Source organism: Rhinoraja longicauda, chromosome 22, assembly GCF_053455715.1.
Source record: "Rhinoraja longicauda isolate Sanriku21f chromosome 22, sRhiLon1.1, whole genome shotgun sequence".
In the NCBI taxonomy this organism is placed as follows: Eukaryota; Metazoa; Chordata; class Chondrichthyes; order Rajiformes; family Arhynchobatidae; genus Rhinoraja; species Rhinoraja longicauda.
The window spans coordinates 15,353,183-15,414,489 of NC_135974.1; the positions used below are offsets into that span (position 1 = coordinate 15,353,183).

A 61,307-nucleotide genomic window follows, 5' to 3' on the forward strand; every position below is an offset into this window, starting at 1 on the left:
TGAGGGGACCCCCATGAGGTGGTGCATTACATTGAGTCCTTGAAGCATTATATTGCATATATATGAAGCATTGTATTGCATATATATGAAGCATTATATTGAGTCCTTTAAGCAAATGTATCTAATCTTTCCTGTTAAGAAGTGTAAATGCAGTAGTGATCCTGCATTGGATGGGCATTATAGTGATCCTGCATAAGGATGGGCAATTGATAGAAGTGCCTGTGGAGGAATGGTGAACAGATTTTAATAAGGTTCAAGCAAGTCATGGAAAAGGGTTTGGCGGCTGGGGCCCGGGTCAGCACCACGGAGGCGTGAAGTGGGGCGTCGACCGTGGCGAGGCCTTGGCGGCGGCAGAGGTGAAGCCTCGCGACGCTGGGGTCTCGGCAGCGGTGAAGCCTCGCGATGCTGGGGTCTCGGCAGTGGTGAAGCCTCGCAACGCTGGGGTCTCGGCAGCGGTGAAGCCTCGCGACGCTGGGGTCTCGGCAGCGGTGAAGCCTCGCGGCGGCAGCAATGCCTTGTGGGCCGACCCGCGGTCAACGGGAGCGTGGAGGACCACCTTGAGGGAGGGGGAAGAACAATGGAGGACCCGATGTAGGGGGACCGCCGTGAGGGATCTGGGGGAAGAACAATGGACAATGGGGACCCGGTGTGGGGGTACTGTTAGGGGGGGGGACAAAAAGAGGGGCCGGCGTGCTTTGTAACTTTGTCAGTGCCTTAGGGTGGCTGCTATTTGTATACATTGTGCATGCAAGCAATGAAATGTCATTGTGCCTAGTCACGTGTGACAATGAAAGGGCCCGAGGGCCCATAGGCAGATTTCTATGGTGTAGAAAATGAGCTGCCAAAAATAACTTGGGTGCAGCTGCAAAAGAGAAAAACAACATTGGATAAATGGAAGGTCAACAGTCAACAACAGTCAACAGAGCTTTATTTGTCATTCGGTACCAAGGTACCGAACGAAATTACATAGCAGTCACACAAAAAAAAGAACACAAGACACATGACCCCAACACAAACGTCCATCACAGTGACTCCAAACACCCCTTCACTGTGATGGAGGCAACAAAACTTCCACTCTCTTCCCCACGCCCACGGACAGACAGTTCGTCCCCGACCGATCCGCGCAGTCCCCGCAAGGGTATGGAAGTCCCCGCGGCCGAGCCGCACCGGGCGCTGAAACGCCTCGCGGCCGAGCCGGGCGATGGAAGGCCCCACGGCCGAGCCGTGCGCAGCTAAGTCCCGTGGCCGAGCCGCGCCGTGCAATGTTAGGTCCCGCGGCCGAGCCGCACCGGGCGATGGAAGGCCCCGCGGCCAAGCCGTACCGGGCACTGTTAAGTCCAGCGGCCGAGCCGCACCGGGCGATGTTAGGTCCCGCGGCCGAGCCGCACCGGGCGATGTTAGGTCCTGCGGCCGAGCCGCACCGGGCGATGGAAGGCCCCGCGGCCGAGCCGCACCAGCGATGAAAAGTCTCGCGGCCGAGCAGCACCGGGCGATGGAAGGCCCCGCGGCCGAGCCGCACCCCGCGCCGTGAGGAAGAGACCTAAAAGAGAAAGGTTTCACCCACCCCCCCACCCACACCACCACCCCCCCCCCCCCCCACCCACCCACACATTTAACACTCTCGGTGTTAAAGCCGAGAGTTCAGAGTTCCTGCCATGCGCAAGAGGTAAAATGGCAAGTTTGGGGAAACTTGGTTAAGAAAGGACCAAGGAAGAGAAAGGCGCACATGGTGCATATTTGAAATTTATACATTGAATGAGTCCTCTGCAATTTAAAGCGGAAATTGATAGAATTTAAGAAATAAACAGGGCAAAAAGTGGCCATGAAATTACACCGGCAAGTATGATTCAGGAGAATCCCATAATCTTTTATAAGTAGAGACACAAGGAACTACATATGCTCGTTTCCAAAAAAAACCCCAAAGTGCTGGAGTAACCCAGCAGGTCAGGCAGCATCTCTGGAGAACATGGATAGGTGACAGTTCGGATTACGTCACTCAAAGCTTGTTGCCATCTGCGACCAACTCTTCCGTGTGGGACGTTTCTTCTGAAGGGTCCCGACCCAAAACATCACTTATCCATTTTCTCCAGATGTTGCCTGACCCACTGACTTACTCTTTCACTTTATTACCTTTTATAAATATATTAGAAGGAAGTGGGTAGCGAAGGAATGAATAACCAAAATAATAATATTTGCATGGAGCCAGACGATATATGCAAAACCCCAAATTAACACTTCCCATCAGTATTCACCAGAGAGCAGAGTGTTGGAGGCAGGTGAGTAAATGGAGGGGAACCCAGAATATTCTGGAGCATGTTAGGGAAAGAAGGAATGTCAGAAATATCACCAGAATGGACATGTTCTTTGGGCCAGACTGGATCTATTTGAGGATGCTAAGGGAACCAAGGGAGGTGATTAGGGAGGAACCAAGGGTTGGAGATATTTTTATCTTCATAAGTTCACAAGTTAATTCGGATCATCAAGTCTACTCCACCATTTAGTCATGGCTGATCTATCTTTCCCTCTCAAATCCATTCTCCTGCCGACAAATAAAGCTCTGTTATACCTGTTATACCTGTTATACTCCCTGTAACCCTTGACATTCTTATTAATTAACAATCTCAATCTCCGCCTTAAAAATATCCATTGATGGCCTCTTCAGCCTTTTGTGGCACTGAATTCCACAGATTCACCACCCTCCGACTAAAGGAATTCCTCTTCATCTCCTTTCCAAAGGTTATGTCCTTTTAATCTGAGGCTATGTCCTTTGGTCCTCGACTCTCCCACTAGTCGAAACATCCTATCCACATTCACTCTATCCAGGCCTTTCACTATTCGGTAAGTTTCAATTAGGTCTCTCCTTATCCTTCTAAAGGCCAGCGAGTATAGGCCCAGTATCGTCAAACGCTCCTCATATGTTAACCCAATCATTCCTGGGATCATTCTCGTAAATTCCATTTGGACCCTCTCCAACGTGGGGTCGGCAGTGAAGTAGTGAAGGTCAATCACTTTAGTGGAGTTTATCTTGCCCTAAACGTTATTCACGTTATTCCCGTTATCATGTATCTGTACACTGTGGATGGCTCAATTATAATCAATGCATTGTAATTCCGCTGACTTGTTAGCATGTAACAAAAGCTTTTCACTGTACCTCGATACATGTGACAATAAACTAAACAAAATGAATTTATCCAGGAATATGATTCTGCACAACTCTGACCAGGTGTTGGTCACATTTCCCCTCTGCTGGGGCAGCACAGTGGCACAGTGGTGGAGCTGCTGCCTCACAGCTCCAGAGACTTGGATTATGTTGTGTTCTTTAAAAAGATACAGTGAGTCCGACTGTGTTTTTACGCGAGTGTTTATTCAACCACACATCTGCTCCCCGCTGGGCTTCTCCCTGTCGCCCTCTGATGACCCCCTACCAATAGACCTGTGTAGTCTTAAAGGCACATTGCAATAATACCACATCTCCCCTTTCTAGAATCAATCGGTAGACTGCGGTTGATTCACCAGACCTTAGAGGATTATTCTGCCTCTTTAGCTGGAAGGTCTGTTCCTATCTGAATTAAATTAATTCAACATAAGTACATGTAAACACATTGTCTTAGTGAAAAGGATTTTACCCTTTTCACTAAATTAGAAAAACATTTTTCTTTAGAAACTCTTTTTTTTTCACTTATAGTTCAACCTATCTGGTCTCACCACTCTTCTCCCAAACCTGGTTCTGGGAGTGGATGGCAGTTCTGGAATGTTCTCTTTTGGTGGCTCTGCTGAGCTCTGCTCTGGAATGTTCTCTTTTGGTGGTTCTGCTGAGCTCTGCTCTGGAATGCAACCCAGTCGGGAGTTGCTCTTTCATACCACCCCCACTCTGGTCCGGCAAGGGTTTCATGGGAATTAGATGGCGATGGTTTCGCCTGACCGTCCCGTGAGGTCCCTCCACGATGTAAGAGCGGGGGGCGGTGTGGCTGCCGATCACAGCTCCAGCTTCGCCTTGATCCGTGACCCACACTTCTTGTCCGGGAAAGAGCCTGTTGAGACTCCGTGCACGATGCCGCAGGCAGGTTGTACCGTTGTGCATCTCTGATTCTCTTCTCCTTTTCCTTCCACGCAACCACTTCATTGCCGGGAAGGCCAGGATTCAGCAGGGCTGGAAGTGTTGGTACCGTAGTGCGAAACCTTCTCCCCATAAGGAGTTGGGCTGGGCTGTACCCGTTTTGCAGTGGGGTCGCTCTATATGCAAGTAAAGCGAGGTAGGGATCCGCCGCTTTCTTCAGGAGACCCTTCACTGTCTTGACTGCACGTTCGGCCTCCCCGTTACTCTGAGGATATCTCGGGCTGCTTGTGACATGGCGGAAACCATATGACTTTGCAAACGCAGCAAAGGCGGTTCCGGCAAACTGAGGCCCATTGTCTGTGACCAATGTCTCCGGAATGCCGTGACGTGCAAACATTGATTTGAGGTGGTGGATTACATCTGTCGACTTGGTGGGGCTGAGTGGAGCGATTTCCACGTATCTCGATGCATAATCCACTACCAGCAGGTAGTTCTTGCTTCCCAGCATGAACAAGTCAGCTCCCAGCTTTTGCCATGGTCAGCCTGGGTATTGTGATGGCATCAGCGGCTCTGTGTGGTTCTGTCTCTCTTTGCTGCATGTCCGGCAGTTGAGGACCAATTCGTTCAGCTGCTGACTTAGTCCAGGCCACCACACTGACCATCGTGCACGCTCTCTACACTCCACCACTCCCTGGTGACCTTCATGTAGTCTGGTCAGCACGTCGTTCCTCATAATTGAGGGTATGACTAATCTGTCCCCTTTGAGTAACAGTCCGTCATTTACCGTGAGCAATGCTTGTTCTGCCCAGTACAGCCTGAGTGCCGGTTCACTGTTTCTATTCGTTGGCCATCCTTCCTGACACAGCTGCATTACGCGTGCGCACACACTGTCCCTTTTTAGCTCCACTCTCAACTCATCCAGGTAGGCAGTGCTTGCCGGCAGGTTCTCTATTATCATGTCCACATAGATGTTTGTATTCTCAAACAACTCCTTTTCGTCAGGCGTTTCCCCCATTTTCACAGGAGCACGCGACAGCGTATCAGCTGTCCACAGACACTTTCCTGGCACATGAGAAATGGAGTAAGAATAGCGCATGAGGCGCATCCGGAAACGCTGAATCCGTGGAGGGAGAGCATCCAGTGCCTGTGACCCCAGCAGACTCAGGAGAGGCTTATGATCCGTCTCCATCTGGAAGTGTTTACCGATGAGAAAGTTGCGGAAACTTTCACAAGCCCAGGTCAGGCCCAAGGCCTCTTTCTCCACCTGCGCGTATCTCTGCTCCGTCTGTGTGAGAGATCGCGACACGTAGGCTACCGGTCTCCACTCCTCATCCCATTTTTGGAGAAGTACACTTCCCAGGCCGTAAGATGACGCGTCTGCTGAGACTTTGCATTCACGGTTCGTGTCGTACATGGCTAGTACAGGTGGGGATACCAGTGCATTTTTCAAATCTTGAAACGCTCTTGCCTGGTCGACGCCCCACAGCCAGCAGTTCCTCTTTGACAGGAGGTCTCGCAGAGCCTTGTCTCTTTCTGCTAGTTGCGGGATAAACTTCCCCAGCTGGTTAACCATTCCGAGAAAGCTCCTCAGCTCACTCACATTGGTCGGCTCCTCCATCTTCCTTACAGCCTCAGTCTTGCTCGGGTCAGGACTAATGCCACTGGAGGAGAGGACATGACCAAGAAAGGTCACCTCTTCCTTCGATAGGTCACATTTGTCAATGTTAAGCGTAATGCCCGCCTTTTGGATCCTCGCCAGCACAGTATGCAGACGAGCGTCGTGCTCCTCTCGTGTTTGGCCCCAGACCAGTACATCATCCACGTGGCATACGATTCCCTCGAGTCCCTCCGTGACCTCTGACACCATCCTATTTTGAAAGTGTTCGGGGGCAGAGGCAATGCCAAAGGGCAGCCGCTTAAAGTAGTAACGACCGAAGGGTGTGATGAATGTAGTGTATTTTGCTGAGTCTTCAGTCAGGGGTATTTGCCAAAACCCCGTGTTGGCATCCAACTTGCTGAATATTCTGGCTCCAGCCAGCATCCCCAGTGTTTCCTCCACCGATGGCAGGATGTACTTTTCTCGACACACCGACTCGTTGAGGTTAGTGAGATCGACGCATATGCGTACGGCTCCTGTCTTTTTCGGCACCACCACCATGCCTGAACACCAGTCAGTAGGCTCTTCAACCCTGGTGATCACCCCCAGGCCTTCCATGCGGGACAGTTCTCGCTCGACTTTACCCATCAGCGGCAACGGAATCCTTCTGGGTGTCTTCAATGAGAACGGTTGGGCCCCTGGTTTCAGCTTGATGGCATACTGCTGTCGTACCTCCCCGAGACCGCTGCATAGCTTCGGGTAGCTAGTCTTAAGTGTCTCTATGGTGATGCTGTCTAGCCGAACCACAAGCTCCAGCTTGCCGATAGCAGGCCTCCCCAGCAATGCAGTGCGCAGGTGTCGTGTGACGTACACATCCTCCATCACCCTTTTCACTCCTTTCACCAGGAACAGACCAGTGACGCCCACAACTTCTAGTGGACTCCTCCCGGGTCCCAGCAGTGGCTTGGTTGCTTTATGGAGGGTAGGTGAATCGCTGTCTCTATAGATCTCTTTAAACACGGTGTGGGGTAGGACTGTAACATCGGCGCCGGTGTCAATTTGGAATGACACGTTTTTATCATTTATGTCGATGTTTACCATCCATGGCTCTCCATCGGCTGTGACGCTGCCTAGGAACATAACATCCTCGTCCTCTTCAACTTCCTGCACGGTTTTGGGTGATCTACACACACGCTTGTAGTGTCCCTTTCTTCCACATAAATGGCATTTCGCATCCTTTGCCGGGCAATCCTGCCTTGGATGGGACGGAGAGCTGCCACATTTATGGCACTGTACACTTTTCCCCCTGCTGTGTTGGGCGCTGTGTGTTTTTAGTTGGTGGCCATAAGCCTGGCGAGGTTTGTTTTTGGCACCTTTACTACTGCTCTTATACACTCTGTCCACAGATTTAGCATCACTTGTCTCTGTCCTGGTGTCACCTCGCAGAGAGGATTGTTGCCGTTTCACCTCCTCACTCTGCCTCGCCTTATTGACGGCCTTTTCGAGCGTGAATTCTGCGTCAAGCTGCATACGTTCGGACAGCCGCTTATCCATCAGTCCGACAACAAGCCTGTCGCGTATCAGTTCGTCGTGTAGCACCCCGTAGTTACAGTGCTCTGCCAGCGCATATAACGCAGTGACAAAGGCATCCACTGTTTCATGTTCTCCCTACCTGCGCATGTTGAACTTGGCACGCTCATAGATTATATTTTTCTTTACTATGAAAAATCGTTGGAAGCCATCGCGCACCCCTATGTACGTTCCGCTTTGTGCTACTGTCAGGTTTAACCCGCGCAGAACATCGTCCGCCTCATCTCCCATGCAATAAATCAGCGTGTTAACTTGATTATCTTCGGAGCTGGCATTCAAGTTACTTGCCAGACGGAACCTTTCGAACCTCCGTATCCATTTGGCCCACTCTTGCGGCTTTGAAAAGTCGAAGGACTCCGGAGGCTGGATGCTAAATGTAGCATTTGGTCCTACCGGGGCGTTGTCATCTTGCATGTCGCACTCTTCTTTCTCTTTTGCCGTCAACGAGCTCCAAACGATAGTTGTTCGACTCAAAGTACACTTCACGCACCCTACAGGACTTCTGACACCATGTTGTGTTCTTTAAAAAGATACAGTGAGTCCGACTGTCTTTTTACGCGAGTGTTTATTCAACCGCACATCTGCTCCGCCGGGCTTCTCCCTGTCGCCCTCTGATGACCCCCTACCAATAGACCTGTGTAGTCTTAAAGGCACATTGCAATAACACCACAGATTAGACCCTGATTACGGCTACTGCTTGTACGTTCTCCATGTAACCGTGCGGGTTTTCTACAGGTGCTCCAGTTTCCCCCCACATCCCAAAGACATGCAGATTTGTAGGTTAATTGGCCCCCTATAAATCAGTCCTATTGTGTAGGATAACAAGGAAGTAATGCACGGGTGATTGATGGTTGGTGGTGGGCCAAGGAGATCGTTGCTACGCTGTACATCTAAACTGTGGTCCAATGTTACATTATTGTGACATGTACCAAGGTACAGTCAAATTTCTTATTGCATACAGTTCAGTAAATAAATCTTTCTAAACTATACATTAGCCTGTGTCGGCAGGGCACGGCGCCGACAGGGCACCCGCGCCGACAGAGCCGGTGTCGGCAGAGCACCGCGCCGACATGGCACCACGCCGACAGAGCCGGTGTCGGCAGAGCACCGCGCCGACAGAGCGGAGGCATCAGGAATGGACTGATGGAGGTCGTCGAGGGTGCTGGTGCAGTGGATGTCGCGGGTACCGGTGGTTGAGGACGGGCCAGGTGGGAGCCAGAGGACATGCCACCAGGAACAAAGGAGGACCCGGCGTGAGGGGACCCCCATGAGGCGGCGCATTACATTGAGTCCTTGAAGCATTATATTGCATATATATGAAGCATTATATTGAGTCCTTTAAGCAAATTATCTAATCTTTCCTGTTAAGAAGTGTAAATGCAGTAGTGATCCTGCAATGGATGGGCATTATAGTGATCCTGCATAAGGATGGGCAATTGATAGAAGTGCCTGTGGAGGAATGGTGAACAGATTTTAAAAAGGTTCAAGCAAGTCATGGAAAAGGGTTTGGCGGCTGGGGCCCGGGTCAGCACCACGGAGGCGTGAAGTGGGGCGTCGTCAATGGCGAGGCCTTGGAGGCGGCAGAGGTGAAGCCTCGCGACGCTGGGGTCTCGGCAGCGGTGAAGCCTCGCGACGCTGGGGTCTCGGCAGCGGTGAAGCCTTGCGGCGGCAGCAATGCCTTGTGGGTCGACCCGCGGTCAACGGGAGTGTGGAGGACCACCTTGAGGGAGGGGGAAGAACAATGGAGGACCCGATGTAGGGGGACCGCCGTGAGGGACCTGGGGGGAGAACAATGGACAATGGGGTCCCGGTGTGGGGGTACTGTTGGGGGGGTGGGACAAACGGAGGGGCCGGCGTGCTTTGTAACTTTGTAAGTGCCTTAGGTGGCTGCTATTTGTGTACATTGTGTATGCAAGCAATGAAATGTCATTGTGCCTAGTCACGTGTGACAATGAAAGGGCCTGAGGGCCCATAAGCAGATTTCTATGGTGTAGAAAATGAGCTGCCAAAAATAACTTGGGAGCAGCTGCAAAAGAGAAAAACAACATTGGATAAGTGGGAGGTGTTAAAGCCGAGAGTTCAGAGTTCCTGCCATGGGCAAGAGGTAAAATGGCAAGTTTGGGGAAACTTGGTTAAGAAAGGACCAAGGAAGAGAAAGGCGCACATGGTGCATATTTGAAATTTACACATTGAATGAGTCCTCTGCAATTTAATGCGGAAATTGATAGAAATTAAGAAATAAACAGGGCAAAAAGTGGCCATGAAATTACACCGGCAAGTAGGATTCAGGAGAATCCCATCATCTTTTATAAGTAGAGACACAAGGAACTACATATGCTCGTTTCCAAAAACAGACACAAAGTGCTGGAGTAACCCAGCAGGTCAGGCAGCATCTCTGGAGAACATGGATAGGTGACATTTCGGATTACGTCACTCAAAGCTTGTTGTCATCTGCGATCAACTCTTCCCTGTGGGACGTTTCTTCTGAAGGGTCCCGACCCAAAACATCACTTATCCATTTTCTCCAGATGTTGCCTGACCCACTGACTTACTCTTTCACTTTATTACCTTTTATAAATATATTAGAAGGAAGAGGGTAGCTAAGGAATGAATAACCAAAATAATAATATTTGCATGGAGCCAGACGATATATGCAAAACCCCAAATTAACACTTCCCATCAGTATTCACCAGAGAGCAGAGTGTTGGAGGCAGGTGAGTAAATGGAGGGGAACCCAGAATATTCTGGAGCATGTTAGGGAAAGAAGGAATGTCAGAGATATCAGCAAGCACCAGAATGGACATGTTCCTTGGGCCAGACTGGATCTATTTGAGGATGCTAAGGGAACCAAGGGAGGTGATTAGGGAGGAACCAAGGGTTGGAGATATTTTTATCTTCATAAGTTCACAAGTTAATTTGGATCATCAAGTCTACTCCACCATTTAGTCATGGCTGATCTATCTTTCCCTCTCAAATCCATTCTCCTGCCTACTCCCTGTAACCCTTGACATTCTTATTAATTAACAATCTGTCAATCTCCGCCTTAAAAATATCCATTGATGGCCTCTTCAGCCTTTTGTGGCACTGAATTCCACAGATTCACCACCCTCCGACTAAAGGAATTCCTCTTCATCTCCTTTCCAGTGGTGGAGCTGCTGCCTCACAGCTCCAGAGACTTGGATTAGATCCTGATTACGGCTACTGCTTGTATGTTCTCCATGTAACCGTGCGGGTTTTCTACAGGTGCTCCAGTTTCCCCCCACATCCCAAAGACATGCAGATTTGTAGGTTAATTGGCCCCCTATAAATCAGTCCTATTGTGTAGGATAACAAGGAAGTAGTGCACGGGTGATTGATGGTTGGTGGTGGGCCAAGGAGATCGTTGCTACGCTGTACATCTAAACTGTGGTCCAATGTTACATTATTGTGACATGAACCAAGGCACAGTCAAATTTCTTTATGCATACAGTTTAGTAAATAAATCTTTCTAAACTATACATTAGCCTGTGTCGGCAGGGCACGGAGCCGACAGAGCACCGCGCAGACAGGGCCCCGCGCCGACAGGGCCCCGCGCCGACAGGGCACCGCGCCGACAGAGCCGGTGTCGGCAGAGCACCGCGCCGACAGAGCGGAGGCATCAGGAATGGACTGATGGAGGTCGTCGAGGGTGCTGGTGCAGTGGATGTCGCGGGTACCGGTGGTTGAGGACGGGCCAGGTGGGAGCCAGAGGACATGCCACCAGGAACAAAGGAGGACCCGGCGTGAGGGGACCCCCATGAGGCGGCACATTACATTGAGTTCTTGAAGCATTATATTGCATATATATAAAGCATTATATTGAGTCCTTTAAGCAAATTATCTAATCTTTCCTGTTAAGAAGTAGTGATCCTGCATTGGATGGGCATTGGATGCAGTAATGATCCTGCATTGGATGGGCATTATAGTGATCCTGCATAAGGATGGGCAATTGATAGAAGTGCCTGTGGAGGAATGGTGAACAGATTTTAATAAGGTTCAAGCAAGTCATGGAAAAGGGTTTGGCGGCTGGGGCCCGGGTCAGCACCACGGAGGCATGAAGTGGGGCGTCGACAGTGGCGAGGCCTCGGCGGCGGCAGAGGTGAAGCTTCGCGACGCTGGGGTCTCGGCAGCGGTGAAGCCTCGCGATGCTGGGGTCTCGGCAGCGGTGAAGCCTCGCGACGCTGGGGTCTCGGCAGCGGTGAAGCCTCGCGGCGGCAGCAATGCCTTGTGGGCCGACCCGCGGTAAACGGGAGCGTGGAGGACCACCTTGAGGGAGGGGGAAGAACAATGGAGGACCCGATGTAGGGGGACCGCCGTGAGGGACCTGGGGGGAGAACAATGGACAATGGGGACCCGGTGTGGGGGTACTGTTGGGGGGGGACGACAAAAGGAGGGGCCGGCGTGCTTTGTAACTTTGTCAGTGCCTTAGGTGGCTGCTATTTGTATACATTGTGTATGCAAGCAATGAAATATCATTGTGCCTAGTCATGTGTGACAATGAAAGGGCCTGAGGGCCCATAGGCAGATTTCTATGGTGTAGAAAATGAGCTGCCAAAAATAACTTGGGAGCAGCTGCAAAAGAGAAAAACAATATTGGATAAGTGGGAGGTCAACAGTCAACAACAGTCAACAGTCAACAGATCTTTATTTGTCATTCGGTACCAAGGTACCGAACGAAATTACATAGCAGTCACACAAAAAAAAAGAACACAAGACACTTGACCCCAACACAAACGTCCATCACAGTGACTCCAAACACCCCTTCACTGTGATGGAGGCAACAAAACTTCCACTCTCTTCCCCACGCCCACGGACAGACAGCTCGTCCCCGACCAACCTGCACAGTCCCCGCGGCCGAGCCGCACCGGGCGATGTTAGGTCCCGCGGCCGAGCCGCACCGGGCGATGGAAGGCCCCGTGGCCAAGCCGCACCGGGCACTGTTAAGTCCAGCGGCCGAGCCGCACCGGGCGATGTGAGGTCCCGCGACCGAGCCGCACCGGGCGATGTTAGGTCCCGCGGCCGAGCCGCGCCGGGCGATGTTAGGTCCCGCGGCCGAGCCGCACTGGGCGATGGAAGGCCCCGCGGCCGAGCCGCACCGGGCACTGTTAAGTCCAGCGGCCGAGCCGCACCGGGCGATGTTAGGTCCCGCGGCCGAGCCGCACCACGCTATGTTAGGTCCCGCGGCCGAGCCGCACTGGGCGATGGAAGGCCCCGCAGCCGAGCCGCACCAGCGATGAAAAGTCTCGCGGCCGAGCCGCACCGGGCGATGGAAGGCCCCGCGGCCGAGCCGCATCCCGCGCCGTGAGGAAGAGACCTAAAAGAGAAAGGTTTCCCCCACCCCCCCCATCCACACCACCACCCCCCCATCCACACCACCACCCCCCCACACATTTAACACTCTCGGTGTTAAAGCCGAGAGTTCAGAGTTCCTGCCATGGGCAAGAGGTGAAATGGCAAGTTTGGAGAAACTTGGTTAAGGACCAAGGAAGAGAAAGGCGCACATGGTGCATATTTGAAATTTATACATTGAATGAGTCCTCTGCAATTTAAAGCAGAAATTTGCTGACAGGGCACCCGCGTCCACAGTGTACAGATACATGATAAAGGGAATAACGTGAATAGTGTTTAGTGCAAGATAAAGCCCAGTAAAGTCTGATCAAAGATAGTCCAAGGGTCTCTAATGAGGTAGATAGTATCTCAGTACTGCTCTTATAGTAGCGTAAAAACTGGTCTGTAGTACAACCAAACATACTGTCCACTGTTGGATGATACTGTCATAGTTGCTGACGTTTGTGTTGCGTAATATTCAACAGTCTGGTTGTTGCAAAGAAACTATTCTTGAATCTGGTGGTAATGGTTTTCGGGCTTCTGTACCTTCCCAATGGTAAAAGTGATATGAGATGCATAGATAGGGTAGACAGTCAGAACCTTTTCCCCAAGACGAAAATATCAAATACTAGAGGGCATAGGTTTACGGTGATAAGGGCAAAGTTTAAAGGAGCTCTACAGGGCAATTATTTTTTATGCATAAGGTGGTAAGTGCCTGGAATATGTTGCCAGGGGTGGCGGAGGCAGATACCATAGTGGCATTTAAGAGACGTTTTCATGGCTATGCAGGAATGGAGGGCTATGGAGTACGTGCAGGCAGGTAAGAGTTGGATTTTTTGCATCATGTTCAGCTTGGACATTGTGGGCCGAAGGGCCTTTTCTTGCACCCGTACTGTTCTCTGTAGAAAAAAGGAAATGCCGGTGCTGGTTTACCAAAGAAAGGCACAAAATGGAGTGACAGTTGGTCAGGCAACATTATAATGCTGAATCTCTTAGGCTATGAGTCAGGTCGCATTTGGAGTATTGTGAGCAATTTTGGGTACTATGTCTGAGGAAGGATGTGCTGGCCCTGGAGAGGGTCTCGAGGAGGTTTACAAGAATGATCCCTGGAATGAATGGGTTAACATACGATGAGTGTTTGACGGCACTGGGCCTGTACTCGCTGGAGTTTAGAAGAATGAGGGGGGACCTCATTGATACGTATGGAATAGTAAAAGGCTTGGATAGAGTGAATTTGGAGAGGACGTTTCCACTAGTGGGAGAGTCTAGGACTAGAGTTCATAGCCTCAGAATTAAAGGGCGTACCTTTAGGAAGGAGATGAGGAATTTCTTCAGTCAGAGGGTGGTGAATCTGTGGAATGCTTTGCCACAGAAGGCTGTTGAGGCCAAAGAAATTGATATTTTTAAGCCAAAGATAGATAGATTCTAGATTAGTATGGGTGTCAGAGGTTATAGGGAGCAGGTAGGAGGATGGGGTTAGGAAGGAGAGGTAGATCAGCCATGATTGAATGGTGGAGTAGACGTGATGGGATGAATGGCCTAATTCTGCTCCTATCACTTGTGACATGGACAGGTGATGTTTTGGGTTGGGAGTCTGAAGAAGGGTCCCAAAATGTCAGCAAAGAAATGCAGAACCTGGTTTATACCAAAGATAGATATAAAGTTTCTGAAGAAGACTCCTGACCCATACCTTTTCCTCAGAGATGCTGCCTGACCGGCTGGGTTACTCCAGCACTTTGTGTCGACTGTTTCTATGCTCAATGGGAGCATTGCCCCATTGTGTTTGGGTCCATTTTCCTCTGTTTACAAGTCGTCCTGATCCAACATAGACAGGACGGCGGACCAAGTGCTGGTAAATGGGATTAGCATGGATAGATACTTGAAGCAGCAGGATTATGAAGTGTTGAACTCTGGCCTTCTGTCGAGTGCTTTTGCAAAGGGCACGTTGGGCCTTTAAATGGGAGGAGTCTGTGGTTTGATTGACAGCGAGCGGGGGCCGGATTCCCGGGACTCTCCAGAACTGTCAATCAGAGGCGGCGAGCAGGCGCAGTTTGCAGCGGGTCGGTGCAGCTTTTGCAGCGGAGATTCAGAGCAAGATGAACCAGCGCAAGAGAGGGAGATCCTCCAGCCCCGGCACAAGCAGCCCCGAGCGGACAGCTTTGCAGCAGAGTAAATCGAATTACCAGGAATGGGACGTGGAGGATGTCTGCCACTTTGTGCGGAAGCAAGGCTTGGGAAAGTTCGAGCAGGTATTTAGAGGCAAGTATACAACCAGAGAACCGTGCAAACCTTTCCCACCCGTGCAGCTCTTGGGGCTGAACTGGTCTATCAATGTTCTCCAGCGATGCTGTCTGCCTTTGCTGTATAAACCAGCATCCGCAGTTCCTTGTTATTACTGTTCATCCCAACCTTTCCCTGCAAATTTCATCGGAAGAGTTCAAACAAATGGCAAAAGCAATCAGGGAAGCACTTGGAAACATCCTTTGTCGTTTCGATGCAATAATAATAATAATAATAATAATGCATTACATTTATATAGCGCTTTTCACATGTGCAATGCCTTGCACATTTGTTAGTATTAAAGATCTTGTGTTGGGGAATGCGACGGAGAGGCACGCAGACTTTTCTCACCTCTTTAATCATTTTGTCATCAAAAGCCTCGATATTAAATGTGGCGAGTCTAATATTAATGACATATTCAACGCTCTGTCGAAACAGTGTCGTCATGGTAACAAATTGTAACAAATGGTTTAGTGTCGGGTTCCAGGTCTCGGAGATTAAGGTTGAAAAGTTTACCATTAAATTTACCACTTAAATTCTCAGTCACAAATTTAATGTCCTCCATGCTATCCCCACTAATCATTGGGAATCTTTGCCTGGGCTTTGTAGTATGGACGATTCTTATTTGGATATTGCTTCCATTTTCCTGTACATACTCTCATTAGAAGCACACCTTTCGGGCGATGTCTTGCCAAAGTTGACAGAACGTGATTTCAAAGAGGCGGGTGTAAGGTAAGCACAACTTTTAGCTCGGGCCTTGGGGGAATGAAGTGACAGGAGGAATTAGAATTCAGGGCAGAGACAGCAAAGAGGTTCCCAAAAGTGTAGGAAGGAACAGAAGATGCTGGTTTACACCGAAGATAGACACAAAATGTTGGAGTAACTTAGTGGGACAGGCAGCATGGATTGAAGGAATGTGCGACGTTTTTTGGGTAGAGCCTCCTCTTCAGACTGAGAGTCGGGAGAGGGAGACACAGATATGGAAGGGTAATGTGTGAAAATGAGACATCAAAGGGGCAATTCAAGGAAAATGCAAAATAGATCATTGTTAGCAAGGGGAAGGTGATAACAAAGCATACAAAGATAAAATTTAATGTCTCGACCTGAAACGTCACCCATTCCTTCTCACCAGCGATGCTGCCTGTCCCGCTGAGTTACTCTAGGTTTTTGTGTCTGTCTTCGGTTTAAATCAGCATCTGCAGTTCCTTCCTGCATAAAATGTAATCAGGACAGTCAGACTGGTCAGAGAACTGGGATGGGGGATGGATGGAGAGTGAGGGAAAGCAAAGGTTACTTGAAGTTAGAGAAGTGAATGTTCATACCGCTGGGTTGTAAGCTGCCCAAGTGAAATATGAGGTGCAGTTCCTCCAATTTTCATGTTGAGCAGTGGGAAAACAGATGGAATTCTCATCTGTATTCATTTTTCTATTTCTATTAAAGAAAATATTGGCAATAGTTCAAAGTCTGTGGTGTGCTTTGATTCCCTTTTCTAGTTACTAGAGGGGTGCAGAGGGAGCTAAGAAACAATGGTCTTGAGTCGTGCAAACGGGCACTTCGAGCCACCGAGTTGTGCTGACCATCAAGCACACATTTACAGCAATCGTTTTGCAACCTACTTTCCCGTCAACTTTATAGTAGCCACCTGATCTACCAACCTGTGTGTCTTGGGGGTGTGGGAGGAAATCAGAGCAACTGGAGGAAGCCCATGTGGTCAAAGGTAATGTGCAAACTCCATGTATCATCAGAGATCGGGATTGAACCTGGAGCAGTGAGACGGTGGCTTTGCCAGCTTCATAATGGTGCTGCTGATCCAAATGGATGGAGTGTGAGGGATTTACTCTGTGGTATTTCTGAGTCTTTGCATTGCCTGGGAGGTAACTGTTGTTGCTGTTTTATTTTCAATCTAGTGCCCTGGGAGACAGATTAAAACTGATCAAGTGCATTGATACGCTCCGGCAGAACCCTATTGACGCAAAGGTAAGATGATACCTCTGGTAAGGCATTGAACCATCACTGGGCTTCGGTTGATTATCGCTTGGGCGCAGTGACAGGAGAATTGATGGCGTGCAGAGTCCTCAAATATCCTGTGACTGCACCCAAGTGATGGTTGCATGGCAGTAGAGTTGTTGCCTTACAGCTCCAGGGACCTGAGTTTGATCCTGACTACAGGTGCTGTCTGCATTGAGTTTGTATGTTCTCCCTATGACTGCGTGGGTTTTCTCCGGGTGTTCCAGTTTCCTCCTACACTCCAAAGACGCAGAGGTTTGCAGGTTAATTGGCTGTGGTAAAAAAAAAAGCTGTAAATTGTCGCTAGTGTGTAAGATAGTGCAAATGTACCAGGTGATCGCTGGTCTCGGTGGGCCAAAGGGCCTGCTTCCACACTGTATATCTAAAGTCTAAAGAAGTTTCGAACATGTTAAAAGGTGGGTGTCTGTGCATGAATGAGGGACTGTTAGACTGCAATTAATCTAGTGAGGTTAGTTCCTGGCAAAGGCAGGGGCTCATGGCTCCCCAGGAAAGGGGGTTGGGCATGTGAATTGGATGACATCTTTATAAATGAAGGGGATTCAATGGTGAAGGTGTTATCATTGATAAGGGAACAGAAAAAAAAACCTTTGCTTCATGGTAAGAAGAATGAAATAGTAGTTAGAATGTAGAACAAAACACGGCATGCTGGACGAACTAAGTGGATCAGGCAGCATCTAAGTAGTGAATGGGCAGGTGACATTTCGGATTGTGACCATTCATTCTGGAATGTGGAACCTTTCTCTCCCTTAGAAGCCACGATAGAACAAAAAGAAATTAAAATGATGGGGGAAACACCCACGCTATTACAAAGTATCCGGGAAAGCAGATCACAGCACATGAAACCTTTAAATAATTGGTGATGCATGTCAGAAAAATTAAACAATTCCACTTCCAAATGTTTTTATATACTAAAATAACCCAATTTCCTTAATAGTTTGGGCAAGAAATGTAGTCCCTGAGTCAGATTATTGGGGTGGAAACAAAGAACTCCAGATGCTGGTTTATACCAAAGATAGACACAAAGTGCTGGAGAAATTCAACAGGTGAGGTAGCATTGCTGGAGAAAAAAGGACGGGTGAAGTTTCGGGAGGGAGCCTGAATCCCTACGTCTTCTGGGGCTGGTTGTTGTTGTGCACTGGCAAATCTAACATCAGAGATTCAGAACTGAATTGGTTTCCAGGCAAAGTCCTGAGAGATTTGGTTAAGGGTTTTTACGCAATATCTTATCACGAGTGAACCAACAGATGATGACTGCTCATGTTAACAGATGAAGAAACCAGGCTACCAATAACACGAGGAAGAGAAGATGAATCTATATATATATATCTATATACTAAAACTCTCATTTGTTTGTTTATTTGTTCCTGAACTACAGCCAAAACTGTACACGATAGCACAACAATTTTAGACCCACCTTACTGACTGTCGTCCCTTTGGTGCTAATGGAAGAAGTTTCATTGAAATCTGTGTTATATTTTTAGTTATTCACATTTTTAAGTTTAAATCTATCTCCGAGGGAGGGGGAAGGAGGGAGGATAAGGGGGAGATAAGGGGGATTGAGTGGGGGGGGGGGGGATGAGGGTGCGAGACCAATTCGGGAGAGGCTTTGGGTCCACGGCTCGCTCTGGCGTCACGAGGCCCAGGCCAGTGACATCCTCTCCCCTTCCCTGTCCCCCCTCTACGAGGAATGAGCCCAATGGGTCCACTTGGTGTAGTATATATTACTAAAACTATCACCTTGTATATTTGTGGGTTTGTGGATAGATTTGTTCTCGAAATAGAGCTAAAACGGTACACGATAGCGCAACAATTTTAGGCCCACCTTATTCACCATTGGCTTGCGGTTCAAATGGTTGTTATATATTTAAAGTTATTCACTTTCTAAACGTTTCGGGTCGAGATCCTTCAGTCTGAAGAAGGGTCTCGACCCGAAACGTCACCCATTCCTTCTCTCCCGAGATGCTGCCTGACCCGCTGAGTTACTCCAGCATTTTGTGAATAAATAACTTCGATTCGTACCAGCATCTGCAGTTATTTTCTTATATCGCCATTATATATGATATTTCTATACTGTCTGCATGCCCTCTGGTGGTCACTGTATTTTTTCTGTTTTATAAAGAATTGTATACCTACGGTATATATAGATTCCAATATTTAAAGTTCTTTTTAAAAATTGAATATTTTTTATTTGTTGTCATATAAACCTCATTAGATTTATAAAACTGACATTTCTTTATTTTTTCCTACGGCCCGCAAAAATGTGCCAAATATATAATGTGGCCCTCGTGCTGGAAAGTGTGGAGGCCCCTGGTTTATACCAAAGATAGACACAAGGTGCTGGACCTGAAACATCGTCCATCCATTTCAACCAAAGATGCTGCTCGACCCGCTGAGTTACTCCAGCACCATGTGTCTATTTTAGATATTTAAATGTAGAACTGTTAAAAACCATAGTAACCTTGAATGTGCGCATGAGCGACGGAGCTGTATTGCTTAATTATTAAATGGAGAGTTTACACAACGTGTGGACCTCTACAACTTTAGTTTCCAGGCTCCTGTACCCGTACTCTGATGGCAGGAGTGAAACGGGTGTGGCCAGGGTGGTGTGGGCCTCTGATGATGCTGCCTATCTTTCTGAGGCAGTGACTCCTACAGATCATTTAAAAGATGATCAGAGAGCTTTGACTTTCCTGCAGGTGTTCAACGACTCGATTCATGGCCACATTGAGATGCACCCACTGCTCGTCCGCATCATCGACACCCCGCAGTTCCAGAGGCTCCGCTTCATTAAGCAGCTTGGAGGGACCTACTTCGTCTACCCTGGGGCTTCCCACAACCGCTTTGAGCACTCCATCGGGTAAGGACTGGGCGAGCAATTCTGCAATGTGTAGGAAGGAACTGCAGATGCTGGTTTATACAGAAGATAGACACAAAAGCTGGGTCGGGCAGCATCTCTGGAGATAAAGAATAGGTGTTTTGGGTCGGCACCCTTCATCAAACTGAAAGTAGTGGTGGGGGAGAGAAATAATCTGGAGGTGAGAAAAAGCCAGAACAAATCAAGGCCGACAAAAGATTACCTCAATGGACCATTGTTGGATGTGGAATGTGTGATAACAAGGGATACAAGGATTCAAACAGTGGAACTGGTAGGTTGACTAGGATGGGGGAGGGGGGGGGGGGGGGGGAGAGCGAAAGCAGGAGATACTTGAAATTAGAGAAATCAACGTTCATATCGCTGGATTGCCCAAGCGAAACATGAGGCATGGATTTGAGATGCCCATTGACCAGGTTCCAGCAGGCGAGTCCTCCTCCAAAGTGAGGTCCATCTCCTTAGAGTTGATGAGGTAACTCCACCCCACATGCTTGTTCGGTGGATCTTCTGAGCTGTGAGAGCTTCGTAATCAAGTCCGAGTTCGGTGCCCTTTTGTTGCGGACAAGTGACTGGCCAGGGTACACTAAAGGCTTCAATCTCTCATCACATCTGGGAAATACTCTTGTAGAAACGAAGATCTGCAGATGCTGGTTAATGCACAAAGGACACAAAGTGCTGGAGTAACTCAGCGGCTTTGGCAGCATCTCTGAAGTTGAGTCTGACGAAGGGTCTCAACCCGAAATGTCGCCTCTCCATGTTCGCCAGAGATGCTGCTTGATCTGCTGAGTTACTCCAGGACTTTGTGTCCTTCTGGAAAATACTTTCACTGGTCTCTGAGCAAATGCAGTCAACTCCTCCTTTGTGCCCCTTGGTTTAGTTTTAGCTTAGAAAAACAGCGTGGAAACGGGCCCTTTGGAACACCGATTCCACACTGACCAATGATCAAGCGTACACTTGTTCTGTTATCCTAGTTTCACACGTTAGATGCAATTTACAGAAGCCAATTAACCTACAAACCCGCACGTCTTTGGGATGTGGGAGGAAACAGGGGCACTTGGAAAAAACCTGCGTGGTCATAGGGAGAACCTACAAACTGTACAGTCAGCACCTGCAGTCAGGATAGAACTGTAGTCAGTGTCTGGCACTGTACGGTTGCAACTCTACTGCTGTGCCACAGTGCCGCCCTGTGGTGTTTTGCCATATCTATTTTAATTTGTAACAAGCAAAGTATAATAAGCATGTGTGTGTATTGTCTGACAGCCAGTCTGTCACCGGGGTGTAATGTAATGTAGTGGAGTTGAGATCCGTGGCCAGAGTGGAGCAGACAAAGTGCAGAGTTGAAATCGGAACAGGGAGAGCCTGGCTCCGAAACTAGCTCTGTCGACACAGTGTTTACCAACTTCCCTTTTGCAATGGACCTCTGCCCCAGAATGAGTTGAATTGGACTCTTGCAATCTGAGGTGTATCCCTTCGGCCTTTGATTGTGATAATTGTTGGATAAAATTGGCATATGAGTCAGACTAATTAAATAGTCACACCCTTTCTCCTGTGACGGCTGTTTGTTACAAGTGCTGCTTGAAATTGTAATGTCCACTGTGTAGCGACCATAGAAAGTGGTCCTAGTTGTCGAACCCTCAGATTGGCCAGCAAGGTCACGTGTGGGTGCGACCATAGGGATTGGTCCAGAGAGCGACACCGCTGATTGGACAGCGTGGTCATGTGTGCTTTTGGCGCCCGAAAAGAGTCAGTTGGGAGACGTCTTCGAAGAGAACAGTTAGTTTTAATGGTTGTCTGTAATCTTGTTAAGAAAACTTTGTAATCGAATACTGCTGTCGCAATAAACTTCAACAAAGAACAAGTTTCCAGACTCGCCATATTGGTGACCCCGACGTGATCCAGCCGATCACTTACCATGAGTGAATCAAACGCCTTGTGTTGGTTCCTACGCCCAGCGCACCGGAGCTAAGCGCGGTCAGCGTTCAGCTTCCGTCGTTTTGGATACATCAACCACAATCTTGGTTTGTCCATACTGAAGCCCAGTTTCACTTAAGAAACATCTCAGCAGACGCAACAAGGTATTACTAACTCGTCAGCGCTCTACCGCCGGAGACAACCGCGCGGGTGATGCGGTCATCATCAATCCTCCGGCAGAAAACAAGTACGAGGCCATGAAGACACTGTTGTTACGGACCTTCGGGTTCAGCAGGCAGGACCGAGCTAAGCGTGTTATGCACCTACCGGATCTCGGAGATCGGCTGCCGTCTGTTCTCATGGCTGAGATGTTAACGCTAGCAGGTGAACATACGGATTGCCTCATGTTCGAGCAGGCATTCCGAGAGAAGCTTCCCGAAGATGTCAAACTTATGCTCACGGATTGTTCTTTTAAGGACCCCGTGGCATATGCAGAAAAATCTGATGCGCTCATGGCGTCCAAATCGAAAGGAAGCGGTTCGATCAACAAGGTCTCGACATTAGCGGCCGTGCCACAGCGACATCAAGATGGCGCTGCGTCTCCCGCCATTTCTCCAAAAGCCCGCCAAAAGGATCCGCACAAGCGCGGCTGGTGCTATTACCATCTACGATGGGGTGGAGAATCCCGCAACTGCCGCTCACCTTGTACCTTCTCGGGAAACGCCTCGGCCGATCGTACATAGAGGCAGTTGCGATTGGCCAGAACCGACGCCTCTACGTCCGAGACCGATTAATAGACAATAATAGACAATAGGCGCAGGAGTAGGCCATTCAGCCCTTCGAGCCAGCACCGCCATTCAATGCGATCATGGCTGATCACTCTCAATCAGTACCCCGTTCCTGCCTTCTCCCCATACCCCCTCACTCCGCTATCCTTAAGAGCTCTATCCAGCTCTCTCTTGAAAGCATCCAACGAACTGGCCTCCACTGCCTTCTGAGGCAGAGAATTCCACACCTTCACCACTCTCTGACTGAAAAAGTTCTTCCTCATCTCCGTTCTAAATGGCCTACCCCTTATTCTTAAACTGTGGCCCCTTGTTCTGGACTCCCCCAACATTGGGAACATGTTTCCTGCCTCTAATGTGTCCAATCCCCTAATTATCTTATATGTTTCAATAAGATCCCCCCTCATCCTTCTAAATTCCAGTATACAAGCCTAATTGCTCCAGCCTTTCAACATACGACAGTCCCGCCATTCCGGGAATCAACCTAGTGAACCTACGCTGCACGCCCTCAATAGCAAGTATATCCTTCCTCAAAATTGGAGAACAAAATTGCACACAGTACTCCAGGTGCGGTCTCACCAGGGCCCGGTACAACTGTAGAAGGACCTCTTTGCTCCTATACTCAACTCCTCTTGTTACGAAGGCCAACATTCCATTGGCTTTCTTCACTGCCTGTTGTACCTGCATGCTTCCTTTCAGTGACTGATGCACTAGGACACCCAGATCTCGTTGAACATCCCCTCTTCCTAACTTGACACCATTCAGATAATAATCTGCCTTTCTATTCTTACTTCCAAAGTGAATAACCTCACACTTATCTACATTAAACTGCATCTGCCATGTATCCGCCCATTCACACAACCTGTCCAAGTCACCCTGCAGCCTTATTGCATCTTCCTCACAATTCACACTACCCCCCAGCTTAGTATCATCTGCAAATTTGCTAATGGTATTTTTAATCCCTTCATCTAAGTCATGCGATTCACGGACACAGAATTTTTGGTGGGCACGGGAGCCATTTTCAGTATCGTACCGCCGACCGACCTGGAGACCAGATCGGATAAGACATGTCCTACCCTCATCGCGGTTAACGGCAGCCCCATCCGCACGTATGGTACGCGGAAAATGTCCCTGGTTTTAGGCCTCCGCACGTATGAATGGCCATTCATTATAGCAGACGTCAGCCAGGCGATCCTAGGCGCAGATTAGCTCTGGGCCTTTTCACTAGTCCCCGACGTCCGCGGTAACGACCTCCGACCCTCCGCCAGTGATGTGCCCGCCGCTCCGACAACCGCCACCCCGCCCAGCCCAACTGTCCAGGCCGTCGTTGCTGCCCCCGACTCGTATGCTGAGGTCCTGGCGGAGTTTCCAGAGCTGCTCATCCAGCGTTTCGACGCCCCTTCGGCCAAGCACGGCGTGGTCCACCACATCCGCACCGAGGGCCGTAGGGATTGGTCCAGAGAGCGACACCGCTGATTGGACAGCGTGGTCATGTGCGCTCTTGGCGCCCAAAAAGAGTCAGTTGGGAGACGTCTTCGAAGAGAACAGTTAGTTTTAATGGTTGTCTGTAATCTTGTTAAGAAAACTTTGTAATCGAATATTGCTGTCGCAATAAACTTCTTCAACAAAGAACAAGTTTCCAGACTCGCCATAACTGTATGTTTCCATCATGTTATGGGGCATGTACTACATTGTAGACCCCTCTGTTGCTTAGGCCCTGACCGAGATGCAACGATTCCAGCATGTCAGGGCCCCAAGTTGCTGGTGTAACTCAACGGATCAGGCAGCATCTCTGGAGAACATGGATAGGTGAAGTTGCAAGTCAAGACCCTTCATCTGCTTGATTGTAGGTGGGGAGGACAGGAGAATAAAGCTGTAAGAGGGGAGAGACGGGACAAAGTGTGACAGATAATAGGTGGACACAGGTGAGGGAGACAGTCATTTTGATCGTCAGATGTTGGGAACAAAGGCCAGAGATAAAAGCATAAGGTGCGAGACAGGATTCAAGTGTTGTGATCAAATCAACTCTCGGAAAGAGTTGTAAAATGGGAAGCCAGTGGGAGGGAGGTGGTGGATGGTGGGGTGTGGAGGGAAATGGGTGGTAATCCAGATGAGGGGGGGGGGGAAGAAGAGGGGGTGTGGGGGAGGAAGGAGAGGGGTGTGGAAGGAGTTGGTTCGAGGTAACCTAAAATTGGAGACTTCAATGTTCATTCCGTTGGGTTATAAACTACCGAAGAGGAATATGAGGTGCTGTTCCTCCAGTTTGCAGGTCAGCCGCCTTCCACTGTCTCATTCAACATGTATTTTAACTTGCACTATGACCTATTTGTTCCAATAAATCTGACCTGTCTGCAATCTGAGTGTTGTGTTATCTTGCTTTAAAGTTCTCATTCTCTGTTTCTTTAAGAACTCCTTGAATCACTCCATCTCTGAGCATGTGTATTCCTTTGATCTAAGGTTAATGGCTTTCTGTCTGCCAAGTTGCAAAGATCTGGCATTGTCCCCCACAGCCTCTCTAGTTTTAATGCCTTTTTGTCGTCTTAAGCTACTCCTTTCAACCTTTCCTGGTGCAGAGCGTTATTGCTCTTCTGCAAATATCCTAACTCTTATCAGAGTGGGGCGGTCACAGTGACGTAGCGGTAGATTTGCTGCCTTACAGCGAATGCAGCGCCGGACCCGTGTTCGGTCCCGACTACGGGTGCTGTCTGTACGGAGTTTGTACGTTCTCCTCGTGACCTGGGTGGGTTTTCTCCGAGATCTTCGGTTTCCTCCCACACTCCAAAGACGTACAGGTTTGTAGGTTAATTGGCTTAGTAAATGTAAAAATTGTGTCTAGTGGGATAATGTTAATGTGCGGGGATCGCTGGTTGGCGCGGACCCGGTGGGCCAAAGGGCCTGTTCCGCGCTGTACCTCTCAACTAAACAAAAAAAGTTAGAGTGGAAGCATTTAGGTTTATTGCACAACAGGTGAGGTATAGATGCTCCCCGGCTTACGATGCTTCGACTTGCGATATTTCAACTTTGCGATGGTGCAAACGGCAGCGACCTGTAGCGAACCGCAGCTCGCTTCCGGCCACGTGATCAGGTGTATTAAATGCATTTCCACTTACAATATTTTCAGTTTGCGATGGGTTTCTCGGATCGGAACCCCATCATAAGCTGAGGAGCACCTGTATTCTGGAATGTGGCTGTGTATTGCTTACACAATCTTTCCTATCTGAGAGTATTTATTCATCCAGAGTGCAATGCGTTTCCTTAAATTTATTTTTTGGGGGGATAATTTTCACAAGTTATTTGACCTTGAGCTTCTAAACTAACCTTTAGCATCTAAACTGAACTATTTCACCACTAGTCCGGGAGCAGAGCAAGGACGCCCGTTGGCTGAGCAGTAAAGTAAGTGCTAATCACAGTTGAACAGGCAGTTTAAAAAGAGCGCCAAAAGGAAGTAGTAGTCAATTTGAAAAGTCCGGGAGCAGAGCAAGGACGCCCGTTGGCTGAGCAGTAAAGTAAGTGCTAATCACAGTTGAACAGGCAGTTTAAAAAGAGCACCAAAAGGAAGTAGTAGTCAATTTGAAAAGTCCGGGAGCAGAGCAAGGACGCCCGTTGGCTGAGCAGTAAAGTAAGTGCTAATCACAGTTGAACAGGCAGTTTAAAAAGAGCGCCAAAAGGAAGTAGTAGTCAATTTGAAAAGTCCGGGAGCAGAGCAAGGACGCCCGTTGGCTGAGCAGTAAAGTAAGTGCTAATCACAGTTCAACAGGCAGTTTAAGTGAGAAGTCAGGTAAATTGGACAATCAGGCAATTTAAATTGGTGATATAAGCAAGGCTCACAAAAGGGTGCAGCCCTGTTCAGGTGCAGACCAGTGAGGGAAGTGCCCAGTGAGAAAAGTGCGAGTCTTTGGCGAGGAGGCTGAGGTGAGGAGGATACCATTGTTTTAAGCCAGAGCTGGTTATAGGCACAAGGTGATGGCGGAAAAGTTGGTGCGGTGTGTTTCCTGCAGGATGTGGGAAGACAGGGACGTCGCTGGAGCTTCTGGGAGCTACACCTGCAAGAACTGTGTCCAGGTGCAGCTCCTGAAGGGACGTGTGGTGGAGCTGGAGAGGCAGTTGGGTGACCTCAGGGCCATCCGGGAATGCGAGAGTTTCCTCGACAGGACCTATTGTGAGGCTGTCACGCCAACGGTCCAGGTCGAGCGAAGGTGGGAGACTGTTTCCGGGGGGAGTGGACGTGGACTACAGGAGACCCCAGTGGCTGTGCCTATTGCAAATAGGTATACCCTCTTGGGAACTGTCGGGGCAGAAGACGTTTCCAGTCCGAGTGGCGGACCTGTTGGCAAGGATACATGACAGGGGAGACCGAAGTCTGGAAGAGCCGTAGTGGTCGGTGACTCCATAGTCCGAGGGACGGATAGAAGATTCTGTGGCAGCAGGAGGGACTTGAGGATGGTCTGTTGCCTCCCTGGTGCCAGGGTTCAACACATCACAGACCGGCTTCAGAAAATCCTAGCGAGGGAAGGCGATCAACCTGAAGTCGTTGTGCACGTGGGCACGAATGACGTCGGGCGGAAGAGGAAGGAGGTGCTACAGCGGGAGTTTAGAGAGTTGGGAAAAACGCTGAGAAGTAGGACGTCGAAGGTAGTTATCTCTGGACTGCTACCGGTACCTCGTGCTGGTGAGGCCAGGAACAGAGAGATAGAGGGTATGAATTTATGGCTGAGGGACTGGTGCAGAGAGCAGGGATTTAGATTTCTGGACCACTGGGATCTCTTCTGGGCTAGGGGTGACTTGTACAAAAGGGACGGGTTGCATCTTAACAGCAGGGGGACAAACATTCTGGCAGGCAGGTTTGCTAGTGTGACACCTGTGGCTTTAAACTAAGTAGTGGGGGGGAGGGGTTAACAAATTGTGAATATGAAGATGAGGTAAAAGGGAATACAGGAGATATTGCAAAAGACTCTCGGAAGAATGGGAACAGAAGTTCTAGAGCGGAAAAGAAATTAAGGGCAGGGCCAATTGTGAACGATGTGAGAGGGGAGGTAAATACAGAAGTTAAAGTGTTGTACTTAAATGCGCGTAGTATAAAAAATAAAGTGGATGAGCTTGAGGCTCAGTTAGTCATGGGCAAGTATGATGTTGTAGGGATCACTGAGACATGGCTACAAGAGGACCAGGGCTGGGAACTGAATATTCAGGGGTACACAACGTATAGAAAAGACAGACAGGTGGGCAGAGGGGGTGGGGTTGCTCTGATGGTAAGGAATGATATTCATTCCCTTGCAAGGGGTGACATAGAATCAGGAGATGTTGAATCAGTATGGATGGAAATGAGAAATTGTAAGGGTAAAAAGACCCTAATGGGAGTTATCTATAGGCCCCCAAACAGTAGCCTCGACTTAGGGTGCAAGTTAAATCAGGAGATAAAATTGGCGTGTCAAAAATGTAATGCTACGGTGGTTATGGGAGATTTCAACATGCAGGTAGACTGGGAAAATCAGGTTGGAAATGGACCCCAGGAAAGAGAGTTTGTAGAGTGCCTTCGAGATGGATTCTTAGAACAGCTTGTACTGGAGCCTACCAGGGAGAAGGCAATTCTGGATTTAGTGTTGTGTAATGATCCTGATCTGATAAGGGGACTAGAGGTAAAAGAGCCATTAGGAGGCAGTGATCACAACATGATAAGTTTTACTCTGCAATGGAAAGGCAGAAGGGAAAATCGGAAGTGTCGGTATTGCAGTATAGCAAAGGGGATTACAGAGGCATGAGACGGGAGCTGGCCAAAATTGATTGGAAGGAGGCCCTAGCAGGGAAGACGGTAGAACAGCAATGGCAGGTATTCCTGGGAATAATGCAGAGGTTGCAGGATCAATTTATTCCAAAGAGGTGGAAAGACTCTAAGGGGAGTAAGAGACACCTGTGGCTGACAAGGGAAGTCAGGGACAGCATAAAAATTAAGGAGAGGAAGTATAACATAGCAAAGAAGAGTGGGAAGACAGAGGATTGGGACTCTTTTAAAGAGCAACAAAAGTTAACTAAAAAGGCAATACGAGGAGAAAAGATGAGGTACGAGGGTAAATTAGCCAATAATATAAAGGAGGATAGCAAAAGTTTTTTTAGGTACGTGAAGAGGAAAAAAATAGTCAAGGCAAATGTGGGTCCCTTGAAGACAGAAGCAGGGGAATTTATTATGGGGAACAAAGAAATGGCAGACGAGTTAAACCGTTACTTTGGATCTGTCTTCACTGAGGAAGATACACACAATCTCCCAAATGTTCTAGGGGCTGGAGAACCTAGGGTGATGGAGGAACTGAAGGAAATCCACATTAGGCAGGAAATGGTTTTGGGTAGACTGATGGGACTGAAGGCTGATAAATCCCCAGGGCCTGATGGTCTGCATCCCAGAGTACTTAAGGAGGTGGCTCTAGAAATAGTGGAAGCATTGGAGATCATTTTTCAATGTTCTATAGATTCAGGATCAGTTCCTGTGGATTGGAGAATAGCAAATGTTATCCCACTTTTTAAGAAAGGAGGGAGAGAGAAAACGGGTAATTATAGACCAGTTAGTCTGACATCAGTGGTGGGGAAAATGCTGGAGTCAATTATAAAAGACGAAATTGCTGAGCATTTGGATAGCAGTAACGGGATCGTTCCGAGTCAGCATGGATTTACGAAGGGGAAATCATGCTTGACAAATCTACTGGAATTTTTTGAGGATGTAACTAGGAAAATTGACAAGGGAGAGTCAGTGGATGTGGTGTACCTCGACTTTCAGAAAGCCTTCGACAAGGTCCCACATAGGAGATTAGTGGGCAAAATTAGGGCACATGGTATTGGGGGTAGGGTACTGACATGGATAGAAAATTGGTTAACAGACAGAAAGCAAAGAGTGGGGATAAATGGGTCCCTTTCGGAATGGCAGGCAGTGACCAGTGGGGTACCGCAAGGTTCGGTGCTGGGACCCCAGCTATTTACGATATACATTAATGACTTAGACGAAGGGATTAAAAGTACCATTAGCAAATTTGCAGATGATACTAAGTTGGGGGGTAGTGTGAATTGTGAGGAAGATGCAATAAGGCTGCAGGGTGACCTGGACAGGTTGTGTGAGTGGGCGGATACATGGCAGATGCAGTTTAATGTAGATAAGTGTGAGGTTATTCACTTTGGAAGTAAGAATAGAAAGGCAGATTATTATCTGAATGGTGTCAAGTTAGGAGGAGGGGGGGTTCAACGAGATCTGGGTGTCCTAGTGCATCAGTCAATGAAAGGAAGCATGCAGGTTCAGCAGGCAGTGAAGAAAGCCAATGGAATGTTGGCCTTCGTAACAAGAGGAGTTGAGTATAGGAGCAAAGAGGTCCTTCTACAGTTGTACCGGGCCCTGGTGAGACCGCACCTGGAGTACTGTGTGCAGTTTTGGTCTCCAAATTTGAGGAAGGATATTCTTGCTATGGAGGGCGTGCAGCGTAGGTTCACTAGATTAATTCCCGGAATGGCGGGTATGTTGAAAGGCTGGAGCGATTGGGCTTGTATACACTGGAATTTAGAAGGATGAGGGGGGATCTTATTGAAACATATAAGATAATTAGGGGATTGGACACATTAGAGGCAGATAACATGTTCCCAATGTTGGGGGAGTCCAGAACAAGGGGCCACAGTTTGAGAATAAGGGGTAGGCCATTTAGAACGGAGATGAGGAAGAACTTTTTCAGTCAGAGGGTGGTGAAGGTGTGGAATTCTCTGCCTCAGAAGGCAGTGGAGGCCAGTTCGTTGGATGCTTTCAAGAGAGAGCTGGATAGAGCTCTTAAGGATAGCGGAGTGAGGGGGTATGGGGAGAAGGCAGGAACGGGGTACTGATTGATAGTGATCAGCCATGATCGCATTGAATGGCGGTGCTGGCTCGAAGGGCTGAATGGCCTACTCCTGCACCTATTGTCTATTGTCTATTGTCTATTGTCTAGTTGTATTAAGGATTCTGCCATTGCTTTGATCTATGGGCCGAATGGGCTATTTCCATGCTGTTTCTCTTGACCAAACTAAACAATCAAGTACAAAAGGTAAACCAAAGAGAAAGATAGTGTAGAATATATTCTGCAGTATAACAGGTACCAGAGAAAAAGTCCAATGGCCATAATGATGTAGGTTAAAGAATTTGGATAATACCCTAGCTTATGGAAGGACTGTGCTGAAGCCTGACAATAGAGGGGAGTAAGCTGTTTCTGAGTCTGGCTTTCAAGCTTCTGTATCTTCTGCTTGATGGGAACAGAGAGAAGAAGGAATGATCTGGTTTGGAAAGGTCTTTTTTATGTTGGCTGCGTGAATTGTCGATGGAGTCAATAGTGGGGAGTGCATAGTGGCACAGCTGGTTGAGATCAAATGCAAGTCTCTGGCGTTGTGAGGCAGCAGCTCTACCAGCTGTGCCACTATGCCACTCCCTCTGCATATTCATTCAGTTATTATCTGATTTGATAGAATGCAAACAGAAGCTTTTCGCTGGACGATTGTACACTTGACAATAATAAACCTAAACAGCGGGATCGATGTTTTGAAAAATCATAATTTGAAGGTTGTTGATGAATAAAAGCTTTTGTGTCTTTTTTCTATTGTGTCTTTGTCCCACAGTGTGGCACATCTGGCAGGACAGCTGGTCAAAGCACTCTGTGGTCGGCAACCGGAACTTCAGATTAGCCATCGAGACATCCTGTGTGTTCAGATCGCCGGACTCTGCCACGATCTAGGTGAGGGAATGGCTCTTTCGCGCAAGAGAAATAAGGGTGATTAGTGAGGGTGTCGGGGTTATGGGGAGAAGGCAGGAGAATGAGATTGAGAGGGAAAGATAGATCAGCCATGATTGAATGGTGGAGTAGACTTGATGGACCCAAAGGCCTAATGCTATTCCTTGAACATGAAGAGAAAGACCTCAAATCCAGTATACAGCTTATGGTATACCAGGCAGAATGATGCACAACTAGGCCCAGTTACCTGACACAGTGACCTGGACTCCCATCCCGATGCATTGTTGAGGGCGGGCTGCACTGTTGCAGGAGATGACATTTTAAACTGCTCCTACTGATTCAAGTGTCTTTCCATCTCAACATTGACTTTTAGACACAAAATGTTGGAGTAACTCAGCAGGACAGGCAGCATATCTGGATAGAAGGAATGGGTGATGTTTCAGGTCGAGACCCTTCTTCAATCTGAAGGGTCTTGACCCGAAACGTCACCCATTCCTTCTATCCAGTGATGCTGCCTGTCCTGCAGAGTTACTCCAGCATTTTGAGTCTCTCTTCGGTTTAAATCAGCATCTGCAGTTCCTTCCTTCAACATTGACTTTTCTTTTGTTCCCCAGGTCATGGGCCTTTCTCACACCTGTTTGATGTAAAATTTATTCCTCAGATGAGAGAAAATAGGAAATGGAAGGTAAAGCAATCTGCAGACTCCACTTACGGGTGCGTGTTACGCGAAATGTGGCAATGGGCGCATGCAAGGATCTCATCTACGGCGATAGTAGTAAAGAAAGCAAACTTACTGCTAGCATTTATTTAGAGAGGGCTTGTATACAAATACAGGGATGTAATGCTGAGGCTCTATAAGGCGCTGGTAAGGCCTTATTTGGAATATTGTGAGCAATTTTGGGCGCCATATCTGAGGAAGGATGTGCTGTCTCTGGAGAGGGTCCAGAGGAGGTTTACAAGAATGATCCCAGTAATGAGTAACCTATGATGAACGTTTGTCGGCACTGGGCCTATACTCGCTGGAGTTTAGAAGAATGAGGAGGGACCTCATTGAAACTTACAGAAAAGTGAAAGGCTTGGATAGAGTGGATGTGTATAGGTAGTTTCCACTCGTGGGAGAGTCTAAGATTAGAGGTCCAAGCCTCAGAATTAAAGGGCGTTCATTTAGGAAGGAGGTGAGGAGAAATTTCTGTGGTCATAGTGTGGTGAATCTGTGGAATTCTTTGCCACAGAAGGCTGTGGAGGGAGTCAGTGGATATTTATAAGGCAGAGATAGATAGATTCGTGATTAGTACAGGTGTCAGGTTATGGGGAGAAGGCAGGAGAATGGGGTTTGGAGGGAGAGATAGATCAGCCATAATTGAATGGCGTAGACTTGATGGGCTGAATGGCCTCATTCTACACCTATCACTTATGACTTTATGTCCTTAAGATGGTGTCTTTGCGTAAGTTCCGTGAGCATTGGAGAATGCTGCCAGGACTCCAGGGTCGGAACTATAGTGAGGGGTTGGGCTGGCTAGAACTTTCCCTGGATTTAGTTCAGTGTTTTATCATAACAAGTCACAATGTACAGTGAAAAGCTTTTGTTGCGTGCTGTCCAATTAAAGAAAAAACGATACGTGATTACCATCAAACCTTCCACAGTGCACAGATTAAAGGAACAACATTTAGTGCAATATAAAGTCCGATTAAAAATAGTTGAAAGGTCTCCAATGAGGTAGATGGGAGATCAGGACTGCTATCTAGCTGCTGAGAGGATAGCTGAGCGGTGATCTTATAGATAGAGATGTATAAAATCATGAGGGGGGTAGACAAGACAAATACACAGAGTCTTGTATCTATGGTGGGGGAATCAAGAGCCAGAGGCTTGGGTTTCAGGTGGGAGGGGAAAGATTTAATAGGAATCTGAGGGATACATTTTCATTATAAGGGTGGTGGGTACATGGAATGAGCTGCCAGATGATGTAGTTGAGGCAGGTATTATAACAGCACGTAAAAGACATTTGGACAGGTTTATGGACAGGAAAGGTTTAATGGGATGTGCATCTTGGTCGTAGGCAAGTTGTGCTGAATGGCCTGTTTCTGTGCTGTATGACTCTGACCAAAGCAGTTTGCACTAGTTAACTCTGTTTATGTTGCTTTGCACCCTCGATCAAGGGTCTTGATTGGTCTAAAGAAGATTCCGACACAATGTTGTCTGTCCATTCCCTCCACACATGTTGCCTGAACCATTGTTCCTCCAGCACTTTGCCTGAACTTTAATTGTGACTTTTTTGCATTGAATGATGTTTCATTCCCTTCTCTGAATTGAGCTTTTAAACTAAACTTTAACTCGGTGCAGCATGAAGATGCTTCATTGGACATGTTTGAACACTTGATCTCCTCCAACGATCTGGAGAATGAGCTAGAGAAATACGGCTTGGTGTTAATAGAAGACAAGGAGTTTATAAAAGAACAGATCAGAGGCCTAACAACAGAAGGTGATGGAACGGGTGACTCCTCTACAGTGGTAAGTAATACGGTGGCGCAGTGGTAGAGTTACTGCCTTGCAGCGCTAGAGACCCAGGTTTGATCCTGACTACGGGTGCTGTCTGTACGGAGTTTGTACATTCTCCCTGTGACCTGTGTGGGTTTTCCCCAGGTGCTTCAGTTTCCTCCCACACTCCAATGACGTGCAGGTTTGTAGGCTAATTGGATTGGTAAAATTGTAAATTGTCCCTAGAGAGTAAGATAGTGTTAGTGTGCGGGGATCGCTGGTTGGGCGGATTCGATGGGCCGAAATGCCTGTTTCCCTGCTGCAGTTCCAAAAACTAAACTGACACTGTTGATCCAAGGGATGGGAATAAAAACTGGAAAATTTAACTTGCGCAATATTTTCTGTTTTGCACTGAAGCAATGGTTCTTTATTTATCACGTTTAGTTTATTGTCACGTGTAGAGAGGTACAGTGAAAACCTTCTGCGTGCTATCCAGTCAGCGAAAAAACTATACTTGATTATAGGATGGCACAGTGGCGCAGCGGTAGAGCTGCTGTCTCACAGCCCCCAGAAACCCAGGTTCGATCTGACCTCGGGTGCTGCCTGTACGGACTTTGTATGTTCTCCCTGTGACCACATTGGTTTTCTCCATGTGCTCCGGCTTCCTCCCACACTCTAAAGACGTACAGGTTTGTAGGTTAATTGGCTTCAGTAAAATTGTAAAATGTCCCCAGCGTGTATGATATTGCTAGTGTACGAGGAGATCGTTGGTCGGTGTAGGCCGCAGGGCCTGTTTCTATGCTGTATCTCTAAAGCCTAAAGTAAAGTAAACTCTGCTATTTCATCTTTCCAGTGGCCATACAAGGGCCGTACTCAGGAGAAAGGCTTTCTGTATGAGATCGTTTCCAATAAGAGGAGCGGGATTGATGTCGATAAGTGGGATTACTTTGCCAGGTAAGTCTCTGTGTGACCTTGATCCATGACTTTTCTCGGTCGCTCTCCTGGGACATGACAGCCATTTGTTTAAACCAATGGTTCTTTATTACCTCATGTACCAAGGTACACGCAATCCCTGATTAAGGACAGGATGTATGGAAAATGGCACAGAGTACATATGTAATAGTCACCAGGTTTTGGCACCATTTTCCAAGTCCCAGCTGCAGCTGGCCGTAAAGGCCTGTTGCCTCCGTTCCGTTATCTGTGAACCATCGTCCCTCTCCTCACCCGGACACCTGGAGCTTTCGTGCCCCGAGTCGACCTCGAGGGGGGCGGAAGGTAAGACCCTCTGATTCTTACCGTCCCTACGTCCAACGTCCACCGCCTTTGCCGACTCCCTCCACCCTCTCTCCAATTCCTGGTTCTCCGGGGCGAGCAGGAGACAAGCCTCAGACAAAGCTCCCACTACAGTTGGGTTCCCGATTCCATGGCGGGCGAGTCAGGCTTGTTGTCAGGGTGTGGCTGCAGATTGCTGGGACCTTCTGCTGTGTGCGGCTCGCTGGGACCTTGACTGCTTCTGATAAAAGCTATCTATTTGAGAACTGAACTGATCGCGATTTCTCTGGAATGTCAGAGCTTGTAGTGAGACTTGATAGAAGGGTATAAAATTCTGAGAGGCATAGATAGGGTAGACAGTCAAAACCTTTTCCCCAGGTTGGAAGTGTCCAACACTAGAAGGTTATCTATCAGGTGAATGGGGAACTGTTTAATGGAGATGTGTGGGGTAGGTTTTTTGTTACATAGAGTGGTGGGGGCCTGGAACGCATCGCCAGGGGTGGTGTTGGAGGCAGATAGTTTAGTTTTAGTTTAATTTAGAGATACAGTGTGGAAACAGGCCTTTTGGCCCACCAAGTCCCCGCCAACCAACGGTCTGCAAGGCAGTTCCAATAGTGGCATTTAAGAGGCTTTTAGGTTGGCGCATGGAAGCGCAGAGAATAGAGGGATATGGGTTGTGTGCAGATAGATGAGATCACAGCAGAAGGTCCCAGCAATCTTGGCATCATGTTTGGCACAAACAATGTGGCTGAAGGGCCCGTTCCTGTACTGTTCTCTGTTCTTGCCGAGTGCATGTGCTTCTCTCCCTCACCCACACGCCACCTTGACTGTTGCCCGCCTATCACAAGCAAAAACACAGTGCTGGAGGAACTCAGCGGTATGGGGGGAATGGACAGGCAACGTTTTGGGACAGGACCATTTTTCAGGTTGGCTATTGCACTCTGATTTTAACTAATGTCAATCTATTGACAGTTTACCCCAACTAAAGTGACAAATTCTGTATCGGTAAATCCAGTCTAGTGAAGTTAACTTGTAACTGTTCAGGAGTTGTTTGCCTAATCCTCGCCAGGGACTTTAAAACATTGAGATGTGAGTTCATTGATCTCAGCAACGGGGCACGTTCCGTGTGAGTGATCAGCCGGACATGAGGATGCTTTAACACTGGCTGCCGGAGGTCGCCATTGATGTCTCGTCTTGTTTCTGAAGGGACTGTCACCACCTGGGGATCCGGAACAACTTTGACTTTGAACGCTTCCTCAAGTTCGCTCGAGTTTGTGAAGTCGGCAAAATGAAGCACATCTGCACTCGAGATAAGGTGATGAATGTTGTGAGAAGCCGAGGAGCTTCTGGAGTGTGTTTTTGCAAAGCCCTGCTTGATTTTGATCTATATATCGGCGAGACCAAGTGCAGACCTGGTGATCGTTTCGCTGAACACCTACGTTCAGTCCACCCAGGCAGACGCAATCTCTAGGTTGCCAAACATTTGAACTTTCATTTCTGTAATGACCTTTCTGTCCTGGGCCTCTTCTACTGTCAGAGAGAGGCCACACCCAAAAGGAAAAGCATCTTGTATTTTGCTTGGGCAGCTCACAGCCCAGCGGTATTAGAGTTTGATTTCTCTAATTTCAAGTAACCCTTGCATTCCCTCCCTCATCCTAGTCGTCCAGCTAGTTTCACTGTTCGTATCTCTTTATCTTCCCTTCCACAGTTTAGAATGGATCATTGTGGGCTCCACCTTCACTTGGTCATCAGTGCTGGCTCTGATTTGTTCTGTACGTTTTCGTACCAATAGTTTTCCTCTCCCCGACTGACTCTCAGTCTGAAGAAGGGTCTTGACCCGAAACATCACCTATTCCTTTTCTCCAGACATGCTGCCGCTGAGTTACACCAGCATTTTGTGTCTAGCTTTCTAGTTCTGATACCGGCTAACAACGGCCTTCAGATCTTCTTTCCTGCGCTTTCTATCGTCTGAGGAAAAGACCAGCAGAAGTGCAGCACAGTGATGCAACTGGTGGAGCTGCTGCCTCTCGGTGCCAGAGTTGATCCTGATCTTGGGAGCTGTCACTTGCAGTTTGTACATTCTCCCTGTGACCGCATGGGTTTCCTTCGGGTGTTTCGGTTTCTCCCATGTTCCAAAAACGTGCAGGTTTTTTGGTTGACACAGAATGCTGGAGTAACTCAGCGGGTCAGCCAGCATCTCTAGAGAAAATGGGTAGGTGACCTTTCTGGTCGGGACCCTTCTTCAGGTCCCGACGCAATACGTTACCTATCCATTTTTTTCAGAGGTGCTGCCTGACCCATTGAGTTACCACCAGCATTTTGCGTCTATCTTTGGTGTAAATCAACATCCGCAGTTCGTTTGTAGGTTAATTGAATTCTGTAAATTGCCCCTTGTGTGTAGGATACAAAAAGTGGGAATACATGAAACTGGTGTGAATGGGTGATCGATGGTCGGCATGGATTTGGTGGGCCAAAGGGCCTGTTTCCATGCTGCATCTCTAAAGTTTACAATGACTCGTTATGAACTGTCCTTGCCTGCATGCCTAGTTTCAGCTCACAGAACTCCAGTGCACCCGTGAATGCTGACAAGAAGATTACTATCTGTTGTGTTTATAGAACTACAAGGTTGCCTGTGGTCTTTGGATTTGGATGCATCAATGCGGAAAAATGGCTGCTTTTGGAACAAACAGAGGTCTTATCAAAGACTGATGTCATAGTTTCATCCACTGGGGAACCTCTTTCTGACCTCGCTGGTCTTTTAGAAATTCAATTTTAAAAGTGATGAAAAAGTTAAACTTAGACGATGCAACTCAATGGCATGAATAGGAGAGGCAATTAGTGATGGGTCAGCTTAGTCCTGGTATCAAGGGCGCAGAATAGAGCAAAAAGCAAATGGAGATTAAAATCTTGGAATGGTTGGGGTTATGTGTTTGGTGGAGGTATTGATGCCTCTATGTGCTCAACGGCCTCCGCTGTGCTGTTGTCTTGTGATCTCGTACGTCAGTATAGTAAACCCTCATTATTACGGACATCTTTCTCACAGTTTTCGGTGATAGCCACTTCCAGGCTGGATGTACTGCCGTCACCGCCGGCCCACACAGCCCCTTCAAGGCCGCACTTCTCACCACCACCGCCAACCCTTACCTGCACTCTCGCCGCCTGCAACCATTGACCGCCAATGCTCACCTCTGCCCTCCCGGTTGCAATTCACCTGGATTCTAGGCCCAGTTCCAGACCGAGAAAGGACGTTCCTTTTATAAACTAGTTGAATTGTACCTCCAGGTAACAGCAAGGAAGAGCCTGAAGAAGGGTCTTGACCCGAAACGTCACCTATCCATGTCCTCCAGAGATACTGCCTGACCTGCTGTGTTACTCCAGCACTTTGTAACCAGCATCAGCAGTTCTATTTTTAATACTAATGCAATGTCACTCTATTACTTAGCAATCCTTTCCTCTGTTGCAGCAGACAGTTGCTGTATTGACAGATTCTTGATTAGTAAGGGTGTTGAGGAATATGGGGAGAAGGGAGAGGAATGGGGTTGAGAGGGACTGATAAATCAGCCATCTGATCTATCCATCACCAATATAACGTCTGAACAATCAGCAATAACAGAAACCATTCCCCCCCTCCCCATCACATGGCCTGTTATAATCAGGGTTTATTGCATTTAGTATAGTTTGAGCAAACCCACGCAGGTCACTTGGTGAACGTACAAACTCCGTACAGCCCTTGGGCCCACCAATTCCATGCTGACTAATGATCACTCTGCACACTAGCACTATCCTGACACACAAGGGACAATTTACAAAATTTACCAAAGCCAATTAACCAACAAATCTTTGGAGTGTGCGAAGAAGTAGGAGCTCCCTTGGAAAACCCACGCCGTCACTGGGAGAATGTTCAAGCTCCCTCCAGGCAGCATCCATAGTCCCGATCGAGACTGGGTCTCTGGCACTGCAAGGCAGCAGCTCTACCACTGTGCCACCCTTAATCCTAAACATGGCTCTGTCCCAGCAACTGAATCACTCAGTGCTTCAGAACTGCTGTTCCTAACGCACAGTGTGAGGAGGGAGAAGTGACCTCTCGTTTTCCGTCCACAGGAGGTTGGTGACATGTACAACATGTTTCACACACGCCACACGCTGCACCGCAGGGCCTATCAACACCGAGTGGTGAACGTAATCGAGAACATGTGAGTACTCCTGCAGCATGGCTGGTAAGGAACCTTCAGTTTAGTGTTACAGCACAGAAATAGGCACTTCGGCCCACCTAGTCCATCCTAACCAGCGGTCCCCACACACTTACATTATCCTATACACACTAGAGCTAATTTACAATTATACCAAGCTAATTAACCTACCAACCTTGGTAGGTTGGGAATATAGGAGGAAACTGGCGATCCCGGAGCAAAGCCACACAGGTCATGGGGAGACCATCCAAACTCCATACAGTCAAGCACCAATAGTCAGGATTGAACCTGGGTCTCTGGCGCTGTAAGGCAGCAACTCTACTGCTGTACCCTTTCTCCATATTATTACCTTGCACCCTTCTACACATCCCCAACCTTAAACCCCTCCACCTCCACAAATGTTTCTGCAAGCCACTGATGTGTGTGAAGTATGACGGATATTGTTGTCACAGCCCAGACCATCACTCATACCAGCCTCCCTTCCATTAACTCCATTCACACTTTCGCTACCTTGGCAAAGCCACCAGCATAATCAAGGACCAGTCTCACCCCGATCACCCCCGCTTCTCCCCTCTCCCATCAGGCAAGAGGTGTAGAAGTGTGAAAACGCGCACCTCCAGATTCAGATTCTCCCCACCTGTTATTGATAACTCTCAGTCTGGTTGAAAAATAATTGATTCGAATACAGTTGTTGAGTACAATAGATTTTTATTGTCCGCGACTCTCCCAGGTATCAGCTGGACTCCGATCAGACTCTCACAGACCTAGCAAAGCAAGTAGCCTGTGGTACAACTTATCACATATTTATACAGAGTTCAACAAAGACTGGCAACAGTAATTATTAAAAGCCAATCACAACCTACACACGTATACAGTAGGCGTCACATGGCTACAGAGAAACGAAACTAAACTTATCAGTGATTGTCACATGGTTTCAGGGAAATGCATCACATGGTTTCCTAGAAATGCACTAGACTTCGTGATGTCATACAGCAATCTGTCACACCATGGCGGCAAAGACTTCTACCTAACGGGGAATCAGTCAAAGGTCGGGTTCCTTATCACTATACTGCTGGGGCTCTGTCTGCAAAGACTCCGATCCATCAGTTAAACATACACTCTCAGAGAGAGAGAGAGAGTGTTATCCTTTTCTAAGCATAACAAAATGTACTATCAGGATACATTAGCATATAGCCTTCACGTAAGTCGCGTAGTTCCATACGGTACAAACTTCAGCTATTCAGGACCCAGGGTCAGACAATGGTCAGGCTGATCTTTTACTTATTCCACTATTTTATTATTTCTGTCCCTTACATAGCCAGCATATTCTCATTATCAGGCAACTGAGCCATCCTATCACCAACTAGAGAGCAGTCCTGACCTACCATCTACCTCATTGAAGACCCTCAGACAATCATTAATCGGATGTTACTGGACTTTATCCTGCATTAAACATTATTCCCTTTATCCCCTACCTGTACACTGTGGACAGCTTGATTGTAATCATGCATAGTCTTTCTGCTGACTGGAAAGCATGCGACAAAAAACTTTTCACTGTACCTCGATACACGTGACAATAAACTAAACTAATATTTCAGTCACACCCTGCACTTCCCTGACCGTGACATGTTTACATTGCATCAACCCTTGCTCAGGGCTTGAGCCTAATAATATTTCTTTTAAACTTCCTTTGCCCTGTCCCAAGGGTGTTGAAACCAATGCAGATCTGTTTGCAGTGTTTTCCCTGTCAAGTTGCCATGAAGAAGTAGTGCGGGCAACAATGTTTGAGCGGAAGAGACAGCATGAAAATAGGCCCACCAAGTCCATGCCAACCATCGTTCACCCACTCACACGATCTGTGACTGGATAGCACGCAACAAAAAGCTGATCCCTATGTTGTCCCACTCCCCCATTCATCCCGGCACACTGGGGGGGCAATTTAGAGGCCAGTCAACCTACAAAACCTCACGCCTTTGGGATGTGGGAGGAAACCCTCGCGGTCACAGGGAAAATGTGCAAACTCCACGCAGACACCACCTGCGGTCGGGAACGAACCACAGTCCCTGGCGCTGAGCAAGCGGTACTGCCAGCTGCATCTCTGTGCCGCTCGGTTCAGGCAAGTGCTGACATGTTTCTGAACATGTTTACTCCATCAGGATCATTGAAGCCATGGTGCTGGCAGATCCACACATCCAGATCGTTGGAAAAAATAGGACATTTAAAATCTCCGAGTCGATCGATGACATGGAGGCCTACACCAAGCTCACAGGTGAACACTCCTTTCATTCAGTCCCACCTAAGTCTGCTCTTTGAACCATAGAGTGTACGTTGAATGTCAGTCAATGCAGCAGAGGAACAGCTCTTCAGCCCACAATGACCAGAACTGCACCTGTTACTCCGGCTGAGGTCTGACCAAGGTTTTATAAACTTGGAGCATCTCCCTGTGTGGAGGAAGGAACTGCAGATGTTGGTTTATGCCAAAGATAGACACAAAATGCTGGAGTAACTCAGTGGGACAGGCACCATCTCTGGAGAAAAGGAATTGGTGATGTTTCGGGTCGAGACCCTTCTTCAGACTTGTTGTTTGAAGAAGGGTCCCGGCACAAAACATCACCCATCTACTCTCTTCTAAAGATGCATTCTAGACTCTCCCACGACTGAAAATATCTTAGCATGTTTTATTTTATTTCTCTGACTTTGGATTATTGTTTTTCCAGACAACATCTTTGAACAGATTCTAAATTCTTCCAACCCTGAGCTAGAAAAAGCACAAAATATCCTGAATAACATCATTTGCCGCAAGTTGTACAAATGGATCGGGCAGAAGCAGGCTGCAGCAGATCCGACAATTAATCTGGTAATTAAACAGGACAACACAGTGGCATGGCGATAGAACATCTGACTCACAGCGCCAGAGACCTGGGTTCCATCCTGACCTCGAGTGCTGCCTGTGTGGAGTTTGCATGGTCTCCCTGTCACTAAGTGTGTTTCTGTCGGGTGCTCCGATTTCCCCTCACAACCTGAAAACGTGTAGGTTAATCGGCCTCTGTAAAATTGCCCCTTGTATTTAGGGAGTGGATGAGAAAGTGGGATAACCGTGAACTAGTTTTACTAGACCTTGGACATGGGTTTATGGTGAGGGGGAAAAGATTTAATAGCCTGATGGGTAACTTTATCACTTTAAGGGTGGTGGGTGTATGAAACAAGCTGATGGAGGAAGTAGTTGAGCCAGGTACTACCGCAATGTTTAAAAATCAGTTTGACAGGTACATGGATAGGATTGGTTTAGAGGGATATGGGCCAAAGGGCCTGTTTACAGGGCAAGTAGGGCTGAAGGGCCTGTTGACACGCTGCATAACTCTGACTAATTATATAAAACTATGACTCGTATGAACGGTGAGTCTGAAGAAGCATCTCGAAACGTCACCTATCTACATTCTCCAGAGATGCTGCCTTACCCGCTGAGTTACTCCAGCTCTTGTGTGATCAATGGTCAGTATGGACTGAAGTGCCCATTTTCAAGCAATATCTCTAAACTAAACTAAATATCACGCAGGGCAGGTAACAGTGGAGGAATGGGTCATTTACTCAACTAGCCTGTGCCAGTGTTTATACTCCTTGCCTGTCTCTGCCGGCTCCAAGCAGAAGACTGTGCACCTTTCCTTTAAACAAGCATAGCAATCGGGCATAGTCTTCAGCCATTCGACCCTTTGAGTCTCCTCTCCTCTTCAAAATCATGGCGGATCTTCTACCTGAGCACCTTTTTCCTTCGATCTCTCCTCAATGCCCAACAAGCTTTTGTTGTGAATGAACGATGGCTGAGTGTCTGGAGAATTCAACAGATTCATCCTCTCTAAGCAAAGAAATTTCTGTCTGAAATACCTTCTCACTTATCCTGAATCTGTAGCCCCGCTAGATTCCTCAGCTGGACACAACATTGTTCCTCCATCCGGCCTATTAGTATTTTGTGGGTTTTAATCTGACCTCTCATTCATCCAAACTAAAGAATATGGGTGTAGAATGGGTGATCGACGGTTCGTGTGGACTCAGTGGGTAGAAGGGTTTTGGGCATCATGTTAGAGGAGATATGTTGTCAAGCTGGAAAGGGTGCAGAGAAGATTTACGAGGATGCTGCCAGAACCCGGGGGACTGAGCTATAGGGAGAGGTTGAGCAGGCTAGGGCTTTAGTCCTTGTGTAGGAGGATAAGGGGTGATCTTAGAGGTGTACAAAATCATGAGAGGAATACATCAGGTAAATGCATTATCTTTTGGCCCAGAGTAGGGGAATCGAGAACCAGAGGGCATTGGTTTAAGGTGAGGGGGGGGGGGGGGGGGGGGGAGGAGAGAGGTTTATTAGGAATTTCAAGGGTAACTTTATTGACAGAAAGGGTGCTGGGTGTATGGTAACGAGCTGCCAGAGGAGGTAGTTGAAGCAGGCAGGTACTATCGTAATGTTTGACACATTTGGACACGTACATAGATAGATAGGATGGGTTTAGAGGGATATGAGCCAAGTGCGGGCTCACTAGTGTAGATGGGGCATTTTGGTCAGTGTTGGCAAGTTGGGTCGAAGTACCTTTGTCCACGGTGTCTGACTCTAAGGGCCTGTTTCCACACCCTTTCTATCAATTGAATTTAATTTTTCTACCATTCCTGCAAAGAGCCTGGTGAATATTTGCTGTACTTCAGATGCAGTTACATCAAGGCCCTTCACAGTGGCAACATATCCTGTCAGCTACTGCCCTGTACTAAATTGATCTCGTGATGAAGGTCAAGACACTATTTTGTACCTTCGCATTGGTTCTCAGTAACTCGTGTACAAGGACAACGAGGAACATCAACATTACACAGTCTGTCACCATTTTAAGAACAAGAGCCCACTTTTCCTTTTTGTGTATCCAAGTGGATAACTTCCCATTTACCACGTTTCAATGAGAAATTCAATATGCTTTCTGTTTCAGAAGGGGCATGAGTTGGCTGTTGCGATTGCTGCAGCTGTCCCATCAACACCTCTGGATGTTCAACTCTGTGCAGAAGATTTTATTGTAAATGTGAGTAATGGATTTTAAGCATGTAGAGGGGCCTTCTCCCTACAGTGGCAGATAGTCTCATTAAGAGGTGCAGCATGGAAAAACAGGCATGGAAATTGGTCATTAAACACGACAAGCTCCATCTTATCTTGGATTACCCAACGACCTGGCGCCACGTGGTGGGGGTTTCCGGTTACGGGAGGGGAGAGCGAGCAGCATGAAGGTGGCTCCTCAGCCTACAAATTCCTGCTGGTTTAACCCCCCACCCCACCCACCCCTAGCCCTTTGACACCGTGTTTCGTCCCTCCTGGCCTTGGGTTAAACTTTACACCCCTCTCTCGGTTAATGGACGTGTACATATAAATAGACACAAAATGCTGGAGTAACTCAGCGGGTCAGACAGCATGTCTGGAGAAAAGGGATAGGTAATGTTTAGGGTCAAGACCCTTCTTCAGACTGAGAGTCAAGGGAAAGGGAAATGACTGAAACTCAGTCCGAAGAAGGGTCTCAACCCAGAAACGTCACCTATTACTTTTCTCCAGAGATGCTGTCTGACCCGCTGTTACTCCAGCTTTTTGTGTCTATCTTTGGTTTAAATCAGCACCTGCAGTTCTGTATGTATTTGTGTGTGCGTGTGTGAGCGCCGCCTGTATCTGCATGCATGCATACATAAAATAAACGTGTGTGTGTATATTTGTATGTATGTGTAGGTATGTGTGTATATATATGTATGTGTGTATATATATGTATATAAGTACATGTGTATATATATATATATGTGTGTATATATATATATATATATACACACACATGTGTGTAGATATGTAAGGTAGATACAAAATGAATGATTGACGTTTCGGGTTGAGACCCATCTTCAGATGTGTATATATGTGTATGCATGTGTATATGTGTTTGTGTGTATATATGTATGCGTTTGTGCATATAAATGCGCATGTGTATTTCTGTGTGTGTATATGTGTGTATTTCTATGCGTTTGTATATATATATATATGTATGCCTGTCTGTGTATGTGTGCCTGTGTGTGTATGTTTGCCTGTGTGTATATGCGTGTGCGTATATATGTGTGTGTGCGTATGTATGTATGCATGCTTGTGTGCGTGTATGCATATATGTACATGTATATGTATGGATGCACATGTAGGAGTATGTATGCATGTGCGTGTATACGTGCGTGTGTATGGATGCATGTATGTGCGTACGTGTATATATGTGCGGATGTATGTGTGCATGCATGCGCATGTGCGTGTTTCTGCGTGTGTGTATGCATGCCTGCGTGTGTGTATGCATGCGTGTATATGTGGGATGTGTATATGTGTGTTAAATCAAGTTCTTTACCTTCAGTCTGAATAATCACACGTGATACTGGATTAGCACATCAGATTTATTCCACCATGGGGTTCTTCCCGAGAAGATCTCCAGACACAATACTAGTGTCTGAAGAGATCTCAACTCAGGGGAGGGGAAGAACAACTTCTCCACGATTGTTTACTTTTTATACAGAAAAAGAGAGGTGTGACAAAAAGAAATCAAGGACCAATTACACATCTAATACAAGGACCAATTACACATCTAATACAATTCCCATGGTTACAGAGAAGACAAAATCATTGATACAGGTCACATGCTCAGAAACCAAACCATTAATATAAGTCACATGTTTTTAGAGAAACGCATCAATTTACCTAGAGTGGATTCAAAACTTTTCCTACTTTCACATGCACCCAAATAAGGAGTTGTTATTAAGAAAGAAACTTTCTTTATCCCTATAGACGAGCAATCTCGCAGCTGCATGACCTTGCTTTACTGTTTCAATACACAGCACTCGCAGTCAGACAGAGAAGTGGGAGAGGACAATAGCCCCATCTCTTCTGTACACTCCTTATCATTCGTAAAGGGACAAACATATTCTGTTCCCAAGGATAACATTTCTGCCACAAGCATCCATCTTACTGCTTTCCACTAAAATAAGCATTCATTTTATATTAGCTAAAACAACAAAAGAAACCATCTCTACTACAACAAAATATAATATCTCTAATTGACTATATCAGCTAATAGCATAGATTCTCATTCCCTCCTTTTATCATTCTATGATAACTATCAAAGCTTAAAACAATAAATCACCTTAAACACTTCAAGAGTAAAACAACGCCTTCATATTCCCTCAGGTGGATAGAAAACAAACTAAGTACAACCAAACCTCTAAATATAATCAAACCAAACTTCTAAATATAATCAAATCAAACTTCTAAATATAATCAAATCTAACTTCTAAATATAATCAAATCAAACTTCGTTTCTTCTACAGAAAGGAAACTACATCAATACTAGACCACCATTAACACTTCTAAACAATGACCCCTGACACCAGAAAAACTGCTCCCTGCTACAATATCTCTTACACGAACTGCTTCTTGCCTACATCGCCTTAACCCTTTCAGTTCCAAACTCCACACATGCATCATTCTTCTGGTATCGCCCTCCAAAGGCCACATATCTACTACACCTATTCTATTAAGTTGGTCAGCCTCCAAACCACTTCATCTTCCCCTTCGCTGTTACCTCCTAATCGAATAGCCTTCCTAGTCGTTCAAACTCTTCCTCCACACCATTAACATCCTCAGTCTCCTTATCATTCAATTCAGTTTGTCTTACCACTAACATTCTTGAAGTACCAATACTTTTTAACGCCATCTGCATTCTTTTCAATACACATTTCAGAATAGCCAACCCTACAAAAATACAAACAATTAAAATTCCCATATACAATGCTATATTAATCAACTTGTCCGACCAGCCCCCGAAATCCTAATCACCCCAACTATTCGACTCCTTCATGTTATCCATTTACTCTCTTATCTTTGTAATAAAACGAGTAATATTCTCTGTCTGATCCCTAACTCCCATCATACAACTACCTTTTACTATAGCACAGACACCTCCTTCCCGAGCCAACAAATAATCTAGGGCATATCTGTTCTGCATAGTAAAGAGCCTAAGTTCAGTAAGTCCCTGGGTAACCATGTCGAGGGCCCCCGTGGTTGCATTACCCAAGATAGTGAGACCACAAATGAGGTAATTGCGATTATTGGCAGCCAAATAACCTCCAGTGAAGCCTAGACTAAAGAAGCTCGCCCATCCATATCCCACAGAGCTCCCATGTGTTCCTAGAGATGTGGGATCTTTCCACTTTGAACAAAATTCTTCTGAAACAGTTTTAGTCACCAAGCTTTGACGAGAGACCCTTTGGTGAGAGGGACAGTTTATTGTCATAGGAATCAGGGCTCCTATTGCCACCTCGGGAATGGTGGATTCAGGACATTAGTGGCTGTACCATTAAAGAAAAAGAAAAGGTTTGAATCCGTTAAAAACAAAGTGCCATGACATATCGAATACATGTTTAACTCACCTCCCTCTATCAAGATCCTAAACTGCTCAGAGAACCATCGCGCATCTCTGCCACCTCTTTCTTTCATCATCTGGGTAAAAGGGGACGTATAGTTTCCTACCACCACATGCATTCTATTGCAGACTCCACAGACTAGTTGGATTCCCAAAGCAAGAGGAACACAGGTCTAGTGGTGACATTTACATTTCCCTTGGCCATCTTTGACCTGACAGGTCCTGTTATCACAAAATGACATCAAGCATGTGATGTTGCTCGGGTTATCAACATATACGCATCCCTCCTTTTCCTGGTTGAAGTAATTCTCATATGACCTGAGGTCATCTTTGGGTGTGAATTTGCTCGGTTTGGCGATATCTGCGACCAAACATACGTCCTGTGAATGAATTACCCTTTGGTAACGGGAGACAAATAGCAGACGGGGCAGTAAAGGATTCAGAAATAAGGTGGATAGGTTTAGGTGCCTTTATTTTTGCTTTCTCCCTCCGATTATCACATATAAGGTACTTTAGGGGATCCTATTCTGGTCATGCTGAATAATGCCTGTACTGAGGTCATGGGTGGGTAGCAACAACTGACTGTGGGGAGTACATAGCTGAGTGAGCTCGGAGAAATAAGTTACCTCTTGGGACTTCTCCGAGAAACTTGAGATCACGTTTACATCTCTGTAATGGAGAGACCAGACATAGTTCTATGGGAATCCAACCTACCGCACTTGGACATACATCATCAATTTTACATTTAGTCCAATAACAAGGTAACATTTTATGATGACAGTCCTTCAACAGTCACGAAAAGTGAAGATGCCTCAAAAGTCCAATACAGGCCTTCAGTCGGCTGACGTTCCATTTTCCAAATCCCTCCGGGTTATCATCATCGCATTAGAGTACATCTCCTTGGCACAGGTGGTGATCATGGTTAGGTTGGTTCGGCCTGCACTTGTTTCCTTCATCATTCCCAGAATCAGTAAGGCTTTAAAACAGATGATCACCAGGTGCACTTTCATTGTAAGATGATCCATCTATTCTGAAGAGAAATTTCTTAAGAAAAAGGTTAGTAATTTAGGTTTCAGGTTCAATATTGACAATTTTACAGTGGTGAAGATGGATCCATGCATTTCTCCCTTCCACTTTAGCTGCTGTTGGGGTTGTGAGAAGAACCTGGTAGGGTCCTTCCCATCGAGCATCCAACCCCTTCCTCGTCCAATTCTTGATCATCACATTAACACCTGGTTTAATTTTAGACCGAGTGACTAAAGGTGGGAGTTCAACGTACGCCGCTCGTACCCTGGAATGTAGGTCTCTTAATGCCCTGGTTAACGATAAAATATAGTTAGTCATCTCCGTTGCCATGTGGTGAAAGTGAACAGTCTTTGGAAAATTCTGGTCCCATGGGGTTCTGAGAGGTCTGCCGTAAATAATTTCAGCAGGACTCAGCCGTGCTTCCCCAGCCGGGGTAGTACGTATCTGAAACAGGGCCACGGGAAGTAATTTGAGCCATGTAGTTCCCGTTTCAGCCTGTAGTTTAGCCAATTTATTTTTCAAGGTTTGATTAACCCTTTCAACCAATCCAGCAGCCTGTGGTCTGTAGGCACAATGTAACTGCTGCTGGATACCCATCTGGGTACAGAATTCCTTATTTATTTGACCCACGAAATGAGGGCCGTTGTCTGAACTTAAGCGATTTGGAATTCCATACCTGGGAATAATTTCTCTCATTAACACTTTCACCACAGTAGAGGCTTTATTATCCCTTGTCGGGTAAGCCTCAATCCATTTACTAAAAACATCTACAATTACTAATACATATTTATAACACTGACATCTTCCCAACTCAATGTAGTCCATTTGTAGGGTCTCAAAGGGACCCGTGGGCAATGGTGTTTTACCCATCTCACAAGGTATACCCTTTCCTTGATTATGTTGCTGACAAATCAGGCAACGATTGCTAATACCTTGAGCCAGAGATTGCAAACGTGGATGCCACCATGTGGCTAGGAGAGTATCACTGGTTGCTTTAGCGCCACAATGAGTTACAAAGTGTATACATTCAATAACCCACATTGCTAAATCATCTGACATACAAGCCTGTCCAGCAGGGGTGATCCACAGTTTAGATTCACAATCAACTGTACACCCGAGCTGTTTCCACAGTACCTTATCCCGGTCAGGAGCATCCTCCTGTAATTTAAAGACGTCTTGGATGGTTGGCATTGGCCTTTCCGAGGGAGACTTGCTTTTATTTGAGCTTTTAGTCTGGCTCATCATTTTAGGCACAACCACCCGCTGTCCCCGGGATGCCTCTCTAGCTTCCTGGTCTGCGCATCGGTTCCCTACATCAACTGGTGTACGACCTGTCGTGTGAGCTGTACATTTTATAACAGAAATCTGTTTTGGTAACATAAGGGCTCGTAACAAATCAGAGACTAGTTTTTGGTGAGATATTTGTGTTCCTGCAGAAGTCAGGAATCCTCTGTTTTTCCATAATTGTCCAAAGTCATGGACCACTCCGAAAGCATATTGTGAGTCTGTATAAACATTGATTTTTGAGTCCTTCCCCAAGATGCAAGCTCGTATTAAAGCAAACAGTTCAGCTTGCTGGGCAGAATATGGAGACTCAAAAGCTGCTGACTCCAGTGTCTTGTTGTCCTGATCTATGATTGCGTATCCAGAAAGTTTCTCCCCAATAAGGACTGACAGATGCACTACCATCTACATACATTGTTATATCAGGATCCAACATTGCAACATCTGATAACTCTTCCCGAACCGAAGTATTTTCTTTAATTATGAATAGGCAGTCATGTCCTGGGTCCATCTGTTCCCGGGGTGGTTCGGTAAGAAAGCATGCTGGGCTGATGGTAGTACAATGCTTAAACTGCAATCTGGGATTGTTCAGTAAGTATATCTCATGCCTATTTTGTCTGGCCATGGTAAGATGCTGGGTTTGTAGCTGACCTAGGAGTGCTGCTACTGAATGTGAACTGTAGACAGTAATATCTTGTTGTAGAGTCAGATTAGCAGCCAATTGTAAGCTGTTAGAAATAGCCGTCAGAATTTGAGTGCATACCGGGTGTCCCAGTGCCACTGGGTCTAATTTAGAGGAGTAATAAGCCACTGGCCGATGTTTATCCCCATGTATTTGAGTGAGAACGGCAGTTGAGCAGTCAGTGAGGATTGTACAGTACAACTGGAAAGGTCTGTCATAAAGGGGCCTCCCCAAGGCTGGTGCTTGTGCCAAGGCTGCCTTTAGGTTTTCAAACGCCTTCTGGGCATCTGGATCGAGCTGAAACACCCCCTCCCTACTGCTATAGGGTGTCAGTCGTTTAGTTTCCATGGTGATATTAGGTATCCACTGTCTGCAGTAATTCACCATTCCCAACCATTGTCTCATTTGTTTTGCATTCCGAGGTATGGGGAACTGGCAGATCGGTTCAATTCTGCTTTCCTCCAGACTCCTTTCGGTTGATGAAAGCATCACACCAAGAAACTTAACTTTCTTCTGAGCCACCAACACCTTAGATTGGGATACTACGTATCCTAGTGAGGCCAAATAATTGAGCAACTGGGTCGTGTCTTCTTGGTTGCTCTGCTCGTCAGGGCTAGCTACTAGTAGATCATCCACATACTGAACTAGAGTGGAGCCGTGTCTGAAAGTCAAACCTTGCAACTGCTCCTGCAGACACCTAGAGAACAGTGTTGGGGAATTAACGAACCCTTGGGGCAGTCGGGCCCACATATACTGTTGCCCATTATAAGTAAAAGCGAAGAGGTATTGGCTTGTTGAGTGTAGGGGCAAAGAAAAGAAAGCGTGCTGGAGATCAACAATTGCAAAGATTTTTGCTTGTGCCGGGATCTGGGCTAGAATGTGAGCTGGATTTGGTACCAATGCATGTAATGATTGTACAATAGCATTGATGGATCGTAAATCCTGCACTAGCCTGTACTGGTCTGGCTTCCCTGGTTTCGGAACTGCCAGTATGGGCGTGTTACATTGAGAGTGACACTTAACAAGGATTCCCTGCTTCAGTAATCCTTTGATTAATTTATCAATGCTCAGTATTGCTTGCTGCTTTAACGGATACTGTTGGATAGACGGCAGCACGATGTTCTTTTGCAAGGTAACCTTGATGGGAGTGATTTGAACACATCCCACCTGCGTGGGGTCCTCCGCCCACACCTGCGGATCCACGTATTCTTGTACCTCTCTCCCAACATGATGATGCAAATGTGATACGACTACTTTTGGAGATTGATAAAATAGAATAGCACAGTCATCTGGCAAGGACTGCTTCTGCCAGTGATTTGGATCAGCCTGTTCAACCACTCGCTTTACCATGGGTCCCAAATCCTCGCATGGTACGGAAAGTTCACTTTCCTTGTGATGTGTGGGGCTACCATAGGAGATTGCTTCCATAGTTCTGAAGGAACCTCTACATATTCCGCCTCTCCCTGTGGTCCCGTAACCAGGGCTCTGATCATAACATTCCACTCGCTCCCCTCATGTCCCTTGTAGAAAGTTTCTAATTCCATGTTCCCTCCGCTTTGGTCATAAGCTAGGGTAACATGAGAAGGGGATTGATCCTTCAAATCCAGAGTCCACCATTGGGGAGTAGTAGAGGCATAACATTGTCTCCTAGGGGCCCATGGTTTTACAGTGATTCCTTCATCTCCACAATCAAGGCTTAACTGAAAGGCACATAGCTGGTAGGTCTCTGGCCATAAGATTGCAATCTAGTCCAGTGGTAATCACAAACTGATGTCTCACAGATTCATTTTGAAATGTTACGTCAACTGGTTCAGATATCGGATACTGTCGTGCTTGCCCCTGGAATCCAGACAAGCTTTGTGTCCTTCCTGATTTAGGGAGGTTGAGTTCTGACTGGACAGAGGACATGGATGCCCCAGTGTCCACTAAAAAACTATGCCAGCTTCCTTTAATCATCAGTGATAGAACGGGCTCTTTGTCTGATTGAGACCCGTTCACCACGAGGTTGGCTAGTCAGTATTGGGGAAAGGGGTTATCCTGGGAATAGGCCGCATGTCCATGTCCTCCTTGTCCCCTATTTCCCTGCCAACCTCCCCGGTATCCTTGCACGGGTCCCTCTCCTCCTTGTCTGAGAGAGGGGCACTCCTTTTTCCAATGGTCCTGCTGGCCGCAGTTAAAGCAGACGCTTGGTCCTCCTTGTCTGCCTCCCCTCCCCTCGCTGAAACTTTGTCTCCGGGGAATGTAGGGCGGGCCTTGAGTAGGAGTGGGCGGGCCTTGGTAATTGACATATCTGAACTCTGGACCGTTCCCCCATCCGGGGACACAGTATTGGGGCTCCCTCCGATACCCCGCCCTACCTGGGACAGGCTTGGGTTTGTTCTTCCTCATCACATACTCAGTCTTTATTTTGGTTGAGGTCGGATTGGCTTCCTGACTTTTGCTGTCTTTCCAATAGTATTTCACTGCCCTATCCATCTGGCCAGGGTTACTTTCTGCCCAATTCATATTGTTAGCCTTTATCGCCTCAGCAACTGAAGTCGGAAGGCAGCTTATCAGGAAAGCACAGTATTGTGCTGAGTATACCCCATTCTGGTAATTAATGTCAAGTCAAGTCAATTTTATTTGTATAGCACATTTAAAAACAACCCACGTTGACCAAATTGCTGCACATCTGATTAGGAGAAAAAAAAAGAAACATACAGTGGCAGGCAGCCAAACACAACGGCGTGGCCATCTTGAACAAAATGTTTAACTAAAGCAGAATGGTGTCCCTCCTGACTGACTTCGGTACACCTCCGTGAATCTTTCCATAAACTCCTCTGCTCCTTCATTTTTCCGTGCTTTCGTATTTACGACTTTGGAAATGTCAACTGGCTTTCGGAAGGTGACCATCAGGGCCTCATATATGGCATTTTCACGGGCGTTATTTTGAACATGCTGAGCTGCCAGAGCATCATGGCTTGTAAAATTCAAATTAGCCAGGAATCTTACATGTTCAGCTGGGGATAAAATCTGTTTTACTAAGGCCCATAAATCCCTAGATTCTGCATGGTAGACTTGTATAGTGGTCCGTAGAAAGTCCACAAATGAGGAGGGTGACTCCTTTCTTTCCGGCATTCTGGCCAAAATTGCCATTAAATCACTAGGCTTCCAAGGAAAGAAAACTCCCACAGTCTGAGGATTATTAACGCCCACCTGAACTGCTGGGTTAAAGGCAGGATTGGGCATTTGCCTGACCGGAAATTGACGGGATGTTGATTTATATACAATAGGGTTTTCAACATCAGAATCAGACCTCAGGGATAACGGGTCGTCCACAGAATGCTCACTACTATTATCACTATAACTCTGAAATATTTGCCTCTGATTTCTTCGTTGTCTTCTTGATCTAGACATACTAAGTGGTGGTAGTGAGATCGATACCCGATTATTTTTAGTCTTATTTCTGGTACGGGAAGCTACAGGAGATGTATGCTGTGAACCCAGCTGCTGGCTCGTTCCCTGACCTCCTGAGGCATTATTCACCTGGGTTGTGATTGCTAGCGGCTGGGAATCAGGGCTGCCAGATATTTGGGATATCGGCGCATGGGCAGGAGATATATATGGTGGAGGGGGAGGTGCAGTGGGCTTCTGGGGCACCCTGCTAGTTCTAATATTCCACTCATCCAAGTCATCATCGTCGTCTCCCCCTGCCACGGCAAGGTCAACCATCGGATTACATATCCCACCTACATCAATACCCCCAGACCCAATTAGGGTCTTACCATACTTCTGTTTCAAATGTTTTTCATGAGCACATTCCTTCTTTAACACTCTGGTTGATTTAGCCATTCCCCCTTCAGTAATTCCTATTCCCAATTTCAAAGCATTATCCTGCCAACTTGCCTTAATTCTTGACAATACTGTTTCCACAGGGCAATAAGTTCCTTAGCCACAGTACTCCTATTACCCTTCCAAATTATCTCCTGAACCTTCTTAACATCATCCAGAACCTTTATTCCTCCTAATGGCCAAAAGTCATCCCCTAATTTCTTGTTTAACTCCCCCGACAATTGTCTGAATTGCTCTGATTTGTCAAGATACCATTCACATAAGATTTGCAAAGCACTGTTTGATTCAGTTGTAGTATCCAAACGATTACCCATCTTGCCGACTGATAATTCAACACAGTGCGTTGCAAATGACACAAATTACACAGTCGTGTTCCAAACGTCACAAATCTTAATACCCCCCCACAACACTACACACAAGCTCACACACCTCACAACACTTTCATACACACAATCGGACCCAATCTTACAGCGACTGTAACCCACGCTTTCAGGACTGAAACCTGAACAACGTCCACGCTTTCAGGACTGAAACCTGAACAGCGTCCGCACTTTCAGGACTGAACCCTGACCTGTGCCCCACTCTCAGGACTGAAACCTGATCCAGTGGTATTGATATCGATATCATACAATTATAGTCGACTCCCAGTGATACCAATCACTGACCAAAATATCTGCCGCTTCCAGTATTCGCCAGACTGACCTGATTTCGTCAAGACATCACACAAGAGTTAGCGAATGGCCAATTCGTCATCAGACGACAGATCAGTGGAAACCGATGCAGTAAAACAAACCACTTGCATCGGGGGCCCAATTCCTCTCTCTGCCTCCGAGACTTCTCAGCTCCTTGGCCGCGAACTCATGGTAATTGTCTTTTGAAATCCCACCGCTGCCACCAAAATGTTAAATCAAGTTCTTTACCTTCAGTCTGAATAATCACACGTGATACTGGATTAGCACATCAGATTTATTCCACCATGGGGTTCTTCCCGAGAAGATCTCCAGACACAATACTAGTGTCTGAAGAGATCTCAACTCAGGGGAGGGGAAGAACAACTTTGCCACGATTGTTTACTTTTTATACAGAAAAAGAGAGGTGTGACAAAAAGAAATCAAGGACCAATTACACATCTAATACAAGGACCAATTACACATCTAATACAATTCCCATGGTTACAGAGAAGACAAAATCATTGATACAGGTCACATGCTCAGAAACCAAACCATTAATATAAGTCACATGTTTTTAGAGAAACGCATCAATTTACCTAGAGTGGATTCAAAACTTTTCCTACTTTCACACGCACCCAAATAAGGAGTTGTTATTAAGAAATAAACTTTCTTTATCTCTATAGACGAGCAATCTCGCAGCTGCATGACCTTGCTTTACTGTTTCAATACACAGCACTCGCAGTCAGACAGAGAAGTGGGAGAGGACAATAGCCCCATCTCTTCTGTACACTCCTTATCATTCGTAAAGGGACAAACACATTCTGTTCCCAAGGATAACATTTCTGCCACAAGCATCCATCTTACTGCTTTCCACTAAAATAAGCATTCATTTTATATTAGCTAAAACAACAAAAGAAACCATCTCTACTACAACAAAATATAATATCTCTAATTGACTATATCAGCTAATAACATAGATTCTCATGTGTGTGTATGTATATTTGCGTGTATGAATGTTTCAGGACATATGACAATAAACCCTCTTGAGCTCCATAGAAATCATCAAACTCTCATGCACACTAATCCTATTTGATTCTTCCCTCATTCCCATCAACCCTCCACAGCCTCTCCAGTTTGTATCGCTCTCCTACCCACCAGGACCAATTTACAGTTGCCAATAAATCCACATGTCATGGTGATGAGGGAGGATAGCAGTATATCGGGGTAACCCTTATTTCTAAACAGTAAGGCAGCAGCTTTACTAGCAGACCTGTGAAAGATGTAATGGAAGTACCACTTATTTAATTGCCAGACTGTTAGTACTGATTTCTTCCCTCATCCCAATGATGGGTTAATTGGCCGCTGTAAATTGCCGGTAGTGGGTAATGTTTTCCCGACTGAATGAACGTATTTACTATTCTGCACTCTAGGTGGTGCGTATGGACTACGGCATGAAGGAGAAGAATCCCATTAACGAGATGTGGTTCTACTGCAAGAACGACCCCAACGTGGCCATCAAAATCCCCAAAGACCAGGTACGTTTTCCAGGCCCGAGGTGGAAACACGTCCTTTTTCTGAAACTGCACGTAAACATGTCTCCCTCGAGCCGTGCACGGACCAACACGGGGTATAAATTAATGTTTGGTTTTAGAGATACACTGTTGCAACAGGTCCTTTGGCCCATCGAGTCCACACTGACCACCTATTACCGAGGTTGTGTGAGTGGGCGGATGCATGGCAGATGCAGTTTAATGTGGATAAGTGTGAGGTTATCCACTTTGGTTGTAAGAATAGGAAGGCAGATTATTATCTGAATGGTGTCAAGTTAGGAAAAGGGGACGTACAACGAGATCTGGGTGTCCTAGTGCATCAGTCACTGAAAGTAAGCATGAAGGATGAGAGGGGATCTTATTGAAACATATAAGATTATTAAGGGGTTGGACATGTTAGAGGCATGTTCCCAATGTTGGGGGAGTCCAGAAACAGTTTAAGAATAAGGGGTAGGCCATTTAGAAAGGAGATGAGGAAAACCCTTTTCAGTCAGAGAGTTGTAAATCTGTGGAATTCTCTGCCTCAGAAGGCAGTGGAGGCCAATTCTCTGAATGCTTCCAAGAGAGAGCTAGATAGAGCTCTTAAGGATAGTGGAGTCAGGGGGTATGGGGAGAAGGCCGGAATGGGGTACTGATTGAGAATGATCAGCCATGATCACATTGAATGGTGGTGCTGGCTCGAAGGGCCGAATGGCCTACTCCTGCACCTATTGTCTATTGTCTCCCCGTTTGATGTCCTACACACTATGGGTAATTTATGGAAGCCAATTATCCTACAAACCCCCATGGCTTTGGAGTGTGGGAGGACACGGGAGCTCCCAGAGAAAACCCACGTGGTCACAGGGAGAACGTGCAAACTCCATACAGACAGCACCCCTGGTCAGGATCGAACCCGGGTCTCTGGTGCTGTAAGGCAGCAATTCAACCGCTCCGACACTGTGCCACTCAAAACTGACTGTTGCTCCGACACTGTCACGGGTGTCTTGCCCTTTGCTTTGGGTTTGGTTCCCGTGGTCAAGGTCTAAGCTGGAATCCAACTATCACCTTGGTGTGACTTGGAACTGGACCTTGCTCCAATGGGTTAGAGGCCTGTTATGATCTGGTCGTCTTTGCAGGAAAGGTTAGAGGCTAGACTTGTATCTACTGGAGCTTAGAGCGAGAGGAAACTCTACAGAAACTAGAAGAGTCTTGTCTCAAAATGTCACACATCTATGATCTCCAGAGATGTTGCCTGACCCGCTGAGTTACTCCAGTACTTTGTGTCCCTCTGAAACTCTTAAGAGCCTGCATGGTATTGGCAAGATTGGCAGAATTCTTTTGGGAGAATCTAGAATTAGGTTTCCTTGTATAAATCTTATCTTCAAGGATATTAATATAAAATGGTCACCTGGTCATAGTTGACATGAGAGCAGAGGGGTGTAGATAGATACTTGATAAGTTAAATTGTGGATCTGGAGTTACAACAAATCAGCCACAATCTTATTAAGTTGTGCAGATGGTGTGAGGGGATGAGTGGCCATCTACACTGCTAGCACCGGTGGTTGTAGGTTGTTGGGAAGACCCGGCAGGGGGATTGCCCTGCAGCTTGCCTGGATCGGGCGCATGGACCGGACTTTAGACTTTTTGCAAATGGCGCCAAAATATGGTAACTCGTGCATGTGTGATCTATGCAAAAATAATTTTACTGTGCAGTGCACATGTGACAATAAAGCACCATTGATCTCTCTCTGCTGCACATCCAGGTATCTCAGATGCTTCCATCGAGCTTTACAGAGCAGCTGATCCAGGTCTACTGCAAGAAGACTGACGACAAGAGTGTGCAGGCCGCCCACAAGCTTTTTGACCAGTGGTGTATTAACAGTAACTTTTCCAAACCAAAGGTAGGATGATGCTACCATTTACAGTAACAGTTTCTGCATCTTTCCTTGGCTATGTTGTACTCCTGGGACATTACGGCACAGGAACAAGCCTTTTGGCCCACTGTGTCTGTGCCGAACATGATGCCATTTAAACTAATCCCATCTGCCTGCACGTGATCCATATCCCTCCATTCCCGACCCATATGCCTCCATTCCTTAGATTACATTTGAGGCTATCTTTGGTGTAAACCAGCATCTGCATTTCTTTATTTCTGCATTCCCTCCATTACTTGTCTGTTCATGTGCCTGTCTCAATGCCACTTAAACGTCACTATCAAATCCGCTTCCACCAGTAACGTTGTTGATAGGAATCAGCTCCTCGTTGCCTTTATACAAGAATCATAAAATCGTTGGAGATCACAGATCCGTCAAGTCTGTGCTGTCCTAATAACGTAATAAACGACAAATATTCTGTTGGAGGTACATGTATAGGTGACTTTTCGGGTCAGGGCCCTTCTTCAAAATTCGCCTATCCATGTCTTCCTGAGGTGCTGCCTGACTCACTGAGTCACTCCATCACTTTGTATTGTACACAAGATTCCAGCATCTGCAGTTCCTTGTGTCTAGGTTGGATTGGACCATGGTGGATGGATGACATGGGCGTGGGTTTTAATGATGTGTGACAGGAAAGGAAGTTTTTTTCTTTTAAGAAAAGGAGACAAAGTGCTGGAGTAACTCAGCGGGTCAGGCAGCATCTCTGTAGAACATGTATAGGCGACGTTTTGGGTCAGGGCCCTTCTTTGTACATTGGTGGGGGGGGGGGGGGGGGAGAGAGGAGGGACAGGATACAGCGCAGGTAATAGGTGGACATAGGCGAGGGGGGTATTTGATAGGCTTATGCTTGGAGCAAAGGCCAGAGAATACAACAGAAGGTGTGAGACAGAAGGATTGAAGAGTTGCAAATTGTGAAGCCAGAGGAAGGAATATGAGTGGAAGTGGAGAGGAGTGAAGAAATAGGTGCGAGTTCAGGAAGGGCACAGGGGAGGGGGTGAGGGGAAGAAACGGAGGAGTGGTGTGTGGGGGAGAAAGGAAGGAGCGGGAAGTTGTTAGAGGTTACCTAAAATTGGAGAATTCAATGTTTCAACATCTTCCTGTGAGACCTCCCCTTCACCTGTGTTCACCTATTACCTGCTATGTTTTGTCCTGCCTTTCTTCTCACAGCTTTCTTCCTTCCCCGCCCTCCACCCCCCACAATCAGTATGAAGATGGGTCCTGAACCAAAACATTACCTATCCATGTACTCCCGAGATGCTGCCGGACCTGCTGCACTTCCAGCACATTGTGTCATTTTTGTACACCAGCATCTGCAGCTTCTTGTAAATATTTATAAATATTTATAGACACACTCATTTATTCTAGATTGGCTCTGTTGTTAACTCATAAGGCACATGGAATAAGAGTTCTGAAACAAAACTTCAACTGTCCTTGTTCTCCAGAGATGCTGCCTGACCCGCTGAATTACTCTGGCACTTTGGGTCCTTTTGTAAATCAGCATCTGTAGTTCCTTTTTTCATACATTTTGGAAGTTGTTCTCTAACCATTTAACGTATGAATTTTAAATAGGCTGATAATGATTTTCCTATCCCACCTACATGGTGATAAACCAGTGTATGTTTGTTCCTACCTACAGGGCGGCACGGTAGCGCAGCGGTAGAGTTGCTGCTTTACAGCGAATGCTGCGCCGGAGACTCAGGTTCGATCCTGACTACGGGTGCTGCACTGTAAGGAGTTTGTACGTTCTCCCCTTGACCTGCGTGGGTTTTCTCCGAGATCTTCGGTTTCCTCCCACACTCCAAAGACGTACAGGTATGTAGGTTAATTGGCTGGGTAAATGTAAAAATTGTCCCTAGTGGGTGTAGGATAGTGTTAATGTGCGGGGATCACTGGGTGGCACGGACTTGGTGGGCCGAAAAGGCCTGTTTCCAGCTGTATTTATATGATATGATATGATAGGATGGGGATATTGTTGCCCCTGAGCTGACACCACTAAAGTCTGAATGGAAAAGCAGCAATTGTGACAGCGATGACTCCAATCCCAGAGCGAAGCTTCGGTCTTATCGTCAGGCAAACAGCCATAAGTCCAAAACGCAGCTTTTTCTGTAGGAAAAGTGGGAATTTTCTGTGAATCCTGGATCTTTATTCTCCCCGCAGTCCCTGTGATGGTATAATCTTCTAGCTTCCTTGGTTCTTTTCAAATTAGCAGTTTCCCAAATTCTTGCTTGAATGGAGAAAAGCAGTCTTCATGCAAAGAAATCCAAGTCTAAATGACTTGGTCGGTGGAGAAGAATGGATTCGTTTTTTTGAAACCAAGAGTTCTTGAATGTTGCCTTTTTTCCAATCGGCACCTGACCTCAAGCTTGAAGCCACGTAGCTGGATTTATCTGAAAGATCTTCCACATAAATGTTGGAAGAATGCGAATTGTGTTCACACCAAAGGATGAAGCTTTATTTTACCCAACTGATTGTAATGACTCTGGATACCTCTGGCCAAATGGCAACTCAAACACAGGAACACATGTCTGTGTTACATCGAGGCAATGGGCTTTGACTGTTTCCACATAGGATCACTATGCCCAGTGATTCCTGCTTACAGGAATAATGCCTTTACAGGCTGGGAAAGAACACAAGTCACCGTTTTGCCTTTATATCATGGACAAAAAGTTGTGCAAATGTGATGGACATAGCTGCTTGTAACTATCCACGTTATTGCTTCGTGGGGTTATAGTTGGTACCATGAATGTTATGCTGTTTAAAATATTAT

The 61,307-nt window shown here is 46.8% G+C and overlaps 1 protein-coding gene across 1 annotated transcript; it reads left to right on the forward strand.

Moving 5' to 3' along the window:
• Positions 1-14,686: 14,686 nt before the first annotated feature.
• Positions 14,687-60,673, forward strand: LOC144604418 (deoxynucleoside triphosphate triphosphohydrolase SAMHD1-like). Its single transcript, XM_078418810.1, has 17 exons — positions 14,687-14,849; positions 15,536-15,602; positions 16,778-16,847; positions 19,595-19,755; positions 31,080-31,195; positions 31,807-31,877; positions 33,534-33,701; positions 34,522-34,622; positions 36,147-36,255; positions 39,042-39,133; positions 41,287-41,399; positions 41,848-41,987; positions 43,291-43,305; positions 44,104-44,181; positions 56,508-56,612; positions 58,370-58,507; positions 60,500-60,673. The coding sequence occupies exons 1-17, from the start codon at positions 14,687-14,689 to the stop codon at positions 60,647-60,649; spliced, it is 1,857 nt and encodes a 618-aa protein (XP_078274936.1). The 3' UTR covers positions 60,650-60,673.
• The last annotated feature ends 634 nt before the right edge of the window (positions 60,674-61,307 follow it).

What these genes read in the sequence shown, in the direction of transcription:
- LOC144604418 (XM_078418810.1), top strand. Translation starts at nt 14,687, where the DNA reads ATGAACCAGCGCAAGAGAGGGAGATCCTCCAGCCCCGGCACAAGCAGC. An exon ending in CGCTTTGAGCACTCCATCGG is followed by an intron (nt 19,756 to 31,079) that starts GTAAGGACTGGG and finishes TTTGTCCCACAG; the next exon opens with TGTGGCACATCTGGCAGGAC. An exon ending in GGCCTACACCAAGCTCACAG is followed by an intron (nt 41,400 to 41,847) that starts GTGAACACTCCT and finishes TTGTTTTTCCAG; the next exon opens with ACAACATCTTTGAACAGATT.